Here is a 72,089-nt window from a genome sequence, read left to right on the forward strand (position 1 = left end):
AAAAAGGAGATAAAGGCTAAAAAGGCACTTAAAAGGGTAGATCTAGGGTTCTTATGCAAGGTAACTTCAAAAAGTCAATAGATCTGGGCTCTACAACTCCTAGATGAACAGATCTAAGGATATCTCGACGTAATAGGGTATCCATACAATCATAAGGCTTGAGAAAAGCATCAAACTAGATCTAGAAGAGTTCTAATGGAGGTTTAAAGCATAAAACAGGGGGAAATCCGAAGAATACCTCAAAGAACTCTGATTTGCCCTTGAATCTTTGCTCTACAACTCTTCTCCTTGCTCCTTTCTTCTTTTCCTTCTTCAATCCTTCAAAAATTTAACACAAGAACACTTAGATCACTCAAGGATGGATTAGGGTTTTCTCACAGCTTTCTCAGGGTGAAGGAGGCGAGAATGGGGGCTATAAGGTGGCTTAAATAGTGAGCAACCCGGGGATTTAGGGTTTCTTCCAGGCAGGCAGACTCGCCGAGTCCCGAATATGGACTCGCCGAGTCGCCGACTAACATGTGCTCGAAAATCCCGTCCCTACTCGGCGAGTCAGGCTATGAACTCGCCGAGTCCCTCTTGCAAACTTCTAAATAAATACCATAGAATCATCATACCGGAGACGGGTCGTTACAGCTCCACACAACCGTTTCCTCCTTTACCAGCCTCACCTTCATCTGTTAATCCCAGCCAAACACCCCTGCTTCGACAAGTCGCCTTAGCAACGACCTGCTTTCTTCTTCGATCTTCACCTTTCTTCCCTCCCATCAAGAAAGCATCCATCGAGAAGTCGTCCAATGTTACCATCCACTGTTGCTGAAAAAGAAACAAGCGTGTGAGTTATTGGTTCGTTCTGAAAAAGAACAGGGGTATAGAGGACGCCCTACTGATTTAGATAATCGACATTGGAGCCCTAACTTCGATTATCTACCACAATGATTTTGTTGCGGCTTGGTTGTTTCACCGACACACCAAGCATGGCGCTTGATTATTGATCCAACATTGTCGAATTCTCATTCTGTTCTTGGATACTGATCCAAAATCAATTTCACAAGGATGTTTATTGATCGTCTTTCCTTCTCCATCGGCAACAACTTCAGGCTTCAGGTTTCTTTCCGCCTTGTATGATTTTGAAGAGTGTAAGACTGTTTACTTAGTAATCTGTGTGTCTGGGTGATCTAAGTTAGAATTATGATGTTTGTGTTTGGTTTCAAATGGTTAATTTCTTGAAATCTAAGGTTCATATCCCAATTAATTTTTGCGGTCTAATTTTGACCATAGTTAATTGCTGTTTTTTTTTCCATATTTAGATTTTGGAGAATTAACCTTGCTTGTTCTTTATCTGTTTCTTCTTATTTTCATTGGTTGTATCTGAGTGAAATTTTGTAATTGAAGCAGATATGTGTTTGTACGATTGTTCTTCAAGGGTGAAATTTTGTAATTGAAGCAGATTTGTATTTGTACGATTGTTCTTCAAGGGTGCATCGATTTCAAACCTTGATAACAGTGGTTTCAATGTCGATTCCTGTTATTCAAGTACAAAAAAAGCTTGATTTCTTTATAGATGAATCAGTTGAGAACGGAAGGGAGAGAGAGAGAGAGAGAGAGAGAGGTGAGTCCTCTATTATTTTTTTAATTGTTAAAATAAATAAATAAATGTTAAATTTAAAAAAATGAAAGAAAAATGAAAAATAAATACCCCAAGGGTATTATAGTCATTTCAATTTTCGGAGGGACCATTTTCAAATACAAACCACTCCAAAAGGACTACGAAACCAAAAAAGTCACTGTTTGGACTAAAACCCCAAAATTTTGCATACCACAGGGACCATTTTTGCAATTTTGTCGAGATAAAAAGCAACGAAAATTGGTCAATTTAGTTCTAGCCATTTAGAACGAAGGACAATAAGGTCCATTTAGGCCTGACAATCGTGTCGTGTTCGGGTTGGCGTGTCGCGGATTGGCGGGTCAAAATATGTCAACCCAAACACGACCCATTTAAATATACAGGTCACGGGTTGGCGGGTCACGGGTTGACGGGTTTGGAACATAAACCCATATATGACCCACCAACCCATTTATTTAAACGGGTTCACAAGTTGGCGGGTTCGTGGGTCAGATTTGGGTTCATGGGTCCGAATTTTACATATTTAAGTCTTAAACATCCAAATGAAAATTAAAATAGAAACATGTTACAAACTTAGCCTTATAGGTTACCACTTATGACATTAGACCATTCACCACGAGTCATAATGTTAAAACAGTCAAATGGTCTAAGAATAAATGGTATATTTTTGTAATACTTATTAAATATTAATACTTGATACATAAATACATTTAAAAATAAAATAAATTTTTTTTATTAAGAATATAAACGGGTTGGCGGGTCAACCCATTTATTTTTTGAGAAACCCATATATGACCCGTTTAATAAACGGGTTGGCGGATTGGCAGATTGGCGGGTTAACGGGTTGGTGGGTTGAAAAACTCAACCCAAACTCATTTATTTCGTGTCGTGTCGCAGGTCGTGTCGCGTGTCGTGTCGAGAATTGTCAGCCCTAGGTCCATTCACTTTTCTCTTTCATATTTAATGATTTAAAAATAGAAAAAATAATTACAAAATATTAAAAAAATACTTAAAAAATATTTGGACAAATCTTTATTTTAAAAGATTAATAAAAATAAATATGATATTTAGATTTTAAGTCGAACAAATATATTATTTTGATGTTTAATAAGGACATATACGAAATTCTCTCATGTTTTAAAAAGATAATCAACACAACTTTTTTTTTGTATGTTTATCTGTTTTTTTAGGTTAATTAGGTCAACCATCTTTTAAATTTTACACTTTTGATCTAGATTTTAAATTGTATTATAAATTTGTCCAAATTTAAATTTTATTACAAATCCGCTAGAAATTCAGTTTTCTTGTACAATTTGTTTTTTCTACAATCTTTTAAGACTTTTTATAATTATTTATAAGATTTTTTCTTAATTTGTTTTCTAACCTTTTTTTTAAAAATTCCTTTACAATATTTTTTAAACTTTTTTAAAAAACTTCTTTTACAATATTTTTTAATTTTTTTTTCGAAATATATATTAGCAAACCATTTTTTCTAAGGGATTGTCTGACACTGGATTCGATGAAATAACAAATATGATTTAAAATAAGTGGAAATAATAAAACAATGATTTTGTAAACGATTTTTTCTAAAAATGTTGGTTGGCAAAAGTCGCACGATACGATAAAAGTACACGACGTGAAGCAAAATTGGAATGAAATCGAAATTTTGAATTCGTATTCATGTCATGTATAAGAGACACGACATCGTTTTCAAATTTCGACACAACAATAACACAAACATCGCGTTCGTGTTCATATTCAAAAGTGTTGTATATTTAGTAGCATTCTCTTTTTTTATGTTATTTTTTTCATGTTACTCATGTTTAAATTATATTTTTTTGCAAGAACTTATGTATGAATTTATGCAAATGATTACTCCTCGTCCGCCCATCTCATACTCCTAAAGCATCTTTTTATTTCATATTTCATTTTCCTTCGCCCCTTTCAAGCTCCCTTAGACTCGTTACGTTGTTCGACTGAACTTGTTGGCTTCACACTCTATTCGGTCGGAACCTGATTCATCGAGAACCTTCTCTCATAGATTCCCTTCACCAAGTCATCGCCAACAGTCCGTTCATATCCCTTGGTGTCAAAGGGCGAGTTCCTTTCTTGTCTTGTCAAAAAAATTTCTTTATTCTCATTTGAGAAAGACTTTCCCTCAATTTTTTCTTATTTTTGTTGTGTTAACATTTTTTCGTTTTTGTTGTGTTTTTATTGAGTCATTAACGAACAAAAAGATGTCAACGTGTCTTGTCATGTTCGGGTTAAGAAAAAGTAATTTGTATCGTGTCGTCTAAGGCAATAATACGGAACGACTGCCTGATTTGCCGCCCTACGGATTCGTAACAAAATTTTAAATTCATACCAAATTTGTAATAAAACTAGGCCAATAATGAAAGATGATGAACTATTTAACCACATGTAATATTAACCATACATAAAATATTAGTTGGTTACTATTTTAAAACATAAAATCTGTTATTCGATAACTTTAAAACATTGCAAAAAGTTAGATTCCATAAACCTAACAACTGAAATCTCCATTTGCATCAACGAAAGATTTTAGCAATCATATTTAAATCATTAATTACTTAAAATAAACATAAAAATATAGACATACCAAATCACTCATTTTGAATTGTGATCAAATATATTCTATATACTAGGTTATAACCCGTGGACAGCACGGGTTAGAAATTAAAATATATTTTTTAATTAAATTATAAGTTATTTTTTTTGAAATTTATATTGATAATAGATAATAAAATCTTTAATAATTAAAGTGTATATGTTTTGCAGTAATATGATAATGACATAACTATTAGTTGAAATTACGGGCCTTTGTTATTTAAAATGCAGGTATTTTGTATTTGTGTATATGCAAAAAATTTATAATTTTATAAAATGAAATATAATAATAAATAAACCAAATATAGAAATTCATATAAAAAATAAATTTGTAGAAAGTTTTTTATAGATTTCTAAGAACTTCTTTATACACAACATTTGATGTTTTATTTGTTAGTCTACCGTGTTTATCTAAAATCAACAATCTTAATCCTTGTCTACTTTGAACTCTGGATAAAGCAACGTACAATTGACCATATGTAAAAACCGGATCCTTTAGAAACAAACCAACTTTCGATAAAGATTGTCCTTGGCTCTTATTAATTGTCATTGCAAAAGACACAGCTAATGGAAATTGTCTTCTTTGGAATTTGAAAGGGATCTTGTCTTCAGAAGGAGTTAAAGACATTCTTGGAATAAAAGTCCGGTTTCCAATATTACTTCCGGTTAAGATAACTGCCTCGATAACACGTTTGCCCAAAGATATAACTTGTAGTCTAGTCCCATTACATAAGCCGTTTTTTTGATCAATGTTTCTCAATAACATAACTGGAACACCGATTTTTAAAATAAGCTTATGGTTTGGCAGACCTGAGACTTTAAGACCAGTTAAAACATCAGGTGAGTATAAATTTGTATCAAACTTATCATGAAGAAACTCGGATTGGCATAGGCTATCTGAACTTAAGTATTCAGTTGGTTCTCCTGGAAACATTGACAACAAACGATCGTTTATTTCTTGGACAACTTCATTCTTGGGAGCAATTATTGCTCTTTCTTGAAAATAATCAGGAATGTTGAAGTTTTCCAGTATAGAAGGATATACAAACCTAATTAATGAACCTATAGGATCATGTGGATTAGTAATGAGAATATCTTATGGAATATCAACAATTGCTTCACCGTCATTCGGACCACCAAGATTACCTTCTCCTATGTCTAAAAGCCAAGTTGCAAAATCCCTTATTTGTTTAATAGAAGATGGATTGCTTCCAACTGTTAACCTCATGTTTTTGGTTAGTTTATGAACTTTGCATTGTTAACATAAATAAAAAGAACTTAAAGAAGAATTAACAATGTTTTGTCTACTGCCACCTGGAACAACAGGTAGAATTTGTCTGAAATCACCTCCAAAGACAATCACCTTCCCTCCAAATGGGATATTTGAATTCCTAGGATTGACACACTTTAATATATCCTTGAGAGTTCGATCTAAAGCTTCAAATGCATGTTTGTGAACCATGGGTGCTTCATCCCAAATGATCAATGAGGTTTTTCGCACTAAACTGGCAAGATCACTCTTTGGATTTATTCTACAAAAAGAATCCTCGGTAAGATTTATGGGAATTATAAACCGAGAGTGTGCTGTCCTGCCTCCAGTCAATAATAATGAAGCTATCCCATTTGAAGCAACATTTAAAACCATCTCACCTTTACCTCTAATTGCTGTAGAAATTGTTTTCCAAAGAAATGTCTTACCAATTCCACCATAACCATAAACAAAGAATACACCTCCCCTATTATGTTTAACTGCATCCATGATATGAAGAAAAATGTCTCGTTGCTCGTTTGTTAATGCAACAAACAACCGATCAAACTCGTTCTTTAAATTTGGTATGTCATAATCTAGCTCCTCAGTAATAAGACGATTGTTTGAAGATGAAACAGAATCAGCATCTGGGTAAGGCATCTTTCCATAGTGTTTGAGACTGGAATTGTTACGGAGTAAAATTTGTTCTATCTCAAACAAAGTCAAGTTTTTAAGTTGATCTTCGTTTAGTGATAAACCTATACAGAAAATAATTTATTAATTAGAACGTATAAAAAAATAAGTTATTATGATGTAAAATATAATTGGATTTATACTGAAATTGTATATGCTAATATTTTAACAATAATGAGATAAAGTTATATTACCTGGAGACTTTAATCTCTGTTTTTTATTGTAAAGAATTCCATCTGATAGGTATTCCCAAGTGTTTTGCCAAACTATCTCTGGTTTACACAAACTGTTGGATAATAGCATCGTAGCAAATAAGAACCGTAGATAAAAACCAGATCCAGAAAGACTTGCTTCCTTAATTGCATCGACGAATTCTTTGTCATCGTCTGCCTCATATACAACTTGTTGTTGATTGGGAAGATGAAAAGGTAGTCTAATCACAGCAGGATATCTATAATGAACATCGTATTTAAAAATTCGCCATGATGCTTCACATGCAGAAATATATCTACAATCATAGCATTCTTTAATTTCATCCACTGCATCATTGTTATCGGAATCATTATTGCTTGGCACCATAGATACAGTAGCTCTATCAGGACCCTTGTTTATATATTTAAACAAATACTTTATGGAAGATCCCTGATTGCACCATTCAACATTAATGTGTGCCTGATATCTTTTCAACAGATATTTGTTGTATGGAACAACATTTCTGTTATCTAACTGAACACCAGACTTTTCTACAAAATGTCCATCATTTCTTCTCCGGTATAAGGGAAAACCATTTGAATCAACTGAAGTATGATCACAAAATTGCTTTGGAAAGTTTTTAGAACACTTTCCGTCGACCATGCATGGGCAATTCAAATTTTCAGCTCCGCATGGACCATGAATCATGAACTCCTTGACAAGTGAATACAATTCTGGATCATCATCAATATTTGGAATCTCAGCAGAAATAATGGGATCGATATCTTCAACTGTTGGAAGCTTGCATTTAGCATGCATAAACAGACATATATGACTATGAGGTAAACCTCTTTTTTGAAATTCAATTGTATAAACCACTGCATGCAAAATATACAAATAAGATATAAGTTAGCAACTAAAATTTATATATATATATATATATATATACACACACACACACACACACACGTTAAACTATAAATTGTAATACCTGCTTGAACCTTGCCGAAAATTTCATTTTCCCTTAAATCTTTAATGAATGCATCCAACTTGATCTTAAATAACCTACATAATATATCTGGCCTATCTTCTGGATGAAGTGGAGTGTCCTTAAGGAACCTTTGAAGTTCCGGCCATTTTGGATTACAAGTAAATGTTATGAAAAAATCAGGATATCCAAACCATTTACAGAGCGACATGGCATCCAAATAGTTTTGCATCATATAGCGTGCACCACCGGTAAATGAAGAAGGTAAGATCACACGTTGTCCGACGTTGGAAATATCTGTACTTCCAAGTGCTTGCTGATTACGCAAATTCTCATAAGACTCACATCTAAGAATTTTTTGTTGGTTACGTATGAAAAATAGCCTCTCGCTTTCAATCATGGTATATCCATCAACCAAAAATTGTTGGATCAACCTTTTTGCATTAAGAATAAGTGAGAACGATTGATCCCTATCTTGAATTCTATAAGCAAAAAATTCTCTCATTGTACAGGTTGGGCGCTTGCTATTACTTGAAGATGTAATACCTCTATGAAGGATATCAACTCTATAACCATCATCGCCATATGGAAATAGTAATGGATACTGAAGAGCAAGGTAAGAAGGATGTAATTCACTGATACGCTGTAAAAATCCTGATGAAGTTTGAACAACGATATCTCTTTTTTCAATTGAATCACAAAAATCACCGACAACTAAAGCTGCAACCTCAGAAGAAGTTGGTAAGTTATAGGTCCTTCCATCTTGTTCTCTTTTTCCAATTAATCTTAACTTCAAATTAGCACAAGGATTTTCATGAAGAGTGTCTCTTACCATCCTATAAGACTTGACCAACGCATTGTTCGAATCTAACATAACCTTCAAAAATTCTATAATTTGGAGATCATATGATGTTGAAGTTAACGTAGAATCGCTCGTCGGACCACTGAAAATATTATGGACAATTATTTAATATTAGTAAAAAAATTTAATGAATTGAAATGAGTTATTAAAAGATAATTGCAAAAATATACCCAAAAGTTGTCGATCTATTTGAAATCTCGTTCTCCGTATCGTATATGTATAACTGACAGAATTTCGGTCTTGAACCAGGTGTAGGTAAAAGACTTCCTATACTATGATAATTTTGACCACTAAGTTTGAATATGTACGGTGCGTTGCCTTTGTTGATGGATGAATCAACTTTGCCTCCCATCGATGTAAACGAAAACATTGAATTGTAACGTCGAATGTTCTTCATGAAGTGTTTGCTTTTTGAATCTACCGATCTATACAGATTTCGGTAGGATGACGGTGCTTCTTTTAAGGGTGGTAGCTCAACTTTGCCGTAACCACAACATAGGGAATAAGACGTATTATCTTTTTTTTGCCCTCTAACCGATTCATCTTTCCATAATTTTGCATGACAAATCTGACATATAATAATCTGATCTCCATGATCAAAGTAATCTGTTGTATGCAAAAAATATAAAAATTAATAAATAAAATAGAAAACAAAAATTAGAAAAAAATTTAATAAAATTAAAATTTTCGAATTATGATCACTTTTGGATATACCGCGGAAAATATCTTCAATAATATGATCATCTATTTTTTCTTCATCTAATGTCAAGTCAAACATAGGTATAGCGGATATAAATGAAGTCTTTCTTTTTAAATGATGTTTTCCTCTTGGTAACTTGATTGATGAATAATTCTGGATTATTGCCGAACGATTGATGGATGTTGTGGCATTACCAAACACTAAATTATTTTTGTTAATAGAGAGCGGTGTTTGAAAGTTATTATTGAATATATAACTGCCTGAAAAAAATACAAATCATAAGGTTAGCAATAGGTATGATTTATATAAAAAGTGAAGCATATATTTTTAATTTGGTGTATTTAGAAATACGTACCATTTGAAATGTTAGAAAATGGTGTTCTAACATTTATATTTGAAATGTTAGTGGATATAGTGGCGGTACCAAACAAAAAATTATCTTTGTTAGTAGATAGTGGTGTTCGAAATTTATTATTGAAAATATAATTCCCTGACAAAATTAAAATACAAATTAGAAAGTTAGGAATTGAAATGAGTTATATAAATGTGAAGAATATATTTTTATATTTGTGTATATAGAAATACATACCGTTTGAATTTGTTGAAGGATGATCAATAATTGTATGTTGATATACAAATGATTTGACTGGATTTATATTTTCCTTATCTAATGTAACACCTGTATAATTATTTGTAGATATTAATCTTTGACGACGATTGTTTGTTATATAATAAGAAAACATAGTTAGTAATAAAAGAAATAATATTAATTATTAAAAAAAATAAGTTAAAGAGTCATAAAATTTTGAAATAATTTTTATATTAAAAATAAATTTAAGTCAAAACGAATATACTTACCTTTATTCAAAGATGAATTTTGAGAGTTTGATGATGTATGTAATATTTTGGATTTTTTATTATCCAAATATAATTTTCTAATTTTTCTCTTCTCTTTAGCGTTTGTAGATTCTGTAGTGTTCTTTGAACCTATAAAATAGTATAAAACAATTTATTTGAACCTGTAAAGTTAAATATATTTTTATTTAAAGTTAAATGTATTTTTAAAATATTAATAAATAACATATTCAAAATAAATTAATAAAACTTATAATTAGTGAAAAATAAAGTAAGAAAAATACCGAATTGGGTAAGAATAACATGTGCAATAGGTGTACGATGAGACAATGATGTGGTATATTGTTTTTTGGATTTTTTGTTATCCAAATATAACTTTCTGCGTTTTCTTCTCTCTCTAGCGTCCATTGCATTCATGTCCTTGTTTGGTATGTAATGAAAATAATAGAATATAGTTAAAAATTAAATTAATAATTTAAAAATAACTGTTACAGAAATACAGTTAGAAACTATTGGTAGCTCATGTAATATGTATAAAATTGAGTAATAATGAAAATGTAAATAATTTGGGGCCGGAACAGGATAAAGGATATTCATAGGATAATGATAATAACGGTTTGAAATTAGGTACCTGTTTACTGAATATTAATTCTGGCAAAAAATGATCATTTCGGACCAAATGGTCATTTTGCCCAAAAAAGTATAATTAAAAAAAAACAACAAAAATGGTTATATTTTTAAATCGTAATAAGTATTAAACATCTAAATGTAATTAAATAATCAATATCGAAATGCATGAATACTTTATACAAATCGTTAAATATTAGGTTTATAAAAATCAATTTACTTTGCATATCACAGTTAATATGTATGTATTATTCAAAATTTAGATTTAAATTATTTCCCTTTCAAAACCAATAAAATAAATGGAACCCAATCTTGATAAAACTCCATAAGTGCTTGTAAATATAACAAATGCTGAGACTGTATAAAGTTTCAACAATGAAAACAATGATTTTATCTCATCTTCTAATCAGGTAATCTTCACAATTATTTGTTCTAATATGGCAACTTACACTATTAGTATCAAGAAATCTGATGTGAGTTTTTTTTATTAAATACCCAAATCATGTTACACGATGAAGATGCTACAACTCCAACATCCTTTAGTCACAGAAGTTTGGTTCCATTCTTGATGACTGTTTTATGGTATGATTCTGGTAATATTTTACTTAAGTTAGATTCATTTCTTACAAAATATTTACAATCCATGTTGCTAATGTAGGTCAAGTTACTTAAGTTAGTTTCCTTATTCTTCCACCACCATCGATATTGTTGGTTTACAATTTTTGTTATCATAAATACAGTTCACTATTGAGTTTTATTGTGAAAAAAAATAGTTTGTAAGCTAATTATGTCATTAACCGTTGAAATATTTACCCGATTTCACTTATTTCTACGAATCTGCACAAAAATCGACACTCTAATGCATACTATTCTTAGTAGTGAACGAATGCTTCATTGTCTGAAATTGATTGCGTCTTCTATCTATGCATTGCTAAATTATAATCTTAATTTTTATATGTTGTGCGAGTTGTAAAAGATATATAATCGTTTTTAACCATAAGAGCATCTTACTTTCATTTCTAACCTATTAATTTAGCATTTTATTGTGATTACAAGTTATCAACCCATATTCCACTTTATGGGCATAATTATAATTTAATCGTCCTCTTATTAGTCCAGGAGCATATAAGTACTTTAAATATAATCATATTTTAACATATCAGGGGCATAAAGGTAAACTTGCTAAAATTGCATAATGTTTATTTTATTAAATGTGTTTCCACATATGATTATATTTAAAGATGTTTCAATAATGACTGTAAATATAATCATATGTTAACACAACTGTGCTTTCCATTTTATTATTAAATGTATTCTCCAAGTAAATCCCTCTGTTATGTATATGCCCTTTTTTAAATGTATTTCCACATATGATTATATTTAAACATGTGTATCAGAATGACTATAAATATAGTTTTATGTTAACATATTTGTGCTTCCCTTTTATTATTAAATGTTTATTTTATTAAATGTATTTTCCACAGGGGCAAATCCCTCTATTATGTATATGTATTTTGTCATATACACCATTCTTTGAAAGATGTGTACCAGAATGATTGTTTTGCCCCTGCACGGGAAATTTACGTATATTGATATATTGTTTTTATTTTATCCTATTTTTCCTATTATTTAAGAACAACGAACATTAGCCAAGCTTTTAAACTATATAGAAACTAAAAAGGGTGAAAATTGTCAGAATGACAAACATGAAAAAAAAAATATTTTTTGTTTTAATTGTTTCCTATTAGTGTATTGCTATTTTTATGTTTAAGTTGACAAATTAAGAAGAAAAAAAAAAGTAAAACTGACCAAATTGGACAAAAAGGTCTTTTGGGTCAAAATTCAACTTAACGGTTTAGTAGGTATAATGCTAAAATGGGACTTATTTAAGAAAATCAAACTTTATGCTTGTGACCTTATTTTGTGATTATGGGTGATCGAAAGTAGAATACTCAATAACTTAATTTTATATAATTGTCTAAAAGTAAACCATTCTATTTAAAAAATGTTGTTCTTGGTAGTGATATGATCCGGTCCAAATGGTGTCATTTTTTTTTAACACAGGGTTAATGAGGATTTATTATACAACATGTATTTTGTATAATGTCATTACTAATTTTTAGTAATTTGGGTTCAATTACATAATTACTAATTTTCATAATACATCTGATAATTCATGTTATTAAAATGGACTCATGTTTATTATTGCAGCTGATTTAAAAAAGAAAAGCAACAAACCAAAGAGACCAACAATCAAGTCACTATTCGGTATGCTTCTTTATTTTTTTTTCTTTTTGGTTAATGCAACAAAAAAATGATTTTGATAACTTGGTATCCTTAATTTTTACAGAGGAAGGGCCAGAAACAGAGGCAGTTACAACATCTGATGCTGACATTACTTCTTCTGATCACTAAAATTGGTGATGAATATATGGAGTGGGAGAATATTTACAGCATGGATAAAAGACATAATCAAATTATAAACGATCATATACAGGTATGTTTATTTAATTTATATTAATTCTCGTCACGTGTGAATCCAAGATTTATGTTATCAATAACTATCCGTTTTAGGGATAATATTATTAATGTAGCATGAAACAACCATTTTAAAAATAATAAGAATTCAAAGGAAACAAATGTTTGAACAATGAAAAACCACAATGTGAAAAAAACAAAATGAGAAAATTAAAAGAAGCAATCGTTAATGTAAATGCAAAATGGAATACCAATTCAATTCCCCACCAAAAGATAAATCAATCATTTTTCTCCAACTTTACCTTCAACAAATGTTTTCCTGGACCATCTGGAGATATTTTTGGAGTTTTTGTTGACGATAAGTGATCATTAGACCCCAAATCAAAAACTTCTTTCAAATTTCTCTTTAAGATTGGTGTTGTCATTAAAGTCTTCATCGGGCTTGTTGTTTCGTTTTTGTCAAGAGTGGAAGGAGTAATGTTATCATCCGTTCCAGAAATTGCATCCTAATAAAAATTAATCATATAATATAATAATTGTAAAATAGGAATAGTTTATCAGGGAATATGTGAAAATGTTAATGTGTAATTAACCTTTGCATTTTTGATATCTTGAGATTGCAAATCGGCTGAACCAAAATCTAACGATTGTTCGTTAGAAGGCTGTATGTTACATAAAAGTGTCAATAAAATAATGTACTAAAAAGTAAAACAATATATAAAAAACAATAAAAAATTAGTAATTTAATAACCTGTGAATCGTTCAATTTTTTTTGAAGTTGTTCTATTATACTCGCATCCTCACTGATTCTAGCAATACCATACTGGTTGTTTTTTTTTGGACACATTGAAATTTGTAACAGAAACTTTAAAGGCCAATTTCAAACCTTTCAATGCATTTATCTCATCCGGATAGAAATCAAGACTGTCTCCACGCTGCAATTAATAATAATAAAAAAAATTGTTTAAAGTGATTGTATATAAGAATATTATTTTGAGTATGATTAAAAAAAGGCATGTAACCTCGATAGTTTTGTTAACCAACTCTTTTGCTGATTGCTTCAACAGATATTTTCCATCTCTCTCAAACATAGTTAGGGTTAGAGTTCCAGTATTATCTTGCACACGTATAGGAATCATGAACCTAACAAAAAATAAATTCAAAATGTGTCATAAATTTATCTTAGACATGGATTATTACATAGTTAATTATTAAAGAATTGTAAAGTAATTATAAAAGAATTGTAAAGTAACAACCTTGGAACAACGGAAGTGATATCTTTTGTACAATCTCCATTATGACATACATAAGATGTGGCTTCTTGATCATCACTTCCATCAGATGGAACTGCTTTCCCAAAACAGTTGGTACATGCTTTATAATACCATGTTTTATTCTGTAAAATTCCCTTTATAGTGCCCACTATAACGAAACTACATTTCTACAAATGAAAGGCGTGTACTTTAAACATACATACATAACACAAACATAAAAAAACACAAACTTACAATAAAGATGGTTAAAAACAACAATTTAGATTGAAAGAAACAATAAGACATTAAATACCTCAACAGGTTCCCAAACCTCAAAGATAGCATTCAGTTTATTTTTTATCATGAAATCATCATATTCAGAAAGTTGTTTGGATGGAATAACTGAAAATGTATTTGTAGATGAATCTGGACCATCATCTCCATCCAAACTGTTATGTACACAAAAAAAACATATTAGTCACGTAAAGTATAAATGTACAATAAACACAATTATGCATAAATTACCTTTTGTTGAAACGAATAATTTCATCTATGTGAGAGTTAATGAACAACTTTGAAGAGGTAAAGTATGTGTTTACACTTGGACGATCTATAAATAAAATATATAAAGATTAATTTGATCGTGACAAAATAAATATTAATAACATTAATAAAATAATCAATATACCTCTGAAAACATTAATCTGACCAAATTGAAGAATAACAACGATATGACGATTATGTGGATTGTTATGTATATACTCTTGCATCTTGTATGCATAATCGCCCCACAAATAGACATGAAGTTGCAAGCCTCTAAAAAGTAAATTATTTATAAAAAATGATATATTAACATAATATAATTTAAAATTTTTAAAAAAATGTAAAAATATAAAAAAAGCAACTTTGCATCTTGGATGTTGATGTTGAGCTTGTGTTTTGATTTATCTGGATCATGTCGTTGTATCTCAGCAACTGCGACAACTAAACCCATAACATCTATAAAAATAAAAAAGGAAAATGAAATTGATTATAGGATTTGGAAAGCATTTTATTATATTTAAAGATATAATGATATATGTACTAACCAACAGATTTATCTGTAGGATGGGCGAATGATAAAATGTTTTCATAATCAACAAATGAAAACCCACACTCATGTCCAGAAAAATCGATACACTCTGTAACAACAGTTTGTTGGACGAATGTGAGTTTCTGATCTTGAGGAGTTAACCTAAAAGCATCTATCTTCAGTGCTGCAAAGTCTGGACCTTTGATGTAAAATGCCATGCCTTCCTTTAATATATTTTTGAATCGATATATGTTTCTTTTTGAAACTGTCGCTTGGATTTTGTTTCCCTAAAAATATTTAATACAACAATAAAAACTTTAGAAGGAATTTAAAAATAACGAAATATGTGTAAGAAATATATCAAATTAAGTTTTGGAAGGTACTTTTTCATCCAATAAGATCATTTCAATTGACCAAATTTCAGTTTTTTTGTAGAAACACATTTGATGCCAAAGGTTTATGACACGAAGCTTGAAGGTCAAGTCATCCCTGGTTACATCCAAATCAGGTATGAAGGTAAGATTTGCTGCTGCCATTAAACTGCAAAAAATAAAACTGTTAGAGAAAAAAAGTTTTATTATAAAACTGTTAGAAAAGAATAATATGATGATAGAATATGATAATAACAAAATAACACAATAAATAATATTACATTGTTATTCGAACATGAAGTATGATGTAGACATGGTACACATGCATGAAAATAAATTGGACAATAGATATGGGGTTCACAGAAAATTCAAACAGGGATAGTTGGTAAGGATATCAATCAATGAAAAGAATCGGATTGAAGAAGAAGTTTGGATTAAAAGTTTTGATTGATTCTCTGTTTAGCAATACAGCTTGTTTGCTTACATTTAAGAATCGGATTGAAGAAGTAGAAGAATAAGGATATCAATCAATGAAAAGAACAATTATTATGATGCAGATATTTGGGACTATCCTTCTTGGCGGATTACTTAAAAGTTTTGATTGATTCTCTGTTTAGCAATACAAGTTGTTTGCTTACATGTAAGAATCGGATTGAAGAAGAAGTAGAAGAAGAAGGATTTCAAATTAAAAAATCAAAAGAATGAACACTAATAATTGATGATGATATGCTAACCTGATGATTTTGGTTTTTTGTGACAGAAACTTCTGTGAATGAAAGTGCAGTTCTGTCGAATTCTATGGGATTATATTTACCGATAGTTGATGTATATAATTTAGCCTATATATCAGGAATCAGTATCAAATATTTTGAATTGATTCAAATTGATTCAAATTCCGGTAATTAAGGATGTTTAAGATATTTAGGATATATATTTTAGGATATAAATCACATAAAATAACGAACTCTGCATTTATAATTTTTGCATATTCTGTTCCTATTTTTATGCATATAAACTCCAACGATTTTTTTTCTTAATTATGTTGATTTATGCTGATGCTGATAATTATGCTGATGTGTAGGGTTTTGAATGTGAACAAAATCTGTTGGGATTATATGGGCGGGAAATGAAGATGTAGAATTCTGGAGTAATGACACGTGGCAATATGTTGTGCTAATAGTTGGACAAGTGGCATTTAGTATAGTGTTTTATTAGGTAGAGAGATTCGAGCATATTACAAAATTAATCTAACTTGTTGATTTTGTCATCTATAATGTATTTCTTGGAATACGATGTCCTTTGGTTTTTTATTGCCTCTCGTATAAAATGAAATAATAGGAGGTTGTATAAATACGTTTCTAAGTCCTTATCACTTAACTTTTATATTTAGAAGTGTTTTGATAAATTAGCTTATGGGCGTGTTTGGCAAAAGTAGTTGTTAGCTAGCTGGAAGCGGGTAGCGGTAACTGGTAGTGGGTAGTTGATAGTATGTAGCAGATAGCTGGTAGCGGGAAGCTGTAGCTTTTATTTGTTACATGAATGTTTGACAAAAGTAGCTGGAAGCTTTTGAAATATATAAAATTACATAAAATGACAACTGATTAAAAATAAATAAATATATAAATATATTTTTAAGGGTAATTATGGAAATTGATTTCAAAAGCTCAGGAGCGTTTTGTTAAACGCTACATGAAGTAGCTTTTAAAACCGGAGCGTTTTGTTAAAACTAAAAGCTAAACGCTCGTACTGCCAAACAATTTTTTTTAAAATTAGAGCATTTTATCAAAAACCAAAAGCTAGAAGCTCCCAAACGTTTCCAAAAGCTCCGTGCCAAACACGCCCTATAGCTTATTAGCTTATTGTTTATTAGTTTATTAGTTTATTAGTGGTGAGAAAAAACAGTTTTTGCAAAGTGTTTTGATTAGAAATAAGAAATAAGCTATAAGCAAGGGGAAAATGCTTATTAAAATTAACTTATTTAGTTTATCCCCACCGCCAATAAACTGATTTTTAATGTTTTTTTTATCCAAACACTTAAACTTAGCTTATAACGGTAAGAATAAACAATAAACTAATAAGCTATAAGTTCCTTCTATTTTACTTATCCAAACACCCTTTTATATACACTTTATACATATTATACATATATTAATCAAACCACTAATAATTAATGGGAAAAATATTAATCTAGCCTTTTTGTTAATTACCTATCAAAAAATAGTAAAAAAAACACCACTTAATCAAAAATAGCCCACAAAACCGTAGTCAATTTATGGTTGACTACGGTCAAGGCCGTTGACTACTATTTTAGGCCGAAAATTATTGTTTTGTGCAAATGGGCTACTGTTTCAAGGGTCCGTTTACTTTTTCGTGGCCCATTAGCCCAAAGTATATAATGAAATTTTTTTCAGATTAGGTCAATTTGCCTATTGTTTTCTTTGGTGTGACTACTTTTTTCTCTCAATTGAGCACCCGAAAAACAATCAGGTTTTTCTATTTTTCATCAAAATTTTACCGTCTTTGTGATTAGGAGTATGTTTTATATATGTGGTTAAATTTTTTTTGAAAAAAAAATCGAAAAAAAATATAAAACCGTAGGTTTTTGGACAAAACAGTAGTTTTTTGGACAAAACAGTAGTTTTTTGGACAAAACAGTAGATAAAACCTCCAAAATAGTAGATTAAAAAAAACCGTAGTTTTTTGGATAAAACAGTAGATAAAACCGCCAAAATAGTAGATTAAAAAAAACATAGCTTTTTCCCAAAAACTGTAGACTACGGTTTGGGAAACCATAGGTTTTATAATACATACGGTTTTGTATGGCAAAAATGATTTTTTTTATAGAAAACGCGAAACAATAGACGAAATGTCGAAACAGTAGGCGAATCTCGAAACCTACGGTTTCGTGGGTTATTTTTGGCCATTTACTAATTTTTGGCTAAAAATTACTAATTACCCCTTAATTTGGCTAGATTAGTAATTACCCCATAATTAATTCCCTTTAAGTCAATTTGTTACATGTCACCTGTGTATAGGTATGCAGCTGAACTAAATTACACAATTTTATTGCCATACTCAACACAACACTCACAAGTCATAATTGGTTGTCCAAACCCAATCTCCTCCACCTTGGATACATCACCCAGTTGAATATAATATATACTGATTATATTTATTTTAAAGTTAGCTAATTGTAATGATTCATTTCGTTTTTAACTAAAACTTTGTATTTTTACTTATTTTTTATTTGTTAGGAGAAAATATATAACAAAAATCTAATCAGGATATTAAATTTTAGAATTTATATCTGATTATAATAATAAAAATAGTTTTGTATTTAAAAGATACTGTTATAATATAATGAACGTTTAAATATAAAAGAAATTTATTATAATAAATAAATAAATAAATAAATAAAAATACGCTTTATCCAATCACTTGCTGCATTTAACGCATAAATTTTTTATGATAAAATTATTAAAATTGAAAAAAAAAAGGGAGAAAGAAACAAGAAATGTTGTTTTCTAGAGGAAAACGAAGGCAGAAGTTGATACAGTTGCACCTCCTCTGCATTCAGGTTCACTCGTTCATCCTGGTTATCATCACTTCTCTCTCTCTCTCTCTCTCTCTCTCTCTCTCTCTCTCCACCATTGAATGAGCTTGGTACCGAAGGTAATGTCGAAGACGACTTCGTTTTCGTTTTTATGTTATCCTTCATGTAACAATTTGTATCGTTTGATGTAGTTTTGTGATTGATTACTCCATTTGTGATCTATCTTTTTTGAGATTTTAGTTACAATGCATCTGCTGAGATTTTTGATATTGTGACGAGGCTTGTGTTTTGCAATTTGCATCAATTGAACAGTTAACACAAGGAATCAGGGATGGTGGTTCTATTATGAAATCGGTTGTGTTATAGTGTTCTTTCTAATACATTGTTCATTACCGATAGATTAGTTAAATTAAGTGATTCGTGCTGTTATTGACTGAACGTTATTACATGTATGTTATCGGCGATTTGTTGAATGTCTATGGTTTGACCTGCGATTAGGATTGTACATGATCGATTCAGATTGGAGAATGAATCATTGGCATAACATTTGAATTGGATGTACTTTATAACTAAACTCAATTATAAATTCAAAGTTGTGGAACAAACGTTAAACTAAGCTGATACGATCTTGCGCATTTGTGTTGCGAAACAAATTGGGGATGATTAACATCATGAACATACATTTAGATAAGCTGATAGGTTATTATGTATTTGCGTTGGAGCAACAGATTGGGGCTCGCACAGTTCCAATCTCTGTTCCAGATCTTGGGATTTGAGTGACCTGATTGTATTGTAGCATCGCAACCCCTTTTTTTTTGTAAATTTAATGATTACTTTGATGGTTGTTATACATTTTCTCTTTTTATTATAATCTTCTCTTTTCTTCTGTTCAGAAACTTTAAGCAAGTAATTACCAGTAATCGTGAAGACCTGTTCAACAATCATGTACTTTATGCTCAAGAGGAAGCATATCATGGTTTCTGTAAAACAATGTTCTGAGAGTAAATGACACAATTTCATACAAGTTGAATCAAGCTACACAAATGATGTCTACAACTGCAATTGGACTAAGGGCAACAAATAGCCTCTTGGGTTCATCCTATTTTTACTCAGATACAACTGAAAAATTCTCCTGCAATGGTGATATTAGCTTCACATTTGTCACTACAAAGAACACAATCACTGCAAAGAAACAATCCAACTACAGCCATAGTCTTACATCCAAACGAGATACAGATTCCCATTCCATAAGAGCTTTAAAACAACATGTAGCTACTTCTTCTGATCCTTCAATCTCTACAGACCAATGGGTTCAAAGATTTCACCACTTGGAAGACAAAAGCTCTGAACAAGAACTTCCTGTTGAAGCTTTACTACTTTTACAATCTTTCCTGGAAAAGCAGTGGAAACTTCCAACCGAGAAGAATACAAATACAACTACAGATACTCCCACAGAAAAAAACAGCAAAAAAATACACATCATTAGCTCACAGATATCTGCACGAAAGCGTAGAATAGAAGCAAGGAAGAAAACACCAAATAGTTGCTCTGAAATTGGTTCAGAGCTCCTTCAAAATCAGTTTAAAGGTCATGTTAAAGGGGTAAGAAGTGAAGGACTTCTCACTCAATCAGAGGTGATCATTCTATCAAAGAAAATCAAAATCGGTTTACGCTTGGAAGAGCAGAAATCAAGGTAACTAAAATTTGCATATAATAGCAACATACTTTTATTTGAACTTTATCTGTTACATATTTTTTTTATCAATATCATCAAAAAAACGTTAATGTAAAATTACTGATATTGAGCTTATTTTTCAGACTGAAGGAAAAATTGGGATATGAACCTTCAGAAGGGCAACTTGCAAGTTCCATGAGGATTTCAAGAATGGACTTAAGAAAAAAACAAATTGAAAGCACTTTGGCAAGAGAGAAGCTTGCAATGAGCAATGTTCGTTTAGTGATGTCTATTGCAAAAAGATATGATAACATGGGAGCTCAAATGGCTGATCTTATTCAGGTGCCTTAAGAAATTATTACTTTTTAAATATAATAAATTGCCATTACTTATAGCTGAAGAATTCTCTTTTTTTTTTAACCATTAACTAACTTGTTGTCATGTAGGGAGGTCTAATTGGACTACTTCAAGGGATAAAAAAGTATGATTCATCAAGAGGTTTCAAGATTTCTACCTACGTTTATTGGTGGATACGACAGGTGAATTATGGAAGATTTTTATTTATTTTTAAATTCACCATCAAGGAGGGTATTTACGTCCTTTTTTTATGACAGGGTGTTTCAAGAGCTCTGATTGAGAATTCTAAAATCCTAAGATTACCTACTCATTTGCATGAAAGACAAAGTGCAATCCGGAATGCCAAAGCCAAACTAGAGGAACAAGGAATAACTCCATCAATTGATGTAAGTTAACATAACAAGTTATTTATTTCTTTTTATTTTTATTTTTTTCTTATGCTTGCTTGCTTTCTTTCTTTACCACAGAGAATTACAGAAAGTCTGAACATATCCAGAAAAAAAGTTATAAACGCAACTCAGGTACTAAAGATTTTTGCTAACTTGGTATTTCCATATTTATTTTTCTTTTTCTTTTTTCCAGGTTCTTAATACAAATATAAATATTATTACTTGATGTAGGCAATCACTAAAGTATTCTCACTTGATAATCCTGGACAAACACTGGATAGTGTAAGTAGTCAAGTATTAGCTACTTATTTTATATTAAAATTCTCTCAACTGCCAAGTCACCTTCTTTATTCTTAACCTTTTTTTTTTTTTTTTTTTTTTTTTTTTTTTTTTTTTTTTGTAACTCCTGCAGGACATTGCAGATAATTGCATGGAAAACGACCCATGGCATGGAGTAGATGAAGCAGCTCTCAAGGTATTTACTTCAACATAAAAATGTAATATTCAAATTAGATACTTTTTATCACACACAAAAAGGTGGAACAAGATATAAGACAGAGACTCAAACATTGAAAATAGCCCTAAAAAGTCTGTTGATTTTGCAGTATGAAGTAAACAAGCTCATAAACATGACTCTAGGGGAACGCGAGAGAGATATCATTCGTCTTTACTATGGTCTTGACAATGAATGCCTTTATTGGGAGGATATTGGTAAAAGGTATAAACTTATAGCACTCTCATTAAATTTCTATTTTAGGAAATGTACTTTTAAAGTCAAGTTTAAGAGCCTATGTTATAAGTTTATAATCAATTCACCTGATTACCAAAAGTTAAATTTTATTTTAAACAACTGATCTCTTCTTTGATTATAAACTTCTATTTAATATGAATTTTCAGAATAGGGTTATCGAGGGAACGTGTTAGGCAAATTGGACTTGTTGCATTAGAGAAACTAAAACATGGTGCAAGAAAGAATGGACTTGAGGAAATGTTGGTGAAACATTAATTTTCGGTATGTTTTTTTGTACTAGTAAAGTTTGTGTATTCAATTCCCTAGTTAAACATAGTAAAGTATATATACTACACTAAGAGTTGAGTACACTATATAGAATAATCTTCATACACATAATGCAACAAAAAGTTGCATGTATCATTTTGTTCCAAGAGAATATATATATTATTGCGAGTTTGTTTCGATGTACATCTTATGTTTGTTACAATGAATGTGGTTTCTAGGGCTATTTTAGGGTGATGAGGAAACATTTTTGGGTGGGACAAAAAATTACAACTTTTATCCTATTGACATCATCAGTTCAATGCATGTCAAACACAATACAACTTGTTTTTGTGATGATTCATCTTGGATAACCAAATGTACTTAAATTAACACTAATGGCAATAAATATGAGGCGAAGGCTATCAAGATGTTCCAAGAATATGTGAACAAAGATAACATGTTATGATGGATAACAACTTAAATAAAAGCGTCGAAGTATTTTGCAAAAGGAAAATGATTATTAATCTCGTTCACGTTCAACCATTTATATAGGAATAACTAAATTTTGCAGGTATTGCAAATTTCTGAAAATTAAAATATAAACAATTTTATTGAAATTAACTAGTAATCTAATCGGGAGCTGATTCGTACATAATATTTTTTTTACATAAACAACAATTTGTGTCTTAAAATGTTGAATTGTATAATTCTATAAAACATAAATTGTTATGTATAATTTTTTTTTTTTGTATATGAATCACTTCCCAAATCAAATCAAATCAGGTGAATTTTGGAAAGAAAGTAAATCACATGATTTTACAATCAAACATAATATTTTAAAACAAAAAATGAACAGAAATTGGGTGAAAGTCAAACTTGAACTCCATCAAGCTCCAGTAGTGCACTTCTAACTTGAATAACTTGATAAAAACTCGCAATGCTAAATACAACCATGTAATACGCATGCCAAAGACTAAGAAACAACTGGTTTATGAAATATGCCAACAAAAAAAGTGATTTATTTATTTTTTTTAGCAAAAGAACACAACATCTCGTGGTTTCATACTTTTTTCTTATCAAGTCTGCTATTAATCGGGTTTCATTTTCAGAAAAACGTTTTAGATATGGGTGTCCTAAATGCAAGGCATACTCATGATTATTCATTTCACATATCGCTTTTAAGAACCAACGATTTCTACCGAATAATACTTGACTTTCAGTTCAAATGGACAATTTTTTTTTCTACCAATATTTTTTGTAGATATTTTTTATTTTTGTAAACCGCACCACGATCTTACTAATAGATAACTTTTATAATAACGTAACCAAGTCCTTGCCTCGTTTTTTGAGCACAGTCTATTAATTGTTGACAATAAGTGAATGCATGAAAATGGTGTTTTTTTTATTATTGTTTATCAGAAACTAATAAAGTTATTGATTAATAAATGTATTAATAAACCTAAAGCCTCTTGTCTGCGGACGAATATATATTTCTTTTACAAACTGTCTGTTTTTTAGAAGACAAAAAGACATGATCCAATGTTTTCCAAATTTTGCAAACGTCATCCGAAATAGAAACTCTTGCACGAACATTTATAACGACGACTTTTGTTTGTGTTGGTGGCAGCTTCCCATCCAAATGCAATGTTCCTTTCGGTGTTGATTCAAAACACTCATGCATTTTATTTGTTTGTTTTATTAATTACATAAATAAGTAAGTCATCTCTTTTCTAAAAAAACCTAAGTTTTTTATTTAAGTTTCATATTTTAATTGATATTTTAATTTTGAAGTGTTTTTTGTATATTTATAATTTATAGGAGTATAGGAGTATTTGTTTTAGCAACATGCAAACTTTAAAAACAATCAATTTTTTCTAATAGAGTAAGCCCTTCCCACATGTAAAAATGTATTGCAGCCTCAACCATAGATATCAACCTGCACTTTGATGTTAGGCCTTGATGGAAAGTTTTCCGAAACCGAACTAAATGGAATTGTTAATTTCAAAAAATGCTTTCTAAAAGAAAGAATATCCATTTTCCACAAACCAACAATTCTCTTCTCAAAGTAATTATAGGGATATCCTTTTCTAGTTTGACTTCTTGCAATGAAAGAACCATCCCTTTCTATATTTATAATTTATATTTGTTTTAGCAACATACAAACTTTAAAACCAAACATTTTTTTTTATAGACTGCAGAAGTTTGGTCTATATTTTTTCTATAACAATGGTCTGGGGACTACATATACTTTTATTTTTTGTAAAAAGAAACATCTAAATTTTTATCATTATCTTTTAATATTTTAGAATTCATATTTCTTTTTATTTATTATCTTTGCCACAATATGCGATACATATTTGGACATAAACAAATAAACTATATTCAATGAATCTTTATGTTGAGAAAACATTTGCAAATTTAATATTTAAAGACCTATGCTATAAGTTATTAATCAAATAGTTTATTACTAAAAATAATATATATTTTAGATAATCAAAATTTTTATTTGATTATAAACCTATAATGTAACTTATTAAATGTTAAGTTTTTAAAAGTATTTTCCTAAAATAAAAATGACTAAAGTTGCGGGCGTGTCAGGCACGGAGCGTTTGGAAGCGTTTGATGGATTCTAGCTTCTAGCGTTTGACAAATATTTATACTATCTTTGATTTGGAACAATTTGGTTGTATTTTTTGGTGTTTGAAATACAAATATTTTATTATCATTGTTGGGACGTTACAGTTTCATACACCATTCGTTGTCGATAAAGTGTGGTGAAAAAAGAAAGTTAATACTAAAGATTTTGTTATTGCCAAAAACAATTGCACAAAACTTTATTCATTATGATAATGTTGTCACATTCATGGCAAGTCTAGACACTTAAGTGTTAGATATAACATGACTAAGGAGCTAATCATTAATGATGTGATATCGGTTGAATTTATAAGAACACCACAAGTGTTAGATATAACATGACTAAGGAGCTAATCATTAATGGTGTGATATTGGTTGAATTTATAAGAACACCACAAAATTCGACAGACTATTTGGCTAAAGGTTTAATTGAGGACTCTGCATAAGTCCATGATCCTGATGTGGTTTAAAGTGCTATGTATCTTTAGCCACCAAATTCTCTCTATATGTCTTGGAACTTCTTGGAAATTGAATTGAATATGAAAAGCTCACACTTAAAGAACGAAACTTACTTTGAAGCATCTCAAGTACGATGTGTTCAAGCCTACAGTGGGTAAGGATGACATTATCTTCTTTAATAATAGTTTTGATAAAATGTATTGTAGTTGGTAATTAATGATGAAGTTATATTTTTAACAATAATGATAATACATATTTAGCACCTAAGGATAAGTTAGCATCTTATTAAATGGATTTTTCTAACATTAACAATGGATATAAAAAGTAATTATAATGAATTATAAACATGGAAATTAATTATAATGAATTATAAAAAACCACATTGCTGAAATAGTGACAAAAAAAAATCGGACTGAGAATGCAATTATGTAACAAACACAAGAACCATTTTCGTAATTTACTCTGAAAAAGGTAAAAGTTTGATTGATAGTTGAAAAGTAAAATGTTAAAAATGACATAGAAACAAATAAGTATTTATGGAATGAAAAAGAAAAGGAGAACAATTTAACAACTAAAATATTTGAAATCAAGTTTATATTAACAAATAATTGGCTATAAATTTTGTCTAATTTTGATAAAAAATGGAAAGTAGGTAAAACCAAGAAGGATCTTTGAGACCAATATTTCAATCTAAGACCAAAAATGCAAAAAGGTGTAAACTATAGGGACCAAAACTGTAATTACTCTAAATCATATCTTTGATTCAAGCAAGCTATAAAACAACCTTTTAAAGATCCTAAATGAGCTTATTCAAGCAAAAATCAAACCATTCGAGTTCCAACTCGAACATAATTATAAAAAGCAATAAACTTGAAATAAAAACTGGTACCATTTGTCCAAAAAGTTATTCATACGATTCCAGAAAATACAAATCAATTCAATGCAATTCTAAGAACACAGAAGCTAAAAGGTAAAGTTATTTTGATTTATTCCCTTGTTTTTTCTTTATAACTTCATGAACATACATAATACCTTTCCCTTTGTAAACCTCCGATGGCTTACAGCTGCGAACGGCGGCAGCAAACTGGTGCACCCTTTGTTTGTCAATTCCGGTGCAACAAACGATATTTGGTTTGAAACAAAATACACGAACAGCAAGAGGCACTGATAATTCAACTTCGTGGCTGTACCCCAGCTTCAGAAACAATAAACGACCTTCTGATTCCGCTCTAGCTTTGAATCCAACTCCCACGATCTTCAAAAACCGAAAGAATTGAGCTTCCATTTTAGCAATCACTGTTTATAAAGATTAAACCATAACTCCAACTATCTTTAGAAACTCGATTGGTTGCATTAACAACTCAATTTGACTATTAGGTTAAACAACAATTCCAGAATTGATGATATTATCGATTATAAACCGAATCATTTTCTCGATTAGAACCCTAATAGGGAGAAGATAGATACCTTAAGGTCGCTGGAGAGAGCTAATGTCGTCGTCGATGTTAGAAGAGAAGCAGTCACCTGAGGAAAACAATCAACGATCGTGATGTGGTGTGGTCACTGTGGGTTCCAAGTGAAAGAAAACCGAAACCCTTCAATCATCTTTTACCAAAATTTAGTTTTGCCCCTTGTAGTTTTAAGTTTTGATAGTGTGGTTGTTACTTTTTGGTTAAATGTTAATTTTTTGTTTACATGTTTATTGTTAAAATTTTCATTTATTATTAGCAGTAAGGAACTGGCTTCCAATATGGGATGTCAAATGTTCAATCCATTTTTATTTTATTGAAACATAGATATAACATGTTTAGTAAAGTGAATAATACATATTCTTCTAACACCAAATATATCATAACTAGCAACTTATTTTAGGTTAATAACTACCAAACTACATAAAAATTTCAAACTGTAATAATATAAGAGTTTAAGGATAAAAGATCATTACACATTTCTTTCAAAATAATTCATATTTCTTGTCTTAAACTATATTTCTCAAGTCGAATCTCGTAAGGGTGGATGAAATACCTTTGTAGATGTTCGAGAAGGGGAGGCGGGAGGGTATCTATGAGAACGCCGTCCAATGGTTTCTTAGTACAACTAATTTGTGATGTTTCCAGTTAGGTTATTTCTTTCGACCATTCTACAATTATCTTTTGTTTTATATGCAATAACACTTGTAACATACATGTAATCAACATGTACTAGCTATGTGAGATGAGAATGATGAAAAGAATATCATTTTCGTGGCCTCTGAAAAGTTAAATAATTTTCAAAAATGTATTTGTGATGTCTACCGTTGTTCCCCGTACTTTCATGTGTACATTTTAGCTAATAAATTATTTTCAAATATAATGTTAATAATATTAATTATATGTTTAATTAGTCCTTAGTCATTTGTGACATGTTAACTTTTATTAAATAATATTTGTTTTGTAATTAACAAATAACAATCTTTTTATTATTCTAATAAAAGAATAAGTTTATTATCCTTTTGTTATGTGTCATCCTATTATAGGCGTGTTCGGCACGAAGCGTTTGAGAGCTTCTAGCTTCTAGCGTTTGACAAAACGTTTCATATTGAACAGAAAGTCTCGTTTGACATTACAAGCTTCTAGCATTTAGTTTAAACAAAACGCTTCAAAGCTATTCGCTACCCGCTAGTTTTGTCAAACACGTCCTACATTTTTTATGTATAATTTACGAAAATATCAGTTATTTTAATTAAATTAGTTTACTAATATTTTATTATTTTTCATGAATAAAAACAATAAAAATTTCAAACGTAATGTTAGGATATGGTGGCAGTAAGGTTAAAAGCAGAGACACCTCGTAAATTCCCATGTTTGTTTGTTACATTCTTCCTCTCTCCCATCTGTCGGTTTGTTAATATCATCCTCCCCTCTTCATTGCCTTCCATTGATTAACGAATCAAGGTCCCATAATTCTCTTCTGCTCTTGCTTTTCCGGTGAAGATCCAGTTTTCCGGCCGTCAGACACCGTTGGATCAGTCGGCCCCTTTATATATCACTGCAAATTCTTTATCATGAATCACGAGTAGTAAGTCCCCGATCTCTGTTTTCTCATATCGAATTTAAATCCATTCGCGTGTTAGATCTGCTTCTATTGTTAATTATCAACAATGACTAATCTCTATTGCCATTGTTGTCGATTCGGTTTAATTTAATCGGATCTCATTTCGTGTAATTGCTTAAGCTTTTCATCCTTTTCTCTGAATCAATCGCATCAATTTTAACATTATGTGCTAAAACTCCGTTGATCTTCTCTAATCGCTAGAATTTGAAGTTTGAAAACGGTATATACGTTTGCGAGAATTGCTTAGGGACGTAACGCTATACATCCAATTACATTAGGGTTGTGATTAGTGATGAATTGACAATTGTATTACAGTTATTCGAAATCGATTCAATTCGTCCAAAAACAAATGCTCTTTTTATTGCATGTAACACTTTCCATATCTATTCCAGTGATTACTTGTTCAAGCTTTTGCTGATTGGAGATTCAGGAGTTGGAAAATCATGCCTCTTGCTTAGATTTGCTGTAAGACATAATTCATTAATTCCACCTATTGCTTGATTTGATATTCCATGGCTTCTTATTTCTTGCTTTGATCTCTTTGATACAGGATGATTCATATCTCGACAGCTACATAAGCACAATTGGTGTTGACTTTGTAAGAATCTAATCTTATTTGTATTGTATCCATGATCAGAGTTTATCATGATGAAGATTATAATCTCTCATTCACTCTGCAGAAAATACGTACTGTGGAACAAGATGGAAAAACCATTAAGCTTCAAATTGTGAGGATTTTCTTAATCAAATATATATAAAATAATATTTGTATGAAACTAATGTTGAATATTTATGCAGTGGGATACTGCTGGACAAGAAAGGTTCAGGACAATTACTAGTAGCTACTACCGTGGGGCACATGGCATTATAGTATGCTTTTTCAAAATTCAAATTCTTATCTCTCTCTTTAAGAATTAAAAAATCATAATTTGATAAGAAATAAGTAATAAGTAATAGAAATTGATGATCTTTTATGCAGATAGTTTATGATGTCACTGATCTAGAAAGCTTCAACAATGTTAAGCAATGGTTGAGTGAAATTGATCGCTATGCAAGTGAAAATGTGAATAAACTTCTTGTTGGAAACAAATGTGATCTTGTAGAAAGCAGAGCTGTGTCTTTCGACACTGCTAAGGTACATATTTTATTTTATTTTATTTTATTTTTTTGTAGTCTTGTATTTTAAAAAGAAAGTAAAAATATAATACTCCTCTATTTTGTTTAGGAATTTGCGGATGGAATTGGTATTCCATTTATGGAAACTAGTGCTAAAGATGCTACAAATGTTGAACAGGCTTTTATGGCCATGTCTGCTGATATCAAAAACAGGTACCCCACAAAAGGAATTCATTTTTAACATTCTTGGAAAAATACAATGATGGAATGTAATTACTGATTCCATTCCTTCAAATACACAGGATGGCAAGTCAGCCCGGGTCAAACAACATGAGGCCACCATCTGTGCAGCTTAAGGGGCAGCCTGTCGGGCAGAAGGGCGGTTGCTGCTCAGGTTAATAAATCAAACATTCCAATTTGGTTTTCAAGTTTTTTGCTTTTTGCTTTTTTGCTTTTGATATCATCATTTTCATGTAAGCTATTTGTTTTTTCAAGAGTCTGATTTTTATTAAATGGGTTGTACAAATTGCTGCTAGTTTTCATTTGCTATTCTTTATTCATGGAAGCATTTAGACATAATTTGTATTTTTTTGGAACTATCTTTCAAATAATATACAAAATTCTTGCATATGTGATTTGGACTTTCGGGATTAATATGTTAGGTCTGTTTTGAAAGTGATCAACACTTATGTTTGTTCACCTCATATTTCAAATATGAACTATTCTAGCAACACATAAGAATGCACTATTGTTGTAGGGGGCTCAACATTGAATATTTGACATTTTAACAATCAGATAATTAGAATCGTTTTATATAAACAATTAAAATTAATTAACTCCAACTTGATGTCAAATTAATCGTATAATCCGTCCCAAAACCCCTTATGTGAATGTATGATTGCTTGTTACCTATTGGATTAAAAGAATGAATGGTCATTAGCATAAAATTGCAATCAAGTTCCCAATTACAACAATTTATTTCCATGTGGTAACTTTTATAACTTCCTTACGATCTATTTTGTAACTTTTATACATTCTAGATTCAATACGCTGAAAATAACATCTAATTTTCAATTCATCTACATTCACTTTCTTTCTAATAAAGACAAACGTCACACATTGAAGCCATAATCAATAGGCAACTAAATTTTCACTTGTTTTCATCTGGACACGAGTTGTTAATTCATATTCTCCTTTAACTTTGACATATAACATCAATTCACTTAAAATTTCCACATTAAATAAACCATTGATATCAACCCAATTCAGCATCAGTCTAATTGGATTATTAGATCCCTCTTCATCAAAAACTACAGCTGTTAATTTAATTCATCAAAAACCTTGATCAGAACAATACATAAGTTGGGGATTTGGCTTACATCAAAACAACCTATCAAACACAAGGGCTCAATTTATGTTGACCCGTGCAAATCTCAGCCACCATGGTCTGGGTCTGGTTCCGGTTCCAGCAGTCCTAATGCTCATCCTTAGTTATGTGTCATCTTATTAGGTCTTGTAATTAATGTCATGCCCCTTGTCAACCTATTGATTCTTCATTTCAAATTTTAAATTCTCATTCTAATTACATTAAATTAACTAGGTGTGAGACCCGTATGTTATACGGGTTAGATAAAACAAAAAAATTAAATGTAAAGGTTTAAACAAAAAATTATTTAAATTTGAAATTTAAAATTTGAATTTAAAAGGAAAGATATTCAATAGTATATGAGTTGTAATATTGTAATTTAATTATTATTTTCAATTAAGGCAATTATTAATTGAGGTGTAAATATGATGTGTTAATTAAGAAAAGATAAACAATGAGAAAATGACAAATGTAAAAAAACATTTATTCAAAATTACCAAAAAATGACATGTGTCCAAGTTAATGAGAAAGTGACATCTGGCAAAATTCTTTTCATTTATTAGGGAGGATAACATAACATTAGAATAAAAAATAAAAAATAAAATTAATGCAGATTATAAGGTGATATAATTTAACGTATTTATTTGAATCACTAAAATATATCTTAATTGGTAATTCATTTAAAATAGTTAATTAATAATTTTGAGTTTACTATGAAAATTTAATTAATTTTGTAACTATGGTTCCCACAGGTTATAAACTAGTACCTTCATCCCATCATAATTAAGTTCAATAATAAAATACAATAAATGCATTTCGTTTTTATTTCTCAACCAATAAATATAATAATTCCGGCCTATGTATTAATCTTTTTCTTTTGAACATTTGTGCTTTTGTGTATTATATAAATCAATTGAAAACATGGATAGACACTCTTTAGCCCCAAAATGTCATTTCTTTATAGTATTTAAAAGCCTTAATACATTTGATATGTATTCATAATTTTTACAGATATTACATATATTCTTGATTAAAGGATGATATTAGTTATAAATCATAATCTAACACTTTTACTTATCGTCAGTCATTAGATATGATGTTTTTATGGCATACAGTTTGCTGATTATTCTTGAGATATTAAATATATTGCCACACATGTTAAATGATAACAAGTAGATTAAAACACTATTAAAGAAAATTAAACGTGATACATGTCATCATTTGATATGGGTAGGAGGATGGTAGAAAGAAATTATAGAAGGATATTTAATTTCTCTTCTATAAAAAATGGTTTCACAAACTACTTCACTACAAAAAACTAATCCGGAGTAATCATATTCTTGTGGGGTTTCACATAGTAATTCACTTCAGAAAACATTTTTAGACTTGGTGATTTTGATGATATAAGTGATATTAGTGGGTTGTTTAGTTAGTATAATGTTAGATAGGTTTGATAACAGTTATTTGGAAAACATTTGGTCAATAAACGAGTTATTAACTTTAATTTTGTTTTCGTATAGAAACCCTAGTTTTTGGTTATTGGGAATTTTATACTAGATTATCTTGTTTTTGTTATAAATATGTTTATATTGAAGTGTATCTATCTCAAGTTTGGTAAAAGATTAGAGTTGTATAACATAATCAACAATAATTTGTGTGTTTTGGGTTCGATAGTGTGTTAATGTAGAAAATCCACCATATTATTATAGTTCTTCATTTTTGGTGCAATCTAAATTTTTATATTTGTTTAAACCATGGAAGAGTATTAATGTATATTCTTCTTGATCCGTTGGCTAGAAGACCCCACGGCTAGATTCTTTTGTATTATATTCTTCTTTAATAATATAATTAAATTGTTGAGAATCAATTTAATTATACTATTTCATATAATTTGTTATTAACAATTCTTACAACTACCAACATTTGATGTGACATGATGAATAATAATTTTAACAACTTTAACTAATGTTTATATTTAATAAGTCGCAACTTTAAATATAAATAAATTCTAGCCTACTAGATTCAGTGGTGTATGATGAAGAGGATGATTCATTCATGGCATATTTTATTTTCTGTGTTCTGTCTGGGTCCGGGCTAACCCGCTATCCTACCCCCATGAACGGCCCAACTTTCTTTCTTTTCATTTTCATTTTGCAAACATTTAATTTGTTTTACAAATTTGGTCAACATTTTTTTTTTAATTTATTTTACAAATTTGGTCACATAACTTTATCTTTTTATCGTTTTGATCCACTTTTAATTTGTTTATAAATTTAGGCCATTTTTTTTAAAAAAAAAAAAAAAATCGCCAATTTTTTCTTTTAATCATTTTGGCTCGATTTGAACTTGTTTTACAAATAGGTCCATTTTTTTAAGAAAAATTTGGACAACAAAATTAGTTTTTATAAATGATATTTTTATAATTTCCTTTATATCTTTTTATGAATTTATTTTTACATAATTAGTTTTTTTTTACATATCTACTAATTTGTTTTACACCTTTGTGTTTTGAAATTACCTTATCTGTAGTAGTTACTTTGGATATTTGTTTTATGTATTTTTTTTACATATTTATTTTAATCTTAAATGGTGTGTCACTAACCAAAGTTATTTATTTATTTATTTTTATCATGAACGAGCTACATACCCCTTCAAATTTCCATCAAATTTAATATGTTGGTAATCCGTCTGAAATGGTTTTAATGATGGATTTACCACAAATCAGTTATAAACCATTTTAAAATGTTGATGGAGTTGAGTATCCACTAATATATGAAACCCCTAAATCTTTTTTTTTTCTTGATCCACAGCTCCTGATTTTTATGTATAATCAATTAATAATCATAATGTCTATATCTCAATTTGGAAACTAGTTATAACTTATAATGTGTAATATTTCTAGGGTTCCTATGTATTGTTGGGATGCACCCATAGTTGTTATGACTAATAAAATTTTCTTACTTTATCTAATTTGTTGACGAAAACGCTTGTCAACTTAACGACATTTATTTAACAAAGCTATTTTGAGATGAAATAACCCAATCGAAAAATCAATGGGCTGAAATTGCCGATTGTATAATAATAAACGGACGAAATTTGAAGTTTACAGAAGTCATCTAGAACATGACGTCATCAGATACGGTAGTTTATACATTCATCACGTGATTAATTTAATTTTCTAAATAATATATTTGTTTTCTTTTCTTGGTCTCAACTTGTCCACTTGCAATTTCCAACCATATGAACCTTCATTGATGGTTCCTGTGGCCCACATTAATATCTTTAATTACAAATCTGTCCTTCAAGTTTTGTTTACTTTTTAAGATGTTATTGTTTAATTTGTTTTTATACAAATGAAAATCAGTTTTTATTTTGGTCATTGCATTTATAATCTTTTAGATTATTGCTAGATTTTAACATTGAAAGTAAACTTTTGGCTCTTCAAATCCTTCTCAACCTTATCCACGAACTCATATGCACCAATAGTGCTATATGCATCGGTTTATTTAGCTCTAGTGACATTTAAGTTAAAGTTGATGAATCCTTATATTTTGCAACATATTGCTTTGGATTCTTGTACTTTGGCTAGTTTCTCGGTGGTTTCTTTTTTCTCTTATTGATAGTTCGCTATTCTAAAACTACCTAAGAAACAACAAAGTGAAATATTAGAAAATAAATAATTAAATGTAATGGTGTATGTATAAATGCCATCCATGCACGTTCCTACATATAGATTTTTACTTTCTTACCACTAATGCAAGAACGTGGGAACAATTAAATAATAATGTAGATACATAGTTGTGTGAATAATGATTAAATAGGAAGTCTTTTTGAGCAACAACATAACGACGATTATTCTATAAATATATCCCGTCCTAAAAAAACATAACCTTGATTATTAACTGCAGAATGAAACAAATATAGTAACCAATGTACTCTTAACATCCAAAATTACCTTTAGAGTATTTTCCTAATAATCAACATGAGTTTTGCTGATGATTTTAATGCCACCAAATGATTTTAGTATAATAAAATTTATAAGGTTACCAACGAGAGCTCAAATCTTGATTATCTTCGACAAGTTTTAGGAGGCGCATAATGAGCATTTAATATTGATTTTAATATGTTATCTTTAGTAATCAGAATAGTTCCAATTCATATAAATCTCTTGTTTGTGATTTATTATTTGTGTCCTAATTTGAAATTGTTTCTTGAAGGATTATCCTCATAATTTTGTGATACCCAAACATAAGGTTGAAATATCATATTCGGAAAGTGTTTTACACGATTCTTGAAACAATCTAGGAAACATCTTGGTTCCATGAATGCTCCTATTCCTTCCAAACCCAAACAAGTTTCGCGTTGCATGACAACTTACTAGGTTCGTGTGCAAGTAGTCATGTCGTATTTGTAATTAAGGAATAATGATTTTTTTCCCAAATTAAGGATGTTATCAAACATGCATTAGTAATTAGTTATAATGAAAAGAATATGATAAAACTAGAATTCGAATATTGAAATTGAGTTGTCAAAAATTTTGTCAAACATTCTATATGACACCCTAAAACGTATATAGAAATAACTATTTTAGATAGATAATAATACAAAGACTTTGAATGTAACTTTTCATAAAATAATGAATATTCATCGGGCATGGTCAAACTATTACACGACAAATGGCTTATTACAATTGAGATCGTGATGAAATATTTGGAAATATGGTTTAAAGAATCTCATACATGGTTACATTTCTTATGTAAGATTGGATTTGTTTTATTTTTTTTTTTGGAAAGTTCATAAATCACAAAGCAAGAGTCTTCATATGAAACCAACATAATAAAATCGAAAAAGATGTTGTGATATAAATCACTCGTCGTGAACTATAATATCAACTTTTTATTGAAAATGAGGAGAGTACGTACTTGCGTAATTTTTTTTACCAAACATACATCGTTATAAACATGGCCAATATTTAAGTCATTAAGTGTAAATACATGAAATCCTTTGCTTTCCATGGATTTGTTGCATAATCTCATAGATATTACTTAACCTCTCCCCTAGCAAAAAAATTAATCAATCACAATTACGATCTTTCATATGTTCTCGTAGACATTACTTAATCACTCCTCTAGCAATAAAACTTTACAAAATTGTCCTATATCGATCTAAATCAAATCCCAAAATTTTAAGCATTGTGTCATTATACACATCTCAAGTTGAAGATGAGGTTTAATATAATTCAACCTCATCAAATATAATTATTCCAATTTCCATAGAAGATGTTATTCTTGAAGGATAAATGGGAAAATTCTATTTTTTTGTTTGCTAATTCACCAAAATAGACAAATGACTAAAATGAATAACAAATATGTGTTTGTGGACCATATGTGTAAAAGAACATGACTTAATTGATGGAATGTTCATATTGGAATTTGTAGTGGACCATTGTTGTACTTTTACTATATCATTTCTTAGGTTACCATATTACCCCCCGAGTTCGTAACCTCCCGTCATTATATAAACCCCTCGTTATCCTCTTTCTTCAAAAGTTCTTCTTTCAAGTCTTCTCTCATCTACTTATCTTAATCCATCAAAAATCAAAATACCCTCTTATTAAAATCCCAAAATCACTCACAATGATGCAAACAGAAGCATTTCCGGCGACATATCCCGGCGAACTACCAGTATTTTGCCGGAGCATCAGTTTCAGCAGCCTCATGCCATGTTTAACGGAAAATTGGGGTGATTTACCGTTGAAGGTGGATGACTCTGAGGATATGGTGATATACGGCTTCTTACGTGACGCTGTTACAGCTGGGTGGACGCCGTTTAACTTCTCGGCTAAAGAGATAAAAGCCGAGTCAATGGAAGAGACGGCGCCGGCGTCAAGTACAGACCATCTCCAATCATCAGAAGTGGCGGCGCCGGTGGAGGAAACTGCTGCAACTACGGCGACGGTGATTGCGCCGGCTAAGGGAAAGCACTACAGGGGGGTTAGGCAACGGCCGTGGGGGAAGTTTGCGGCGGAAATAAGAGACCCTGCTAAAAATGGAGCGAGAGTTTGGCTCGGGACCTATGAAACGGCGGAGGAAGCGGCGATTGCATATGATCGAGCGGCGTATAGGATGCGTGGCTCGAAGGCTTTGTTAAACTTCCCACACAGAATCGGCTTGAATGAGCCGGAGCCAGTTAGAGTGACGTCAAAAAGGAGGTCGCCGGAGCCGTCAACATCTTTATCATCGGCTTCTGAGAGCGGTTCACCAAAAAGAAGAAATACTAAAGTAGAGCCAGAAGTACAAAGCCGATCATTAAATGAGTTTAAACATGAATAGTTGAATACTAAATGCCACGTGGCATTGAAGAATGAATACATTTCTTATTGCAACTACTGGACCAGGGACCCACAAAAGATCCGACCCGGGAGTCGGAGTGGGAGAGTGTAGCAATTAGGAAACTTGAAATGCCGAAATTGCCCTCCAAATGGGAAAGTGAAATGATTCCTCTCCTTGGCTATTTGAAAAGGTGTGAAGCATTATGGGATTTGCACCAATGGCTACAATGGGAATTGGTTATCTACAAGTTCTTGGATTAAATATTTCAAAAAAGAGAATGGCAAATATCATAATGACAAAAGTGCATATTAAAATATATAAAAGATAGATTTTGTAGAGATGTGTTTGTAATAGATTATATATGAATGTTGAGAAAAAATAATATATATATTCTTGAATGAGTTTGATATATGAGTAGACGAACTAACAATTATTTTGGTTGTTACATAACCATTTACACTTGATTTTGCCTCAATGTTTAACCTCAAATACATACATGCTCCATACAGTATATTCATGTTTTAATTGGAGTGTCTGGTTGCAGAATCCAACAATGTTTTAATTTTGTTGTTTGATAGCTTATAGTTAGTTTTTCCTCTCGGTTTATATATATATATATATATATATATATATATATATATATATATATATATATATATATATATTCATGTTTTAATTGGAATGTCTGGTTGTAGAATCCAACAATGTTTTAATTTTGTTGTTTGATAGCTTATAGTTAGTTTTTCCTCTCGGTTTATATATATATATATATATATATATATATATATATATATATATATATATATATATATATTCATGTTTTAATTGGAATGTCTGGTTGCAGAATCCAACAATGTTTTAATTTTGTTGTTTGATAGCTTATAGTTAGTTTTTCCTCTCGGTTTATATATATATATATATATATATATATATATATATATATATATATATATATATATATATAAAAGTATTACTCATAACTTTTGTTGTTATAAACAATAAACATTAAGAAAAAATCATCTTAATAAGAAATAAGATCATTTTGATCATGTACAAATAAGACATAAGATCACAACGGATTATTATGGTTGTGCCCTGTCTAACTCAAGACGAAATTGATAAGATGATGATGTTCTAGAAAACTTCTTGCAACTTATGACGTTCGATTTCAAGTTGAATAGACGATTCTTTGATGACCGACTATATAATAAAATTACAGAGATGAGATGGGGATTGTAATGTGATTAGGATTGTTTCACTTATACAATCTTAAAATCGTAAGATCGTAAGATTAAAATCGATATTTTAATAACTTTGGTAAAGCCAAACATAAAATCGCCACTTCTTTTTTACTTTAAAAAAAGAAAAAAAAAAACAGATGGTTAGCAGTTTAGAATATTTCCACAAACATTGCCCTTACTTTTAGAACCTTCACCCAAACTTCCTACACTTTTAAGCTTTTAAGAAAAAAATACATTTTATGTCATGCATATGTTGCTTTACAACAACAACAAAAAATAATAATAATAAAAAAAATAAACAAAAAAAACCCTTACAAAAGCCGTTCTCTTTACAAGTTGTTGCTTACTTGCTTACGTTGATTCCAGGTGTATCATCATTTATTCCAGGTGTATCATCATTGTTTATCAGTGGGTTAAGCACACACAACTCAAGTATTGTATGTTATATGCAAAAATTATCGTTAGAAATTAGGGTTTTGTCTCAGGTTTTCAAGAATCCTATGAATTTACTTTCCATATTAATATCTCTCTTATATATTTGGGTTAACAATAAATTCTATTTGCTAATGACTTAAAGGAATGTTTTTATTTATTTTTTGTTTTAGTCGCATAATATTAAAATGAATGTTACATTTCGTAAGAGTTCCAAATAATGGAAGTATGTGTATGTATACTAATCTATCCGAAAAATAGATAAGGACAACAAACACGACACAGACAAATATATAAACAACTTTTAGGCAGCCTGAGAGTTCCATTTTGGTTGTTAGACAACTTGAGCAAGAGGTATAATATATACTTATGAACTCGGAAAAACGTTTTCTCATTAACAAGGGAAATACATATAAACACAGATTGACTGCCACAAGAATAGGAAACTACAAAAGAAAAAGGAAACTATAGCAAATTAGGATTTGACATTGATTATATACAATAATTCAAATAAATTCAAAATTATTGATGGGAAAGGGAATCGGGTTTAATATTCACCCGCAAGATGGACGACCAACAAAGAAGTCCAATCTTGGACATAAGAGTATCATAACGATGTTTAAGGAGGGGTTTAGTGAGGGCATTCACAAGGTGATCATCACATGCAATGGGAGTAACCCGTATCGAACCGGCTTGAACCTTTTCTCGAACAAAATGAAAGTCTAATGCTAGATGTTTCACTCCGAATGAAAAAAATGGGTTTGCCAAGTAGTGTGTAGCACTTAAATTCTCACAATAAATAGTTGGAGTGACAAGGGATTGATAGCCAAGCTCAGAAAATAAGGACATTAGCCATTGTACTTCGATAGTTGTGGAGGTGACTGCACCAAGAGATTGCATTTGAGCCAAGGTAAACAATATAACCGGTTGTGCTTTTGTAAGTTAGTATGTCACCTGCCCAATCAACGTCTATATAGGGATGAAGATGTAGTGAAGAGTTGTAACATGCTCTACAGGGGTTTGTATTTCAGATGATGGATCTGTACTGGAAGCTTTCGTGAGAACACAACACAGAAGAATCATTAAAGGACGTCCGGGTGTTCTCCCGGGACATCACTCCGACGATCAAGTTAGTTTGCTGAGAGAGGTAATTTTAGGGTAATATTCATGAGAGAGAAGATGGATCCCTTCCTTGAGGCAGAAGATATCCTTTTATACCTGTTACTAACAGATCGTGGGGAACTCGTCCAATGGGTGTGAGACATGGCCTCCTTTGACTGGGAGGTTCAAGCCCACGTTAGCTAACTGCCTGGTGACGTCAGGTCTGGGCGTCACCTAAGCTTCATGTCACGTCCTGATTGTTCGTGAGTGAATGAGAAGATCACGGGAGATATTCGTCCCTCGAATATGGAAACAAACTGCTACCCCGATGCTGGACTACTTGGGCCAAGGTCGAGCCTTGGCCAAGGTCCTGACGAGATAACATCTCGTTTATGCTTTCCGTTACATTTAACGTGGCCGTTCATGGTAACGTTAACAATAACAAACCATGGTTCATCGTCCCATGCAAGTAGCATAGCAATCTCTTTAGTGCAGCCCAATGAGTGTCAGTCAGTTTATGCATGAATTTTGAAAGTTTGATGACTGTAAATGCAACATTAATACGTGTAAGACAAAAATATTCTAAAGCTCCTACAACAACACGATACTTGAAAGACCCCAACTTTCGTATTTCTGAAAGACCCAAACTTTCATACTTCACAATATTATTACTCCAAAACATGTTACTTGCATATTCATAAAATCAATATTTTACATTGATAAAGAGGTTACAAACTATTGGATACAAACCGACTATTACAAAGTGTTATATAATACATAACTACCCAGTATATTGTAATTTATACAAACATAGGCTGAAGTACAAAAGTATTATTACAAACTATTCTAAATCTTTCAACAGTATATGATCATAATGGTTACTTATCACATGCAATTGTTAAACAATGATAGGGTAAGCGGTGACGGTTAATGAGTTCAATAATAGATACAATATAACGTTATGCTGTAACGCCCCATCTCTGGTATGTTGTTCCTGTGGCATTTATTTAGAAGTTTTATTGAGGGACTCGGCGAGTCTATGGCCTGACTCGTCGAGTGGGGTCGAGTTTTCGAGCACGTGTTAGTCGGCGACTCGGCGAGTCCATATTCGGGACTCGGCGAGTCTGCCTGCCTGGAAGAAACCCTAAATCCCCGGGTTGCTCACTATTTAAGCAATGCTTTATGCCCCAAACCCGCCTCCTTCACCCTCAGAGAGCTGTGAGAAAACCCTAATACATCCCTTATTTGCTTTAAGTGCTTTTGTGTGGATTTTGAAGGCTTGAAGAAGAAGAAGAAGAAAGGAGCAAAGAGAAGAGGTGTGGAGCAAAGATCCAAGGGCAAAATCAGAGTTCATTGAGGTATTTCTCGGATTCCTTCTGTTTTATGCTTTAGATCTTCATTAGAACTCTTCTAGGACTAGTTTGATGCATTTTCTAAGCCCTATAGTTGTATGGATGCCTTTTTGGGTCGAGATCTCCTTAGATCTGTTCATTTAGGAGTTGTAGAGCCCGGATGTATTGCCTTTTTGGAGATGCCTTGCATAAGAACCCTAGATCTAGCCTTTATTATGCTTTTTGAGCCTTATTATCTTCTTGGTCGCTTTTGGGCACGTAAAGATAGAATCTTTACGTGCTAATCGAGTTAAGGAAGCCCAGACCTACAAGTTTCAGCCGCTGGATTCAAGCAGAATCGAGTTTAGAGTAGCTGCATGGCTATGACTCGACGAGTCGGAAGAACGACTCGGCGAGTCAAGTCGCGAGTCCCGTTTTTTCCCCTTTTTGAGTAATGTCGAGTGGAAGCCTGTGAGTAGTAGAGTGGACTCAGTGAGTTGGAGGGCAGACTCAATAATGGAGGGACTCGACGAGTTGTTCATACAACTCGGCGAGTCCAAGGCAATCTTCTTAGCTCAAGAACAACTCGTCGAGTTGTTCATATGACTCGGCGAGTCGGATGTAGATTGTCTAAGTTCTTGGATCGAGAGGGTACTCGTCGAGTCGATGCCATACTCGACGAGTAGCCACGAGTAGGGTTGAGAAGTGAGACTAGAGACTCGGCGAGTTGGTGGCCCAACTCGGCGAGTCAGGTCAACTGTGGGTTGACTTTGACCAAGAGAGTTGACTTTGACCAAGGGTAAAAGAGTCATTTTACCCCAGTGCAGTGTTTAGCATTGATTGAGTGTGTTTATGGAATTGTAGCCGGGGAGATATCGGAGCAGCAGCAGTTAGCTTCCAGAGACACACACGCAGCAGCCAGTTCACGAGGTGAGTTTCCTTCCAGTAGGAACGGGTCTAAGGCCACAATGCCGGCCCGTTTAGCTAGCAGTAGTTTCCGGACTTCGGTTCGTTGTAGTAGTTAGTATGTTTGATGCCTTCGTGACTCAGACAGGGTTATGTGTTTATGTTAGTTGATATGTTTATGCTATGTTCAGTCAGCTTCGGACTTCGGTCCGATGTAGGGGACAGAGGTCCCAGTCAGCTTCGGACTTCGGTCTGATGTAGGGGACGTAGGTCCCAGCCAGCTTCGGACTTTGGTCCGATGTCCCAGTCAGCTTCGGACTTCGGTTCGATGTAGGGGACAAAGGTCCCAGTCAGCTTCGGACTTCGGTCCGATGTTCCAGTCAGCTTCGGACTTCGGTCCGATGTAGGGGGCAAGGCCCCAGTTAGCCCGGACTTCGGTCCGATGTAGTGGGCAAGGCCCAGTATGTGCTTTATATGTTATTGTGTGGTATGTGGTAGTTTGGGGGAGCTCACTAAGCTTCGTGCTTACAGTTTCAGTTTTGGTTTCAGGTACTTCCGCAAGCAAAGGGAAGAGCTCGGGATGATGGCATCGCACACACCACAGCTTCAGTTTTGTCCTGGGAGTTCATTTAGTTTTCTTGATATGTTTGGATATAGTTGTGACACAATTTTTCTCATAGTATTTTATTATGGTTTTTGAAACACGCAGTATATGGTTTTATTATGTGATACTTAGTCTCGTGGTTTTTGTTATAATAAAAATCGAAATTTTTGGGTGGTGTTTTTGGGTCGTTACATATGCCATATATATATATATATATATATATATATATATATATATATATATATATATATATGGCAGAAGCAAGGAGAAACAAGGAGCAACGAAGGCATATGTGAATCATGTGTTAAACTTTCCATATCAATCAATGACTTGTTTCAAAGGTATACAATCAATGAGACATAACAATTTCCATACTTGATATATATCAATAAAGCTTTGGCCCAAATGGCACAGAAGACATAAGATTTCTGATTAACATCTAGGTAGATTTCAGGCTTATAGCCCTGTCTAACCATTTGCCAATGCCATAGAATAGAAGTCATTCTCTTACGGAGACATGCTCTACATGGCCAGAGGTTACGTACCAGTACCAATGTGAATCTAAGTCCTTTCACTGATCACATGGTCAAAGGTATTACTTTTGCTATAAAAATAGCGAATAAAATAACACGAGAAAAATAACTCGGAATAATAACACTGAAAAGCACATAGCACATATAAAACATAACATACAATTGTTCCTATATATTAACCTCACCTTGAATTAAACAGGGGTCAAAATAGTAATTTGGGCAGCACTTCGGCTTTAAATATGACTTTCTATGTTGAAAACCGGGAGCTTAATTGAAAACCGGGTACTGCGAAGGTAAGGCTTCAAAACCGAAAAGATAAACTTTGTGGGCTTCACAGGCACTTCGGGACGTATTCCGGTCTTTAAAAACGATACCGGGGCTTCGGGGGATATGGAAATAGTCAAAATATGGAAAAGGGGCCAAAAATGGCAATTTCTTAAAAAAATCCAAGAAGGCTCGCAACCTTCTATTTATAGGGAGGAGGGTCGGCCGAGAAGGGTGAGTCAGCGAAGGCAGGTGGCAACGAAGGAGAGAGACACACGGAAGGTGCGAGGTTCGGACACGCGTATCATGTGAGGGCTAGATAGGCCTGCGAAGGCGTCTTACGAGCTGTCTTAGACGGCACCTAGGACGCGAGGCGCGTTGTATGCCCAATGGACCTCGGCTTCAGAACAATCAGCGATGGACACGGGGGAGGACACGGGTTAGCTTCGCATGTGAGGCGATGTGGCTGAGTGCTGACCATGTGAAAATTTCCGATATTATCCACTTATTTCTCGGTTTTTGAGCCAAAATCTTCTAAAATCCATAACTTTCGCATACGGGCTCCATTTTTGACGTTCTTTATATGCACGCGTAGGTAAAATTACGCTCTAGAATTTTCGTCTAGACTTCGTCGGCTAATTTTGACTTTAATTTTTATATTATTATTTTTAACAGACCGGGACAGGAAAATCCGTTAAAAATTGATAACTTCTTCATCCGACATCCGTTTTCGTCAGAATTTTTACCGTTGTACTACCAATGACGAGACCTTCAATTCTCGTTCAGGTTGTGTCGGCTAAAAATCACCTGATCTAAAATTCGAGTTTTTAGCTGTCTACTGCTAAGTTGAAACTTCGAAAATTCATAACTTCCTCATACGAAGTCAGATTTTGGCGTTCTTTTTATCAAACTTCTCGGTTTACCGAATACTACGACTTTCATTTAGATTACTAAGGCTAAAAAGTAGTTTATCAAAAACTCACTATTTATGTCATTCGGTGTCGTGCCGGTTTTGTCGCGAATCTTCGATTGGTCATAACTTCTTCGTTATAACTCGGATTTCGATGAGATTTTCGTCTAAATGTTTCTAACGAGATTATCTACAACTTTCAATAATAAAATTTTACTTATTCCAAATTTTATATTTTCGTTAAATTTCACTATTTGACATTTGATTGGAATCTCATAAGACTTCCAATACTTTCTGAATGATTCTAAGCATAGTTTTACTTCAATTCTAGCAAAAACTATCTGTTAGAACTCAACATTCAAATTCACATAATATTTCATAGTATTATTTACTTAAAACACGATTTCAAAACGTGTATGTTACAATACTCGGTTGGGTCAGTCGGTTTATGCATGAATTGTGAAAGTTTAATGACTGTAAATGCAACATTTGGATGTGTAAGAGAAAGATATTGTAAAGCTCCTACAAAAGCACAATACTCGATTGGGAAATCAAGTGTTGTGTCAACTGTTTTGTATAGAGTTTCAGAACTGGACATTGGTGTGGTCATTGGTTTATAATCTTTCATGTTTTCTCGTTTTAGAAGGTCGGGAATGTATTTTTTGGGAAAGAAAAAGAACATGGCTATGAGGAATGACTTCAACACCAAGGAAGTATGAAAGAGTGCATGGCTCTTTAAGAGAGAATCTGGAAGCAAGAGCAATGAAGAAGTCGTTGATATTGGATGTGTTTGGGTTAGTGATGATTATATCAACATAGACAAGGATGAATATAGGAGAGGAGCTTGTACGATTTATAAAGAAATAAAGATCCGATATAGTTGGTTTTAAATAAACATAAAGAATGTAATGTTTCAACTCATCATACTAAGCTCGCGAGGCTTGAAGAATGCCAAATATAGCCTTATTAAGCTTGCATACGTGATTGGGAAAAGATGGGTCGACAAATCCTGGTGGGTGTGGCATGTAGACGAATTCAGTAAGAGTACCTTGGAGGAAATCATTATTTATATCCGGACGTAATGGATAAGTAGATGAGATATCTAAAGTAAGAATTAAGCACAAGGTAACGGGTTTTATGATGATATTGAATGTCTCGACGTAGTCTAAGTCAGGACGTTGGTGAAAACCTTTAGCTACAAGGCAGGCTTTAAGTCTACCAACAGACCCATTTGATTTGAATTTAGTTCGATAAATCCATTTTCAACCCACTAAATTTGGTGTTGAATTAGATGGAACATGAGACCAGGTTTGATTTCTTTTGAGAGCGTCAAACTCTTCTAGCATCGCTTTTCGCCATAATGGTTTTTTGAGAGCTTGAGTTATACAAGATGGTTCGGGAACAGAAGTAGTGGTGGTGTGATATAGGATGTAATTGGAGTTATGGTACTTTGGATTGTATTTCCTAATGGTACATGTTTGATAGGGGTTGATGGTAGATGTGGGTTTGGAGGTAGGTGTTATTAAATAGGGTTTGTCGGCGTGGAATGAGCTATTAAGGGAGGTTCTACGGGTGTAGATGGAGTTGATAATGCAAACAATTTTTTAAGAGGGTATAATGGCTGGTGAAGAGAGCAGTTGAATATTTAGGGCTAACCAAGTGTCTGAATTAGGAGATACAGGCGTGAGACATTTGACTAAGGATTCATAAGGAAAAATATGCTCTTCAAAGTGAACATAGTTGGAAGTGTATGTTTTGTTTTTTGAGGGATTCGGTAAGCAATAAGCACTTTGAGATGAAGAGTAGCCCACAAAGATACATAGTTTTGAACGAGGAAATAGTTTGTGGTTCGAGTGTAATATCTTGATATTGATGTGTTTTCATTTCATTTCAGACCTTGGATGAGAATTAATTGCAATTTGGACCAAAATGGCATTTTCGTAAATATTGTGTAACACCCTATTTCAGATCGTTTTCATTTCAGGGTGGTGATCAAGGATTGGGTATTAGCAGGTTTAGAATCCTTCAAGAAGTTAGTTTTGGGCTCATTTGGAGGTGGGTGATATATATTGGATGATTTGGGTATTCGGTTTGTGTTTTGGAGTAAAAGGGGTATTTCAGTAATTTGTCAGCTTGGGCTTCTATGGAAATGGATGTTTGATCGGGATATTATAAGACGGGTACGAGTTGATTAAAGCATGGAGCTTCTCGTTACCTTTTCATGGATATTTGGATCGTTGGAATTGGATATGTATCGAAGAAGTTATGGTCTTCAGAATGTGTAGGGTTTTAAGGGAAGTCCAAGTACGCAGGACGTACAAGTGCGAAGGGTGGTACGCAAGGCATAGTTCAGGGTACGCGTAGCGTATTGTGAAGGTTGTGTCGGGGGTGTGGAAACTCGTATGCTAGATGTATGAGGTGTACACGGGACATCTGAAGGTTAGAGGAAAACCTTATTATTTGGTATTGGACCCTATATAAACACATGTAGTGCTTAGGGCTGGCCTCTTTACCAGCCTCCAAGTCCCCAAAACCCTAGAAATAGTCCTTTAGCCTTCAAGATGGTATTTTGAGCTCATGGTGTTCATTCTTGGTGTGTTTGGTCCATTTCCAAGAAGATGGAGTATGGTGCAAGGATGGGGATCAAGGAAGAGCTTATGGATATGGATTTTGGGCTTCATTTCCAGCATGTTCGAGGTAAAAAGCTATGAACTTGATCATGGATGTCTTAAACCTAACATGTGTGAGTTTTTGGTTCATTTTGGTCCCATTGATGAGATCTCATGAGTTCATATCATTTCTAAAGCTTAGAGTTACCACTCTTGGTATTATTTTGGTCCTTGAGTCATAAAGTTGCCATTTTTGAGATCTAGATCCATTCATGCACAAATTAGGGCCATTTTCATGGAAGTAAAATTATATATTTTGAGTTTGGGTTCATTTGGGGTATGTAAAGTCACCAAGTCAGTGACTTTATCGGTCTAGACGTTGATTAGGACTCAGATCTGTGGTTTGGACCTTTGGGCTAAGCATTAAGTGCTTAATGGAAAAAGTTGGTTTAAGTACATTGGGCGTACAAGTCTGTATGCGCAGCGTACAAGCCATCAAGCATGTACGCACAACGTACAACTGAGTACGCCCTGTGTACTCAGTCAGAATAGGCTTTGCACCTTTGGGCCTCGGTTTGGGCCATTTCATGGACCTAGTTGCTTTGGGACTTCGTTGGGCATCTGAAACCAGGATTTTGGATTAAGGTAATTATTGGGATTTAGGGTAAGGCCCATTGGAGGGGTCTGGGCCTAATTTGGAAAATTGGTCCATAATTGGGCCTTAGTTGGTTATTTGACTTTTGGGCCCTTCAGGTTATGAGTCGGGCCTTGCTCTTGGACCAATTTGGATTAGGGATAAAATGGTCTTTTTAACCCGAGTATGGATTTTTTATCATGGTTTGGAACCCAACTGGTAATTTGATGTTGTTTTGATATTAATAGTTCGGAAAATGTCAGCCAGCAGCTAGGGATCATCTGTGTTTCAGCAGTGCAAGGTGAGTCTCTTCACTGGGTTTAGCGGGGCGAAGGCACCAACACCGACACATGGTTATACGTTAGGATGCTAGATGTCTGTTCGACTCCTGCGTGCGTTATATGATGATATGCTTACCGAGAAAGGCTCGATGCCAGGTGAGGCATGAGGAGGATATCATATGTTAATTATCAGTACGATGATATGATTATCGGGCGGGGTCCGATGACTGTATGGTATGCTATAGTCATTGTGATTATTGAATGTGCTAATATGGATATATGTTATATGATTATATGGTTATGTGTGTACCGGGCGAGGCCTGATGAATGGAACATATGCTAGTGTTTATGATCATTTTATGTGTTAGCATGATTATGTAATATATTGTATGGGTATAGTGGGCAAGGCCCAGGGGTAGGCGAGGCCTAAGAATAACAGATCTATAATTCGAACGGGGCTTGATGTTAGGCGAGGCCCAAGGCCGAGTGAGACTCGAGACCGAGCGAGGACCGATCGAGGGAGGGGGCCCAAAATGTGATTTATGTATGTGTGGTATGTGGTATCTTGGGGAACTCACTAAGCTTTGTGCATACGATTTTCAGTTTATGTTTTAGGTACTTCGGTTTTCAAAATGGAAGGGCTCAGGATGATTGCAGAACACACACCACATGTTTCTGCATTCTATGAATTACTCTGATTTAATGATATTTTGCTAAATCTTGATTACCTTGGATGTATTGAGTTGTTGTGTATTAAGGATTTTTCAATCTAAAAATGGAAATTTCGTGTCTTTATTTTGGGATGTTACATATTGGGACAGAACCATGTATACTGGACATAATCGCAGGTACGTTGGACGTACGTGATAAAATCCCAAACCCTAATATTTAGGGTTTGGACCCTATTTAAACTTCCTTAAGTCCCAAACCTTCCTTCTTTCATCAGCTTCTAGACCCAACCTCGAACTTTGCAACCCCTAATCCATTTGAGAGAATTTGCAGCCTTTGAGTGTGTTTTGGTGATTTTGAAGGATGGACAAAGACGAGAAGATCATATTGGAGAAGTGGAACACTTGGATCTAGAATCATATCATCTTTTGGCATAATTTGGATGTAAAAAGCACTGAACTTGATTAAGTGTTGATTAGATCTTTTTTGGCCATGAAATGGTGTTCTTTGGTCCCATAAGCTTGGTATTATGAGTATGATTACTCTAATCCATATAAGTTTTCCTTTCATACGTTTTGAAGCATTTAGAAGCATAAAAATGTAATCTTGATTGTTAGTTTCCTTCCATGCATGAGTTATAATGTCTGAATGGGTTAAGTAGTTAGGGTTTTTGTTATTGGGCACTTATTGGCCATGCAAGGCAATAAAGTTACAAACTTTATAGTTCAGGATGTTAGTTTATGACTAAATCTAGATTATGGGCAAAAGAGCTTAAGGATTTAGCTCTTAACAAGAAGGAAAGGACTCAGCTGCATATATTGGGCGTACTGAGTCAACACATCGTGTTTTGGTCAAGCCTGGTGTACTCCATGCATACCAGCTGAGTACGTTGGGCGTACTCAGCTCTGTTGACCATGTTAGACTTTTTGACTTTGACCAGGATTTGACAAAGTTTGACCTAAGGGTATTTTGGGTATTTTGAGTTGTATTTGAGATTGTTCACTATTTGATGAATATGTGACAGGTAGAGCTGAGATTCAGAGCTAAGACCTATTCAACTATTTGTTCAAACTAAGAGGTGAGTCTTCCTTACTGTACTTCTGGGTCGAAGGCACCAATGCAGGCCCACTGGGTTAGTATCTTGGTATATAGGATGATGTTATGTCGGTCATATGATAGATTATTTGATTTGTATGATTACCTGTATTTGTTGGATATGTGTTTATGTTTATCTGTTGTATATGTCGACATATTATGGATGGGTTGAGGCGGTCCTGCTTTGTGCTAAAGGTCAAGATACCCAGGGAGGTACGGATAGGATGTAGGCCCTATGAGGCGGTCCAGTTAACCCGAAGGCGCTGAGAGCGGTCCAAATAGGCTTTAGAACCTGCGAGGCAGTCCAATCATGTTGAAGGCTCATATATGCATGATGTTGTTTGTTATGTTGTGTCTCCGTACTTTTGGGGAACTTACTAAGCTTTGTCTTATAGTTTTTGTTTATTGTTTCAGGTACTTCAAAGGATCATCGGAAAGCAAAGGTGTAACGCCCGTAGATCCGGGCTAGTCAATTTAGAGACGATAGACGTCAAAAATGAATTTTTGATGAAAGATTATTTAGAATTAATAATCTGAACTAAGTTATAGTATATGTTACAAGGTTTCCGTGCATATAAAGAATGCCGAAATCCGATTTATAACGAAGAAGTTATGACCTGTCGAAGTTTCGCGACAGAACCGACACGACACAACGCGACGTAAATAGTGAATTTACGTTAGAGCGATGTTTAGCCTTAGCAATCTAAATGAAATTCGTATAGTTCGTTAAACCGTGAGCGTGCATAAAAAGAACGTCCAAATCTGACTTCGTATGAGGAAGTTATGATTTTTCTAAGTTTTAGCTTAGCAGTATGCAACCCGAATACTCGATTTGAGATCGAGCGGTTTTTAGCCGAAACAATCTAAACGAGAATCGAAGATCTCGTCAATTGTAGTGAAACGATAAAAGGATAAGCGAAAATGGACATCGGATGAAGAAGTTATGAATTTATAACGGAGTTTCCTGTCCCGGCCTACTAAAATAATATAATAAAAATAAATTCAAAATTAGCTGATGGAGTCTAAACAAATGTTATAGAGCGTAGTCTCACCTATGCGAGGATATAAAGAACGTCGAAAACGGAGTTCGTATGAAGAATATATGAATTTTTGAAGTTTATTAAATAATTAAAATATAAATTTAATTATTAAATCCGATATTATCCGAAGAGGAGTCACCGGACTTATCCGGGTTACGCCCAACGTAAGGCTGTATGCCCAGCATACAACGAAGCATGACCAGCCTCGCACTCGAGTTCTTCCGATGATGTAAGCGCTGACGATCCGAGGCGTACGCCCCGCGTAGCCTCGTACGCCCAACGTATGTGCGAGGGTTCAGCCCTATAAAAGGCTTGCGAGGGCAGCCGATACTTTTGCTCTTTTTCTCTTCTCTCTCTCCCGTTTTGCATCGTTTTTCGTTCCCAAATTATCCCGAAGCCCCGTTATCATTCCCGAGCCCCGAAGCAAGTCCCGAGGCCCCGAAGATCCCGAGAAGTGAGATTCCCGAGCCGAAGCTCTGCCTGCGAGGAGCCCGGTTTTTGTGAAGATCTTCCAGATCTACCGAAGAATACTACTTTTACAAGTCGTAACGTTGTCCGATCATCTTCTAATCAAGTGAGTGTGTAGTCACTTTCTTCTTACGCATAAGTATTAAGTATTTGCTATGAAATACGTGCTATGTGTATAATATATCGTTGTTTATTCGAGATGATTGCGGAATGGATAAATTATATAAGTTTTAATGAGTTAAACTATATATTTATTTTGTATCTAAAAATATGTTGGGAAGAACATGAGTAGATGAGGTTGTTGGTAGGTGATAAAAGATGGGTTGGACCAGGAGATAAAAGGGTAAAGAGATAAACTTGTTTTAGATCTGGATGTATGGATCCGGTCAGGAGGTTAGTTTTAGATCTGAGAGTATGGATCAAATCAAGAGGTTAGTTTTAGATCCGGGAATATGGATTAGGTAAGGAGGTAAATTTTAGATCCAAGAGTACGGATTATGTATTTTTGAATTATGTGTTCATACGATAAGGTATCATGCGTATAGTCCCTTTTAGGAACGTGAATTTTATACGTGTATTGACTAAAGTATTAAATATACATATGTATGTGAAGTATTTGTTATTGTCCGAAATACGAGTTAGATATATTTGATGATATACAACGTGTGAATCAGATATGGTTCAATATGTGTTAAGATGTGTATATATGATACTATTACTTAAAACCTTGTGTTAAGTATTCACTAGTTAGCGTTTCCTAAACGGAGATAGTATCAAAAATTGATTATAAACATTGTAGGTTTGCCTAGTGATGGGTTAACACTTAAATGGGATGTTTAGTTCAATTAAGATTGGAATTTGGGTAGTCTCTTATTAAGAGTACGTGTGGGGTGAGATTGATGATCGGTGTACGTCCTACGTACAGAAGTACATTTTATGTATGAAGTATTTTTCAAAGCTCCGTGTCTTGGGTGCTGCTTGTGCCAGGGTACTATTATGTTCTCGGGTACGATTCTTTCGCATACCAGAGTACTATAATGTACCAGAAGTACTATCATGTACAAATTCTTTTTGACAATCTTGTGTGTCGGCTACGGGAGCGTACGGGAGTACTCTAGTAGTATTTCCCCATACTTTTATTTTGAGAGAGCTTTGGAGTCAGCATTTCTTTTATGAAGTGATCGACCGAGCTTCATATGTCAGCGTTTTCTTTCACGAAGTAATTAAGGGAACTTCGTAGACTGCCTAATAAAGTGTGTCGGTTATAGAGCACTGATAGGTATGTCTGGTGTTATATTGCTAGATAGGGTGCGTCTGGGGGTGAAATACCTCATGTATTCAGGCCACTGCTAGGCAAAGTTCGATGCTGGGATAGGTAAAGTCTGGGGGTATAATACCTCATGATAGTCGGACCACGCCTAGGCATTGTTATCTAGATAACTACCCCTGACTTAAAATGTCTGGTGGTTATTTCTTTTACGAATGAAGGTTTGTGGTGAAACTTATTCCATTCCCCTCATTTGATGTCTTTATTGATCCTCGTTTGCTGCCAGGGAATTTCCGAAGCAGCTTCGTCAGTTTGTTGTTCATATCGATTCCTTAGGCTAGATCTCGTAAGATCATCGTATAGGGTCAGTATGTGGGGATCGACGGGATGAGATATATTGTTTTAGAAATATAATTTATATGTGTTTATAACATTAGTGGTTTCGCAGGATCGAGATATACTTTATTATCACGTTGTTTGAACTAAGAGCTTTCATTCTCTGTGTTCCTTAGGTGATTGGGGTCACCAGGGATATTCGAACTAAGTGTTCATTAGATATTTGAACTTAGTGTTCATCAGGGATATTTGACTAAGTATTCATTAAGTGTTTGTGAACTAGGTGTTCATTGTGTAATATTGGAACTAAATGTTCATTAGGTGTTCTTGAACTAGGTGTTCATTAATTATTGTGAATTGCGTGTTCACCAGAGGTAATCTAAGAACCTTGGCAGCACTAGACTTTGTGCCACTTCCTTGGGGCAATCCTTAAGAATGAATGGGAGAAGGGTAATCAGTTCTTAGGATAAATCTTTAAGAAATAAATGGAGATAATGGGGGTGGGTATATGAATTGATTGTTTGATAATTAAAAATAATAATTGTATTATTGTGGGTTGAAAACCCTATATGCTCACCATGCTCCCAAGCCTGACCCACTCAGTTTTCTTTGCATTATAGGTAATGGCACAAGAGTATAAGTTGGCGGACTTGACGAGAGATTTTGGATTATAGGCCAGTAGTTATGATTAACTGTTGTAAGGTCTATTTTGTTCTATTTATGCTTTTGGTCTGTATTGAACATGACATCCCGAGATTTTGTTATATAATGAAAATACATTTCTTTAAAGAAATGCTTTCATAATTTTTATCATATTTTGTTTTGGGAACAAATTCCGCAACTGTTTTCTTTAAAAGATTACTCTGATTTTATAAAACAAAGCATAAACAAATCGGTCTTTTCTGGCCGTGAAATTGGGGATGTCACAAAAGGTGTGATCGTGCACATCTTCCTGTTTTTATGATATTGGATCTTGGGATACTCTAATTATGATTATACTTTTGAAAAAATGGTTTTGTAAACACTTTATGGTTAATGGGTTGTTTTTGAAAATTTAAGTTTCTATGATTTTTGGAATGTTTGATCGAGTATAGTCGTAACCATGGGTAGTATAGACATCCAAAGCCACAAAGTTTGGCATAGTTTGGAGATTTATGGAAATGATGGGGAAAAGGGGGGAATTGTTTTTTAGTGTGGCGGTGGGTAGACGATTGATAAGATAGGTGACGGTAGTAAATCCAAGGAACCAAAATTTTAGGGCATTTTGGCATGAGATAATAGGGTTAAATCTGTTTCGACTATGTAATGGTGTCTCCATTCAACATAGCCGTTATGCTTAATTGTATGGGGGAGGAGATATGAGATCAGAAATACAAAAAAAGGCAAGGTGAGAGGATATTTTGAGGTGTTAACCTTCATTGTTAGAATAAAGTTGTTGGATTGTTGCTTTGAAATAGTTTTCAATGAGTTTTTAAAATCGAATGAAAGTATTTAGAGAATCAAATTTATGTTTGAGCGGGTAGAGCCAAATGTATTTAGTAAAGTGGTTAACAAATACGATGTATTATTTAAAACCATGAAAATATTTTACTAGATAGGACCATACATCAGAATATATTAATTGTAATGGTACATTTGTAGTAAAAGAAGAAACTACGAAAGGAAGTTTATGACATTTATTAATGCAACAAGAGTTACAACAATTATTCTTATTTGAAATTAAAGGAAAAGATAAAGGTAGAGAATGAAAGACTTGAGAATGTGGGTGACCTAAGCGATGATGCCAAAAAGAGGTTGTAGTAGTCTACAAGTGGAAGGATTGAGATGACAATGTATAATGGAGCCGATAGATGCCACGACTAGTTGCCATGTGAACAAGAGTTAGGTTGGTTTTGAGATCCTTGATGAAAAAAATGAAAGGATAAGAATTAGATTAGTATATGGTTATCAAGGCATAAGTGGGAAAAAATAATGTTATGAGAAATAAAAGGGGCACTAAGGACATTATGTAAGATAAGCAAAACATTATAAAAATAAAGTTTAATTGAGCCAACATGAGTAAAAATTAGTGACAAAGCATCACCAATTATGATTTCATCAGTACTATCATATGGACTGTGGAGAGACAATATGTTGAGCTCATTGGTGATATGGTGAGATGCACGACTATCATATAGCCGAGACAAATTAGATGCTTCAGTGTTGTTAAGGCCCATCATATGTGCTTGCATTTGTGAGATGGAGTAGCTCGAGTGTAGGTAGGGAGAGTGATATATGGATGGGTTTTCTTGAAGGTGGGCAAGAGGTGAGGGAATGACCTTTAGTGAAGCACCATTGACATTTTCCTAGAAAAGTATTGGAGGAGGTATTTTCTGATGAAGCGAGAAGGATGTAGGAGACGAGTTTGGATTTCAGTTGACGCATGGCATGTGTGTGTAACGAGTATGGGCTGCAAAGGCAGTAACAGGCTGATGCATATTAATCAAGGCATAAGATTTTTAGGCTAAGAATAATTCATGATTAATTATTTTTTCATGTAATTCATGGAATGAAGCAGGTGTTGGGTTTTGAGCATTCTAACACTCCTAAGTGTACATGCAACCCTAAATACCTTGGATCTATGTTTTCTCTATTATACATGCAAATAAGAACTTCCAAGGTATTATCCTAATCTAGCATATAAAACAATAAGTGTAACAAGATAGAATACATACCTCTTTGATGTAGAAAGTCTTCATGAAGCTTGAGTGCCAAGTGCCCCAAGTGTGACACCTCAAATGGTTCACACAACACCAAATACACTCGGAATAACTTGAGAGAATTCTACACTTCATGAAAATCGGCTAGCCCTCTCTAGATTGATACTAGTCGCCGATTTTGTCAAGAATAAGATCTTTATATAGTGTTACAATTAGGGTAAACCCTAATTGTCATGACTTTCCATTTCCTTGGATCTATGGGTTCAAATACACCATGGAGCATCCATGGACCATCCTATGGGTTTTAGCCCAACTTGATTATCCATGGAGCATTAGCCCACTATACAAGTATGGATGATTTACACAATCAGCCCATATATTTAATTAGTCTTCTTTTGATCACTTAATTAATCCTAGATTAATTCTTGATCAATACTAATTAAATAATCTTATTATTCTTATTATTAATATACTAGAACTTATAATATATTAATAACCATAAGTGTCTTATTTCTCTCATTATAGTCTATCCAAGTGCATGATGCCATGCAACCCAAATGGACCATGCCGGGTCGGGTCAAGTCTTACCAATTATAGTTATGGACTTAGACATTAATCCAACAGTCTCCCACTTGGATAAGTCTAAAACTAATATTGCGTATGACTTCAGGAACTGACTGGCAATCGTAGCTCTCAAAAGCTTCTGTCGAACTCTGACCTTGTAGATGAACTCTGACCTTTGTCAATGACTTGTCCATTAGATAAGGGATCATATATTCCTCCATTCTAGATATCATATGGACTGAGACATGGATTATAATCATTCTCTTTGTCCATTTGTTGTTTCCCGATTTCCGATTTATGACGACTGACTAATTGAACAAATCAAATCAGTCCTGGCCCGGCCGAGCACTTCCATTTGTCATCATCAAATCATCGAGGGGCCCACAAATATCGCTTTTATCCCAAAGGTAAAAGGAATGGATAAACTTCGACTCATATGGCTTGTTCTACTACTTGTTGAATCATACACAAAGACACGTTTTATAGCACCGAGTTACCAAATGCGTTTTCGTGCAATCAATGTACAACCAACTCATAGTAACAACCCATATCTCTAGGTTTGAAGAATATAAGATATTATCATCTCATGATCACTCGTGATAAAATCCATGAAGTGATTCCAATGAGCGCGGGTTGAATCCAATACTCAGAACTTATGAGCACTCATGAGTGTTGTAGCCCTTTTTCCAACACCTTAGACCTCTACAAGTCAACCCATGACAGTCTTAATTCATATCTACTTCCAACATATGACCGACTGTGGATGGTTTGAATAACTTAGTCATTCCGGAAGAATAACCCAGTTTATTCAGGAACTCAAAACATGCAAAGTGAAACACAATAATAATTGAATCCAATATGGTATCAAAACCTATGAACATAAATAAAACACCTTTTATTTATCACCATATGATTACACATTATTCATTGTATACTGTTTCAGCTATCAACTTTATTCTTGAATTTAAAACAATAGTTGTCCCATGCTCCAAGCATGTACACTATGTTTTCTAAACACTAGTCATGCCATACACCAAGTATGCATACTATGTTTGTCGATGATCTTCACTTTGTGAACTAGATCAATTGAACATAACTCCAATGATCCTCTTTTCACAGTCCCAAATCCTTACGGCAAATGCAAGAATTCCAAATTCATGCCATTTACTGAAATATGTTAGATTCTAAACTTATATGCATTGATCTTCTACTAATGATTATGTACAAAGTCAGAAAGACTTGACAACCATCATTATAGAGCATTCCAAAGGAGATCAGCTCCTAGGAATCATCCTTCTTGCATTAAGTTTCCTTAATCTTACACAGATTGAAAATTCTAACTTTGAAACATTTCCAGATTCCATTTTTGACTATCACTTCTGAACAAGAGTTGCCTCCTTACAGACTATGTCAATATGGTCCTTCCAGAATTATCACTATACTTCCAACTGTCCTTGAGAACCCAATCTTTGGTAAACCTTAGATTGTCCTCGACAACTGTTTAATCCTTTTTAGTCACATCCAGTTCTAAACCTTTTCCCTTCTTAATGCCCCAGGCATTTGGAAAATTTTAGAAAGGATGAATATAGCACATGTAATCGATCCTATATCCGAAGCATATGGGAATCGATTCATGATGTCTCACATAAAGACTAAACCAGTCTTTTGCTATAACATTTTCATTTCAATTTGCCAAGTTCTCATAATTCAGATTATGAAAAGGGATGCCGTAATCATAATCGAATTTTAGAACGCAAATAATGGACACATATACAAAATTTCCTTATGTTGAGCCATTCCAACATGAAATTCATATATATCCTTGACTAAATGATTAAAACCTCACGATCTAAGCTTACAGATTTGAGATGAAGTATAATCTCCTCTCCCTTAATTATAGCAAAACAACTTTTTCCCAATTGAAACCTTTAGTTTTCTATAATTAACATTGCTAACTTGCAACCTTTATCATAATTATCCTGCTCCCACTAACATGATGATTATTAGCATAACACTTATGCTCCCACTAGCTTTGACATGTACTCAGAAATCAGCTGACTTTCTTACCAAAGTTCAGATTTCTGATACTAGATTGTTTTAATAAGACTTTATCGTAAACTATGACGAATAGTTTTATCAATCTTTTGTGGTGGACTTGACCAGTGCACAAGAATGTGTACTTGATCCCTTAGTCCTTCACTTGACTCACACATCCATGTGAACAAGTAATTAGTCTTAATTTTCCAATACTTGAAAGTTCTCATTCATCATGTTATACAACTTGCATGATTCCAAGTTCCGGTCCAATTGAAACTTGGGTGATGAGAATCTTTCCTTATTTGGTAAATTTAGACATTACCACAAATGAAATAATCAATTTCATATTTCCACTCTTGCTATTAATGGAATCATATAAGCAAGAATTTTTCCTCAAATGCCATTGTAAGGATATTTTAAAATAAATAAAATAAAAAAATTTCTTTTATTTTAAAACTATGCGGAAAAACTTATCCTTACAATCCATATGAAAACTTGTTGTTATCTATTCCTAAGCAATATCTCATAACTCCTAAGAAGTAGCTCAAGAATCCGATCTCCAAACTACACGATAGAAATCCATCTACGCCATCAGATTCAGCATATTCTTTCTTTAAATTTCTTCACTTTTCTTTGATTCTTAAAACATCACCATGTGACCCAGTCACATCATGTATCAAGAATCTCAGAATAGAAACTTAGCAGAGTTAGATAATTGACTTTACCTGAAGTAGTGTCAAAGTTATCGACTTCAACATCCTTAGGTAAATTTGGCAGATTCGTAACCAATGTCCCTTCCTTTGGCAATATAAACATATGGACCCTTTGATAATGGTACACGGGACTATCACAGACTTAGCTTTTCTCTTTACCATTTGGTCAACCGAGTTGACTATGGCCGATCCCTTTCCATTGGGAAGAGAATGCTTTACTAGATATCCAATGTCATCATTTTCAATATCCATAAAGCTTTAGGAAGTTGATCTTAGAAAATAGATAAGATCATTAAGAGTCTTGTCATAGTCTGTTTCATAGGTGTCCCAATGGAACTCACTATGTGACTTAGAAAGTGATTGAACCACCAACTTTATCAAGACTTTGACACCCAACTCTCCCAGCTTGTCAATATGTGACTACATCTCCAAGGCGTGACCACACCTAGACCTTACCTTGCCAATTGGGCTTGAGTGACCTTAAACTTTTCAAGAACTTGTGGGTTGGGGAGAATAATTGGAGGAGGTGAAAGAAGTATGATTTCCATGGGACATCATCTTCATTTAAGAAAGCTTGTTTCAAGAGATTTGGGAAGATCATAAATGTCTAAACCAGACATCTTTTGGGAGATATTCAAGATAGTTGATCTTAAGTCCTTAATATGACACCCAATATGAAATATTAAGGCTAGGACCCAACAAAGTATTTTATAACTTAGAAGAGGTATGCCGTAATCCAAGCTATAAAATATTTGAAGGTAGGTGAATGACGATTCACCAATTTCCACCAAGATAAACGAAATGTATTATTAGGTTTTAATTGGTTTTGAAACTCCTAGATCTTTGAGATTCATTGAACTGTTCAATGGCATGTTTCAATCTCGAGTGTGCCCTTCAGGTTTTGTGACTGGGATGCCGAGGATCACAAAACAAGGTGTGAAGTAAGCATGCAAATTACTTGGTACCCTTAAGTGTTTACCCCTCAATCGATGTGCTGGTTAACCACACACGCTCCATCAATACTATGATAAACATTAAGTTACCCTTTGCCTACCTTGTTAAATACGAGTTAGTGTGCCGGTTAACCACACACGCTCCACTAACCGACTTAAACAAAGTGAAAAGTGTAATTTCATGGATTAGCACCTTATTCACATTTTTCCTAAGTAACTAAGATTGGGTATTTTTTAAGAGTTTAGTTACTTAGTATTTATCATTAATACTTTTAATGAAGGGAGAATTATAGTCCTGTCAAACCCGTTCGGCTAACGACCCTCCACCAGTCAAGCAAGCGGTGGGTGAGAGTGGACACCCATTAAGTTGCCATTTATAGGCAACAACCTTATACCCACCTTATAGACCGGCTTCGTGAATGAGGTTTACTAGTGGTAAGACTGACTTTACTCTTATACATATATATATATATATATATATATATATTATTAACTTGTAATATTATAAAGTATAAGAGTTGAATTTTAACTTTTAAAATTCTAAGGGCTAACTTGGAACTAAAGTATTCATAAGAGAAAGCTTTACAAATTCCAAAACTTGAGGGCAAGTATTGAAACTATTCAATACTAATTAATTCCATAACTTATGTGTTTAAAGTAGTTTTAATCCAAAAACTCTTCAAGTTCCATAACTTGAGGACAAGTTATGGAAGACTTTAAACTAATAAAATAATTAACTTTTCTTTATTTTATAACTTATTGAATTAATTAAGGTTACACTTTTTTTTTAATTTATTATTTAATGAAGAGACTCTTGGTCCTCCATAACTTGAGGACAAATTATGGAGTCATAACACCATTTAATTAGAACTAGACTCTTCATTTTGTAACCTTTGCCAACTTTTATGAGTTTTATGAAACTTAAATGTGACTTTTCATATAACTTGAGGACAAGTTACAAAAACACATTTTAGAATCAACTCTTAGATTACTTTGGATTGAAAACAACTATTTCACTCAACTTTTCTATTAATCTAAGCAACTCATAAGAACAAGATAATTCAAATCAAATTTTTTCATGTAATTAGTCTAAACCTTAAACTAATACAAAACATGAATCTATTGACAATTATCTTTGAAATTGGATTAGCATGAACATTACCACATCAAAAACAAGTTTATAAGTTCAAAAACATCTTAGGGTAATGTTCCTAGTCCAATTCCAGCCAAAAAAGTCGAATTTATGCTGTCTGGGGGTCTAACTCGTCGAGTGCATGAACCAACTCGGCGAGTTGGATGCTTTTTGCCTTGGACTCGGCAAGTCTGCTGGGCAGACAACATCAAAACTCGATTTTCTAGCTTCTTTTGCAAGTATAACAAGAAAACAAGCCTAGGCTCTGATACCACTGTTGGGTTTTGAGCATTCTAACACTCCTAAGTGTACATGCAACCCTAAATACCTTGGATCTATGTTTTCTCTATTATACATGCAAATAAGAACTTCCAAGGTATTATCCTAATCTAGCATATAAAACAATGAGTGTAACAAGATAGAATACATACCTCTTTGATGTAGAAAGTCTTCATGAAGCTTGAGTGCCAAGTGCCCCAAGTGTGACACCTCAAATGGTTCACACAACACCAAATACACTTGGAATAACTTGAGAGAATTCTACACTTCATGAAAATCGGCTAGCCCTCTCTAGATTGATACTAGTCGCCGATTTTGTCAAGAATAAGATCTTTATATAGTGTTACAATTAGGGTAAACCCTAACTGTCATGACTTTCCATTTCCTTGGATCCATGGGTTCAAATACACCATGGAGCATCCATGGACCATCCTATGGGTTTTAGCCCAACTTGATTATCCATGGAGCATTAGACCACTATACAAGTATGGATGATTTACACAATCAGCCCATATATTTAATTATTCTTCTTTTGATCACTTAATTAATCCTAGATTAATTCTTGATCAATACTAATTAAATAATCTTATTATTCTTATTATTAATATACTAGAACTTATAATATATTAATAACCATAAGTGTCTTATTTCTCTCATTATAGTCTATCCAAGTGCATGATGCCATGCAACCCAAATGGACCATGCCGGGCCGGGTCAAGTCTTACCAATTATAGTTATGGACTTAGACATTAATCCAACAGCAGGAGCATCACGAGCATGTATCTCTTCAATGATCAGTTTGTAATTCTTCGAATCTAGAACATGGAGGATAATATCAGTAACATCCTCTAGATCCATCTTTATTTCCAATAATGGTAAGTTCATCGACAATGACTTTGATAAACTACATATAGTCGGTAACAGTTTGTTCACGAGTCTTGGAGGACTTTTTTCAGTCTATGTTGTAACTTTTTGATATGGCCACGGGAAGGATAAGCATATGTATTAGACATAATCTTCCAAGCATCCAAAGAGGATGTAGTATTTGTGATCAACAGAATGATATGAGTTGATATACTACCAACGATAACGCCAAAAGGAAGTCAGTCTTGATGAAACCAAGTATTATAGTCTCCATGAAGAGTGGTGTCACCATTTGTGTTTTGGGTTGGAGACAGTGGGAGATGTGTATCAACGATGAATTTGTATATATAATCCTTGAAGTAAGGCTTCCATCTGTGTTTTCCGGCTTAAGTAATTGATAGAAGTTAGTTTTAGACAAGAATGGAAGGTAACCATTGTTATAGATGGTGGTTTGGTGGGGATGGTATGAACTGCAACACTATTGTTGGTGCTATCAAATGACATTGACAAGGAGGTGTTGGATCAAAAGAGAAGTACGTGACATGGAGATTCGGATGAAATCCGCTAAGTCAACTTATCCATACAATTAACCCTCATCTAGACAAGAATCACAACACTAGATCTCATCCTATGTTTTCCTAGGGAAAACTTCACACCACTCTCCGCCATCAGCCGCAGAAGGAGCTCCCACTAACTTTCTCTAACTAGCTTGCGAATACAGTTACATATCACCAAAACCAAATAATTCTTCAAATGAGATGTCTCACACTACAACGGTTGGACTCAAACAAGAGCTGCGTAATAGAGTTAAAACCTAACATTCTAAAATTATTTAGTCTTAGTATTATGTAACTTGACACATCCGCTTACTAGTTCGTTGAAACCAGTGAGAACTCCTAAAAGCACAAAGCATGCAGCATTTGAGCATTAAGTAATCAGAACCAAACATAACCTAATCAGGCCATCTTATCATTGACTTATCAATACTAGCATGCACGTCTACAACTCATACAATAGGCATAAAAAGGCATCTCTCCTAGCATTCTATCATGCAAAATTGAGCATATATGTAATGCCTAGTTCCTGGTATGTATTTAATTAAAGATGTATTCATTTTTTGTATAGAAACTCGACGAGTTGGAGGCCCCAAACTCGTCGAGTAGAAATGGAAATTAGACGCGGTCGTTAAAGCCTACTCGACAATTTGAGAGCCTCAAATCGACGAGTAGGACTGGCAGAGTGAAACCCTAATTTTCAGGGTTTTGCACCTTATTTAAACACCTTAACCTCCAAAGGTTGGCCTCATTTACAGCCTCCAAGTCCCAAACCCTAAATCTCGAAACCCTAATGCTTTGTGTGAGCTTGTGAGTCATTTTTTAGAGAAACTTGTGTATTTGAAGCTTGTGGAAGAAGAAGAAGCTTGGGGACTAAAGAAGGAGTGAGTAGATCTAGAAACTTGATCCCATCCTCGTCACTTTTTGGTAAGCAAGTCTCAAACTTACTTAATGATTTCTTAGATCTCTTTATTTTTATTTTTATGGGGTTTTTGGTCCAAATACCTTGATCCTTGGGAAATGGACGTCCCAAGAGAGTATACTTCCTGATCTAGGTCCTTGAAGGGCTTTCATGGCATAAAGGTGGAAACTTTATGGCCTTTGACGCCCCATCCAAGCTTAAGGGTGTCATTCTGGCCTTTTAAGCTCCAAAAGGCCATGCCGAAGAGAAATTCTGAGACTTTAAATGTTCATGTAGTGTCTAGGATCTAGATCTCAGTTTGTATGCCTTAGCTTGAAGTAGTAATGGCTTTTGGGTCAAGAGCAAGGTCTTAAAGAGATAGGGTTTGAGCTAAACCCATTAAGGAAGGGTATTAACGGGTAAAGTTGGAGATTAGATCTAATAGATAGGGGCTTAATCTATTAAGATAGCTTAACAGACGGGAGAACTCGACGAGTTCATAAAGGAACTCGACGAGTTGGGTCGAAATGTCCTAACCCCATAGAAGGAAAAACTCAACGATTGGAGTTGGAAAGTCCCAATTATGTTGATAAGAGAAACTCGATGAGTTCGTGAGGAACTCGATGAGTTGGATCGCGATTTTAGGGTTTTTGAATTATGGAACTCGGCGAGTTGATGGGTCGACTCGGTAAGTTAAGTCAACCCATAATGTTGACTTTGATCAGGGGTAAAATGGTCATTTTACCCTAAGAAGGATTTTTGGATTTTGACTAACTGTTATTGTGATGTTGATAGTCGAGGAGTCGTTGGAGCACCTGTTAGAGATTCCTCACCGCAAGATTCCGCAGTCAGCTTTTCAGGGTGAGTTTCCTCCTGTATGAACGTGTCGAAGGCACCAATGTCGGCCCGTATGTGTATGCTAGTATGTTCCGAGCTTAGGCCCGATGTCGGGGATAGCCTGATGTAGGTTCATATGTTTCTGGACTTCGGTCTGATGTCGAGGAAAGCCCGAGGAATGTTTGTATGCTAGATGTCTTCGTGATTCTTTCATGTACTTGTTTATATGTTTCGGGCTTCGGTCCGATGCCGAGGTAAGCCCGAGGAATGCTTATATGTTATATGTTTTCGGATTTCGGTCTGATGCCGGGTGGGGCCAAAGGAATGTTTATATGTTTATGTTATATGCATTGTTGACATGTTTATATGTATTTCGGTCCGATGCCGGGCGGAGCCCGATGTAGCGGACAAGGCCCAATATTATGTTATTATATGATTATGTGATTATGTGTATGGTATGTGGTAGTTTGGAGAGACTCACTAAGCTTCGTGCTTACAGTTTTCAGTTTTGGTTTCAGGTATTTCCAATAGCAAGGGGAAGAGCTCGGGATGACTGAAGCGCACACGCCATGATTTTAGCCTGGGATGTTTTTAGTCTGATATGTTTGACAAATGTTATGATGTTTTGAGAAACAATGACTTGTGATTTTCATGTGATGTTTGATAAATATGGTTTTATTAATATTTAAAAACGAAATTTTTGGACCGTATTTTGAGATGTTACAAGTTGGTATCAGAGCCTTGGTTTGAGGGATTCGGACACACTCTCGGGTGTGCCTGAACTCAAACTGAGGACTTGGTGTAAAATTTTTGTAAAAGAAAAACCATTTTTACAAAAAGGGTTTTTAAAAAAGAAAAAGGGTGAGGTGCATGCAATCAGCCGAGCTCAAGTAAGTACTCCCAAATTACACATACAAGTTTGTGTTATGATGTGCTTATGAGAACTGCATGCTAGATTAGGAACAATGATCTAGGAAGGATGCCTTATGTGCTTGTTATATGTGTATGAGCTTTATGAAATGCATGCTAGTACTGATTAGTCAGTGATATGATGGCCTGATTAGGATATGATTGATTATGTTTACTCAATGCTCGAATGTTGCTTGCTTTGTGCTATTAGGAGTTCTAGTTATCTCTAACTACCTAGTGAACGAATATGTTAAGTTACATATTTCAAGGACTAAATAATTTTAGAAGTTTAGGTTTAACTCTATTTCGCAGCTCTTGTTTGAGTCCAACCATTGTAGGGTAGGACCTCTCATTCGAAGAATTATCTAGTCTTAGTGATATGTAATAGTATTCGCAAGCTAGTTAGGAGAAGATATCAGGGACTTCTTATGCAGCTGATGGCGGAGAGCAGGTTGGTGATTACCCTAGGGAAAGCCTAGGATGAGATTAGCGTGAGAACATCAGTAGCAGTAGAAGGGACTTGGTGGAGTCAAGGCAGTTCTTGAGGAAAGTACATATAGATGTGGAAGGTAGTATGGGCCCGTACTACTGAAAGCAGAGGATCCATACTCGAATCAAGGAAGGCTGAGATAAACCTAGGATACTTGTAGTATGTGAGATCCCTTGAGTTATGATGAGTATACTAACATTTGTTATGGTGTATTTTCAGTACGGTGACGCTACGCACTAGGCCAGTTGGCTTTTAAGGTGCCGATGAGGGATCAGGCTCAGGCTCTGGAGCTGGGTAGCTCGACGAGCATATGAGAGAGTTCATTTCATTTGAGGTCACGTGCAGTATTTTAGACCAGACTCCTGTGATCTTCGGGGCGGTCAAGGAGCGCATCTTGGAGATACTTGATGAGAATTTGGGTGCATTCTGCACCGAGATGGCGGCCATGCTAGGGACGCGCACGATGACTTTCAGGGAGTTCCGAGCATGTGGATCTCCAGACTATCATGGGGCTCGGTAACCCATTGCTAGCAGCAGGTGGTTGGCTGATGTCGCCAACGCCTTCCGTATGAGCCGATATCCCGAGGAGTAAAAGGTCCGACTTGCTTCCTTTCTTTTAAAGGACAGAGCACGTAACTGGTGGGAGGAGGTCGGACATGTCATTGGAGATGTAGCAACTTTAAATGCAATGAACTGGAGTAACTTTTTGGTCAGGTTCAGGGCCGAGTTTGCATTTGTGATCGAAGTGCAACAGCTTGCTAGGGAGTTCCAGGATCACCAGCACATGACTGAGACGGTGACTGAGGTCACCGCCATGTTTAAGGAGAGGTCCATTCTCGTTCCGTAGTACGTAGCGAACGACGAGATGAAAAAGGCCCGATAGCATGAGATGTTGCAGAGTGAAATCCGCTAGTTTGTGAGTCGATCCAGCTGCAAGACGCTGGAGGATATGATTGTGAGGGCCCGAGAGAGAGTTGGATTTGGAGATGGAGAAGAAGAGGAAACCCGAGGGGGTTCAGTCAGGGAGTGCGGGCAAGAAGCCAAAGGTATCAAATTACCGACCGAGGAGCCAGCAGGGTCGCAACCGCTGTGGTAAGTGTGACAGGTTGCACGAGGGGGCGTGCAGGGCGAGTAGTTCGGGCTTCTTCAAGTGCGGCCGAACTGGTCATGTTAGTAGGGATCGTACCACCACCACCACCACGACAATATCAGATCTGATTTGCTTCTAATGCAATAAGAGGGGACACAAGCGGTCCCAGTGTCCGAGTTTAGCAGCAGCAGGACAGGTGGCGGAACCCGTTCCAGCTACCTTGAGGATTGCCGACGGCCGCTAGGACGGGGTGGGGGCGCTAGTGGCGAAGAGCAGAGCCTTCCAGTTGACAGCAGAGAAGGCACGTGCAACTCTCAATGTGGTGACGGGTATGTATCTTCTCCCTATCTCTTTATTTATATTTATTGTTGTTAATGTTTATGTGTTTCCTTATAGGATCGTTCCTTGTGAACAGTATATCTACTCTGGTATTATTTGATTCGGGGGCTACCCGATCTTTTGTGTCCCTCGCACTCAGCAAGCGGTTCGTGGGAACTCTAGGGGAGCTGGACTGTCCACTAGACGTAGATATAGTAGATGATAGGATCGTTCGGGTTGCGAGGGTTAATTGGGGATGTACATTGCAGTTGTTTGATGAGCAGTTTTCTGTGGATTTAGTCCCTATTTTACTACGATGGAATAAGGTTATAGTGGGAATGAACTAGTTGAGCCCCAACAGGGCAGTGATCGACTGCGAGGGTGGACCGAGTTTATGTTCAGCGGCGAGAGCGAGGCGCTACCTTCAGCAGGGTTGCGCAGGTTATGTCGCCTATGTTATGGATACCCATGATAAGGGTAAGGCGAACGTGGATGATGTAACGATCGTACGAGAGTACTCGGACATGTTCCCAGAGGATTTGCATGGGGTACCTCCGAAGAGTCAGGTAGAGTTCAGGATTGACCTAGTCCCTGGTAGGACTCTTATAGCCAAGGCACCATTTCGGTTGGCTCCTCCCGAGATCCAGGAGTTGTCTACACAACTGTAGGAGCTGTTAGACAAGGGATTTATCAGGCCGAGCAGTTCACCATAGGGAGCCCCGATCCTGTTTGTGAAAAAGAAGGACGGGTCACATTGTATTTATATAGATCATTGGGAGCTTAATAAGGTAATGGTCAAGAACCATTACCCCCTCCCAAGGATTGATGACTTATTTGACTAGCTTCAGGGTGCATCTTGGTTCTCCAAGATTGATCTACGATTGGGTTATCACCAGATTCGAGTCAGGGACGATGACGTGCCGAAGACAGCCTTTCGGAATCGCTATGGTTAGTATGAGTTCATGGTGATGCCGTTTGGGCTCACTAATGCTCCTGCAACGTTCATGGACCTCATAAACCACGTGTACAGACTGATGTTGGACCATTCTGTGATAGTCTTCATCAATGACATATTGGTTTATTCCAAGACTCGGGAGCAGTGTGAGGAGCACCCGAGAGAGGTGCAAGAGACACTGAGGAAGGAGAGACTTTTCGCAAAGTTCTCCAAGTGTGAGTTCTGGTTACATGAGGTGCAGTTTCTGGGGCACCTTGTCAACCAGAAGGGTATTCTGGTCGATCCGGCCAAGATAGAGGTCGTGATGCAGTCGTAGGTTCCGAGGTCTCCATCTGAGATTTAGAGTTTTCTTGGTCTAGCGGGTTATTATCGGAGATTCATACAAGATTTCTCGAAGATTGTTTTGCCTTTGACTGACTGACCAAGAAGGCGGTGACATTCCGCTGGGGGCCTGAGCAACATGCAACCTTCAAGACTCTCAGACAACGGTTATGCGAGGCATCGATTCTGACTTTGCCAGAGGGCGTCGATGAGTTTGTGGTTTACTTTGATGCCTTGATCATGAGCATGGGTGCAGTGTAGATGCAGCGGGGTCACATGATAGCATACGCTTCGAAGCAGTTGAAGCCTCATGAGGCGAACTACCTGACGCACAATTTGGAGCTGGTGGTTGTAGTTTTCGCCCTCAAGATTTGGCAGCATTACCTCTATGGGGTCCGTTGTACCATTTACACGGACCACAAGAGTTTGAGGTACCTCATGGATCAGCTGAATTTGAACATGAGGCAGCATCGACGGTTAATCTGGTGAAGGATTACGACTATGAGATCCTTTATCACCCAGGGAAGGCCAATGTGGTGGCCGATGCTCTTAGCCGCAAGGCAGTGGCGACATCGATATGAGACATATGTCTGAGGATGACAGTGGTTACTTCATTGCTGGAGCGGATTAGAGAGGCGCGGGTCCGAGTATGAAGAAGGAGTGCCAAAAGTGTGAGTGGATCATAGGCCAGCTGGCCTCATTTGATTATAACAGTTGTGGGTTGTTAACCCTACATGGGAGGGTCTGGGTTCCGTACTGGGGCGGTGTACGCCAGATTCTGATGGATGAGGGTCACAAGTTGAGGTTCACCATCTATTCTGGGGTGACGAAGATGTATCGGGATCTTTGCCTTGATTATTGGTGGCCCTGCATGAAGCGGACGTATCATGGTACGTAGAGCGGTGCTTGACTTGCAGGAAAGTCAATGCCAAAACTAGTGACCGCATGGCATGATGCAGTCGTTAGACATTCCCATGTGGAAATGGGAAGATATCACTATGGATTGCATCACGAAGCTTCCCAGGACCGCACGTCGAGTATATTCGATATGGGTCATCGTGGATCAGTTGACCAAGAGTGCTCATTTCATCCTAATCCAGGAGAGTATATCGGCTGAGAAGTTGGCCGAGATCTACGTACGTGAGGTAGTGACACGACATGGAATGCATATTTCGGTTGTGTCAGACCGAGATGTTCGTCTTCACTTTATTACCGCTTTCCATCCTCAGATTGATGGGCAGAGTGAGAGGATGTTTCAGACTCTATAGGACATGTTACGTGCGTGCGTATTAGATTTTGGAGGCAGTTGGGGTATGTATCTTCCGTTAGCAGAATTTTCGTATAACAACAACTACCACGCTAGCATAGATCGACCTCCCTTCGAGATGCTCTACGGGAGGAAGTGTAGGACCCCAATCTGTTGGGGCAAGGTCAGTTAGAGAGTCATGGGGAGTACTAAGGTAGTACTCAAGGCTACTGAGAGGATCCAGCAGGTTCGGAGCAGGCTCCCGACAGCTCAGAGTCGGAAGAAAAGCTATGCTGACAAATGCCATTCCAACTTGGAGTTTTAGGTGGGTGACATGGTTCTCCTGAAGGTGTCACCTTAGAAAGGTGCCATCCGGTTCAGGAAGCGGGGTAAGTTGGGCCCCAGGTACATCGGTTTGTTCAGGGTTTTGGCTCGGGTGAGCCGTGTTGCTTATCGTTTGGATCTTCTAGTAGAGCTCAGCCAGATCCACAATACTTTTCATGTCTCCCAGCTACGAAAGTGCTTAGTGGATGACTCCGCAGTTGTGCCTTTAGAGGATATTCAGGTTGATGATAGCCTAAACTACATTGAGAGACTGGTGGCTATTCTCGACAGGACGGTGAAGGAGTTGAGGAACAAGAGGGTCGAGCTGGTGAAGGTGCAGTGGCAGCACCGCAAGGGCTCGTTTTGGACTTGGGAGCCCGAGGAGGAGACGAGGGAGCACTACCTGGAGTTGTTTCCCGACACAGGAGACTTCGAGGACGAAGTTTAAGACAAGTGGGGGAGAATTGTAACGCTAAGTTCCTGGTATGTATTTAATTAAAGATGTATTCATTTTTTGTATAGAAACTCGATGAGTTAGAGGCCCTAAACTTGTCGAGTAGAAATGGAAATTGGACGCGAGTTGTAAAGCTTTCTCAACGAGTTGAGAGCCTTAACTCAACGATTAGGACTGGCAGAGTGAAACCCTAATTTTCAGGGTTTTGCATCCTATTTACACACCTTAACCTCCAAAGGTTGGCCTCATTTACAGCCTCCAAGTCCCAAACCCTAAATCTCGAAACTCTAATGCTTTGTTTGACTTTGTGAGTCATTTTTTAGAAAAACTTGTGTATGTGAAGCTTGTGGAAGAAGAAGATGAAGCTTGAGGACTCAATAGGGAGTGAGTAGATCCAGAAACTTCATCCCATCCTCATCACTTTTTGGTAAGCAAGTCTCAAACTTGCTTAACGATTTCTTAGATCTTTTTTTCATTGTTATGGGGTTTTTGGTCCATATACATTGATCCTTGGGAAATGGACGTACCAATTGAGTATACTTCCAGATCTAGGACCTTGAAGGGCTTTCATGGCATAAAGGTGCAAACTTTATGGCCATTGAAGCCCCATGCAAGCTTCAGGGTGTCATTTTGGCCTTTTAAGCTCCAAAAGGCCATGCATGGAGAGAAAGTTAGAGAATTTACTGTTGGATTTAGTGTCTAATTCCATAACTATAATTGGTATGTACTTGACCCGAGAGTAGCATGGTCCATTTGGGCTGCATGGCACCAGAACAATTTGTAACGATGGATTTTTGAGAAGAGGGTATTTATGAATTATTAATATATTATAAGTTCTAATATATTAATATGAAATCATATTATTTAATTAGTTTGATCAAGAATTAATTTGGGATTATTTTATGACCAAAAGAGACTAATTAAATATAACGGGTTGATTTGGTAAATCATTCATTCTTATGGTGTGGGCCAATGATCCATAATTCTTTAGGTTGGGCTAAACCAATGTGACAACCCATGGATGATCCATGGAGGTTTAAACCTATGGAGCCTAAGGAATATGGAAGGTCATGCTCATTAGGGTTTACATGGTGTAACCCTAGTTTTGCCACACTATATAAGAACCCCCTTGTCTCCTAAAATTGGCACCTAAGTAGTCTTTGGA

The 72,089-nt window shown here is 34.6% G+C and overlaps 5 protein-coding genes and 1 pseudogene across 8 annotated transcripts; 3 read left to right on the top strand and 3 right to left on the bottom strand.

Moving 5' to 3' along the window:
* Positions 1–627: 627 nt before the first annotated feature.
* LOC145075782 (uncharacterized) lies at positions 628–10,208 on the bottom strand. Its single transcript, XM_079021898.1, has 14 exons — positions 10,076–10,208; positions 9,795–9,923; positions 9,526–9,615; positions 9,292–9,426; positions 8,951–9,196; positions 8,407–8,842; positions 7,378–8,318; positions 6,389–7,264; positions 5,600–6,259; positions 5,399–5,500; positions 4,740–5,314; positions 1,324–1,522; positions 970–1,028; positions 628–813 (listed from the first exon to the last, which is right to left on the bottom strand). The coding sequence occupies exons 1-14, from the start codon at positions 10,206–10,208 to the stop codon at positions 628–630; spliced, it is 4,767 nt and encodes a 1,588-aa protein (XP_078878024.1).
* A 3,245-nt stretch (positions 10,209–13,453) lies between these two features.
* On the bottom strand, positions 13,454–15,920 carry LOC145075783 (replication protein A 70 kDa DNA-binding subunit B-like). Its single transcript, XM_079021899.1, has 12 exons — positions 15,874–15,920; positions 15,605–15,761; positions 15,238–15,508; positions 15,055–15,148; positions 14,838–14,965; positions 14,675–14,759; positions 14,463–14,598; positions 14,153–14,337; positions 13,919–14,039; positions 13,763–13,831; positions 13,648–13,719; positions 13,454–13,558 (listed from the first exon to the last, which is right to left on the bottom strand). The coding sequence occupies exons 1-12, from the start codon at positions 15,918–15,920 to the stop codon at positions 13,454–13,456; spliced, it is 1,470 nt and encodes a 489-aa protein (XP_078878025.1).
* Positions 15,921–19,100: 3,180 nt separating this feature from the next.
* Positions 19,101–22,767, top strand: LOC145072994 (RNA polymerase sigma factor sigA-like). Of its 3 annotated transcripts, none has more exons than XM_079019527.1 (10): positions 19,101–19,169; positions 20,039–20,838; positions 20,964–21,162; positions 21,267–21,359; positions 21,435–21,563; positions 21,645–21,698; positions 21,798–21,848; positions 21,979–22,041; positions 22,172–22,284; positions 22,464–22,767. In XM_079019527.1, the coding sequence occupies exons 2-10, from the start codon at positions 20,189–20,191 to the stop codon at positions 22,570–22,572; spliced, it is 1,461 nt and encodes a 486-aa protein (XP_078875653.1). In that variant the 5' UTR covers positions 19,101–19,169; positions 20,039–20,188; the 3' UTR covers positions 22,573–22,767. The 3 variants fall into 3 exon arrangements, with proteins under 3 accessions (XP_078875653.1, XP_078875651.1, XP_078875652.1); XM_079019525.1 differs by having other exon boundaries at positions 19,115–19,264; XM_079019526.1 differs by having other exon boundaries at positions 19,165–19,187.
* Positions 22,768–26,508: 3,741 nt separating this feature from the next.
* Positions 26,509–27,281, bottom strand: LOC145073613 (large ribosomal subunit protein uL6m pseudogene; annotated as a pseudogene). Its single transcript, XR_013691458.1, has 2 exons — positions 27,124–27,281; positions 26,509–26,952 (listed from the first exon to the last, which is right to left on the bottom strand). The product of XR_013691458.1 is annotated as a large ribosomal subunit protein uL6m pseudogene (transcript).
* Positions 27,282–28,497: 1,216 nt separating this feature from the next.
* LOC145073119 (ras-related protein RABD2a-like) lies at positions 28,498–30,495 on the top strand. Its single transcript, XM_079019682.1, has 8 exons — positions 28,498–28,713; positions 29,142–29,214; positions 29,300–29,347; positions 29,430–29,477; positions 29,548–29,619; positions 29,729–29,884; positions 29,975–30,078; positions 30,168–30,495. The coding sequence occupies exons 1-8, from the start codon at positions 28,700–28,702 to the stop codon at positions 30,262–30,264; spliced, it is 612 nt and encodes a 203-aa protein (XP_078875808.1). The 5' UTR covers positions 28,498–28,699; the 3' UTR covers positions 30,265–30,495.
* Positions 30,496–36,766: 6,271 nt separating this feature from the next.
* Positions 36,767–37,961, top strand: LOC145073321 (ethylene-responsive transcription factor 2-like). Its single transcript, XM_079019869.1, has one exon. The coding sequence runs from the start codon at positions 36,868–36,870 to the stop codon at positions 37,561–37,563; it is 696 nt and encodes a 231-aa protein (XP_078875995.1). The 5' UTR covers positions 36,767–36,867; the 3' UTR covers positions 37,564–37,961.
* The last annotated feature ends 34,128 nt before the right edge of the window (positions 37,962–72,089 follow it).

Source organism: Lactuca serriola, chromosome 9 (genome assembly GCF_051521515.1).
Source record: "Lactuca serriola cultivar US96UC23 chromosome 9, Lser_US96UC23_V15, whole genome shotgun sequence".
In the NCBI taxonomy this organism is placed as follows: Eukaryota; Viridiplantae; Streptophyta; class Magnoliopsida; order Asterales; family Asteraceae; genus Lactuca; species Lactuca serriola.

What these genes read in the sequence shown, in the direction of transcription:
- LOC145073119 (XM_079019682.1), top strand. An exon ending in AAACCATTAAGCTTCAAATT is followed by an intron (nt 29,478 to 29,547) that starts GTGAGGATTTTC and finishes ATATTTATGCAG; the next exon opens with TGGGATACTGCTGGACAAGA. An exon ending in GTGGGGCACATGGCATTATA is followed by an intron (nt 29,620 to 29,728) that starts GTATGCTTTTTC and finishes TCTTTTATGCAG; the next exon opens with ATAGTTTATGATGTCACTGA.
- LOC145073321 (XM_079019869.1), top strand. Translation starts at nt 36,868, where the DNA reads ATGATGCAAACAGAAGCATTTCCGGCGACATATCCCGGCGAACTACCA.
- LOC145075782 (XM_079021898.1), bottom strand. Translation starts at nt 10,208, where the DNA reads ATGAATGCAATGGACGCTAGAGAGAGAAGAAAACGCAGAAAGTTATAT. An exon ending in TATTGAAGATATTTTCCGCG is followed by an intron (nt 8,843 to 8,950) that starts GTATATCCAAAA and finishes TGCATACAACAG; the next exon opens with ATTACTTTGATCATGGAGAT. An exon ending in ACAGAGATTAAAGTCTCCAG is followed by an intron (nt 6,260 to 6,388) that starts GTAATATAACTT and finishes TTTTCTGTATAG; the next exon opens with GTTTATCACTAAACGAAGAT.
- LOC145072994 (XM_079019527.1), top strand. Translation starts at nt 20,189, where the DNA reads ATGATGTCTACAACTGCAATTGGACTAAGGGCAACAAATAGCCTCTTG. An exon ending in TTGGAAGAGCAGAAATCAAG is followed by an intron (nt 20,839 to 20,963) that starts GTAACTAAAATT and finishes CTTATTTTTCAG; the next exon opens with ACTGAAGGAAAAATTGGGAT. An exon ending in GAATAACTCCATCAATTGAT is followed by an intron (nt 21,564 to 21,644) that starts GTAAGTTAACAT and finishes TCTTTACCACAG; the next exon opens with AGAATTACAGAAAGTCTGAA.
- LOC145075783 (XM_079021899.1), bottom strand. Translation starts at nt 15,920, where the DNA reads ATGCATGTGTACCATGTCTACATCATACTTCATGTTCGAATAACAAT. An exon ending in AGGTTTGGGAACCTGTTGAG is followed by an intron (nt 14,338 to 14,462) that starts GTATTTAATGTC and finishes TTTCATTTGTAG; the next exon opens with AAATGTAGTTTCGTTATAGT. An exon ending in ATCACTTCCGTTGTTCCAAG is followed by an intron (nt 14,040 to 14,152) that starts GTTGTTACTTTA and finishes ATTTTTTGTTAG; the next exon opens with GTTCATGATTCCTATACGTG.